Source organism: Oratosquilla oratoria, chromosome 18, assembly GCF_046742065.1.
Source record: "Oratosquilla oratoria isolate Oo_2021 chromosome 18, ASM4674206v1, whole genome shotgun sequence".
Classification (NCBI taxonomy): Eukaryota; Metazoa; Arthropoda; class Malacostraca; order Stomatopoda; family Squillidae; genus Oratosquilla; species Oratosquilla oratoria.
In genome coordinates this window covers 7472284-7533955 of record NC_134794.1, presented here as the reverse complement: position 1 = coordinate 7533955, position 61672 = coordinate 7472284, and the positions used below count along the sequence as shown (strand labels likewise).

The following is a 61672-nucleotide window of genomic DNA, read 5'->3' as shown; positions in this document are numbered from 1 at the left end:
AATTGACAGATAACTAATGATAAATGAAAATCAAGCAAATAATAAACAGACAAATGATGAAAAAATAAAATAAAATGAAAAGAGTAACAGACCGAAAGTATAGTGAAATATAATAGAGATCAGCCTTTTTTAAAGAGAAATTGTCTCCAGTCACAGAAATATAAATGCTGAGTGACTTTGGTCAGGAGGGATGTCAGTGATCCTTAATATAAACTGCATTTAACTTATGCAATCGATAGCTAACCGATAGAGAACCTTTTTATTTTTGTTCTATTTTATTATTATTATCATCATCATTATTATTATCATCATTAATATTATTATCATTATTATTATCATCAATATCATTATTATCATTATTATTACTATTATTATCATTATTATCATCATTGTTATCATCATCATTATTGTCATACCCATTATCATCATCTTCGTTATTACTATTATTATTATTTTCATTTATTCATTTAACTGTTTACTTTTTTTTTTGGGGGGGGCACTACTAAGTAACACAAAGGGCAAAGGTGACATTCGGCCATCTACCGCATATGGCCTATGGAATGAGAACGAAATATTGTTCTCCTTGAGTCAAAATCATGAACGTTATTATTTACTGTCCTACTAACTAGGAACATAATTAGTTTCATCCATGATAACGTCATAGATTTATGGCTTTCGGCTTGTTGCATCTCTCGCGGCACTCGGGACAAAGGTGGCGGCTTCGGCCGCAGTCACGCGCCTCCTGGCGGGGAAGACAGGGGTGAACATCGCCAAGCTGCGATTTTATCTTCATTAACTCCTTCACTGAATGAAAATCACCTGCCGACAGCCAGAATTAGCCTGGTAAGTGGCTTTCCTCAGGTATCAGCCTATTACATTGCAGGTGTTATTTCCCCTAGTATTTTTGTTGCCGTCTGATGTTTTCAGTCGTCGTCATGCTATCCCATTCCTCGGTTATGAAAGGCTTATTTAATATTCATCTATTTTATATCCTTCCATACCGAGTGGCACTTTTCCTTTTGCCGCCAGGTTATTTAATTCATCTCAGTCTTAACTCCCCACCCCACCCCGCACCCCCACCCCGGTAGCCAAAGGGGTCAACGAACATAAAAATAAGCGTTATCATGAATTCATATCTGGTATCACAAAATTCGCGCATTTGATAATGATATAACTTTTATGCGATGCAAAATAATTTCCCGTTTTTATGTGTGCATATATTTTTTATGTGTGTATGCGTTCGGTTGTGTGGATGCGGGATTGTCTTCGCACATGGTCGTGCCTCTTCCATTCGTTGGTTATTCCACGTTTACCGATGGCAGGCAACGACGACTCAACGTAAATATGACATCAAGCGAGCTTCAATCAAACTGCACACAGGAACATAGTCGGACTGAGTGGGTTGTATCGAAAATTAATCAATTAACTAATAAATAAACAAACAAATATATGGGTAAACAAATAGATTAATAGACGAATAAATCAATGAACAAATTAACTCAAGAAAACGATATTCAGTAGTAGGAAGACGTATGAACATCGTTTAAGGTTGTACTTACCAATTATGGTTCCCTCCGTGTAGGGCTGGGGAAAATGTCTCTCTCCACTTGTATATAATTAAATTCTTTTATTATGCTTTATTTTTTCTCTGGCGAAATCTGTCCCCTCCCTTAGATCATCCAAGGCAGAGCCAGACAATCCTGCCACCTCGTTTCAGTCACCGCCCCACCCCCCCCGAAGAATATTGTACTTTAACCAAATAACTACATGAACTTCGCAAACAATTCACCGACTTGTCACTTTGCGAAGTCTACTGCTGGAATCAAACCAGCAGTCAATTCTTTCTGTAAACAATTTATTTACACTTTGTACGGAATGTCCAGGAAAGAATGTAAGGAAACATCCACAGTCACAACGACGACAAAATGAGCGATGAGTCTCGGTTGGAGACAACGCGACTCCCACCAACGTACTGGCTAACCACTTTTCCCGCCAGCATATGTAAACACGCGGGCTCGGCCCATGCCCCTCCGCGCGCATGCGCTGCCCTTCGCTTGGCGCCAGAAGTTGTCACAATTTCTTCTCATTCACGGAATGGGGAATTGGGAGGCGAGCGGTTGCCAACATTTGCACCAGATGGAAATTTAGAAACGGTTTGATATGGCAAACGAAAAGAAGAAAGAATAAAAGAGGAGCGGTAGGAGGGGAAAGGGTAGAAGGAAACCTAGAGAATGGGAGATTGAGAGAATGAGTGATAGACTGAGAGGGGTATAGGAGAGGAAGGAGGGGAGTTTGAGTGGACGGATTAAACTGAATCACGCCCCTGATTTGATTGAGGGGAACTGATTTGTTTTCACCGTAAATTTGCATACGGCGATGATACCCGCCCCGCAGAGGTGAGATTGGATAACAAGGCGCGTCACGTCTCCCCATCACGTTCCTACTCCTGTCCACCATCACATTATCGTCCTTTTTTTGCCCTTCTTATCTCGCAAGACACCACGACACTACCATCCTCCGTGCTCACAGACGACAACGCTTTTGACCCTCTTGGTCCTTCCAAGTTGCTACCGCGTCCCCTTTTTTATTCATAGAATTTACCAGCGCTTCTCTCTTTCTGGGCAATTTCTGGTTCGTGCGTTTCGCAATTCATCGCTTCTGTGTTCGAGTCCCGGGTTTTCTCAGATTCCCAGAAGAGACTGTTATTTACACCTCCCCCCCAAACATAAGAGGGTAAAGTTGACGATTTCGACTGCAGTGTGTTTTTCAGCTTAGATTTTACAACCACCTTCACAAGACAATATATTTTTAAGGCTTTCTCCTACCTTTCCTGCATTCTACCTCGTTCCTCTTTCTTCTGCTGCTCTATGATCTATTGATTTTTTTTTTCTCTGAAGTATCAACCAACTTTTCTGAGACTAAGTTTGTTTCTATATGGCTTAGCCTGTAGGAGTTTCCTTCATGTAATATATAATTATTGATCTTTTTTCAATCTATTGTTTCATTTAACATTATTTTACTTTTCCGTCCATGAGCATTGTTTCGACACTTTTCAAAATTTAATTTTGTTTCGAGTTTTTGACATTTTAATTTATGGTTTAAAATATAATTTTTCGAGACTTACCTCTACAAACCTTTCACTTACCTCCTGAGCTTTTCCATTGCAACCTAGAGGTTTATTCCTCAATATGCATTTATTTCTATCTCCTGTATCTGAATTGTCAGGCATCTTTTTCATGATATAAGACCTTCAACATTAATGTGTTGTTTATCGGCCGACGTGAAAGCAAACGATGCGATGTTGTTTTCACCACTTTGCTTAGAATTGTTTTGTTTTAGCACGTCCCTATTTAAATGTTTCGTTATATTATAAGCGATAAATGTCCTATTCGTGATCTAGACTGTCTCAACTCTGAGTAGCTCCTCTCCTGTACCTTTCGTTGTATCATAAGCGATTAATGTCCTATTCGTAGTCTAGACTGTCTCAACCTTGAATTGCTCCTTTCTTGTACCTTGCAATTGGTATGGATGGCGCACAAAGGCCAAACAATCCTCTTTTATGGAACGTCGCCTTAACTCTTCTTTCTGTGACTGTACACTCGTGTGCGTGTGTGTGTGTGTGTTTGTGTGTGCGTGTGTGTGCATATGTGTACCTAACTGGATTTACCTAACACGTAATATTCAGAGTTGAAGTTATGTTATTGGGATATCTTTTCCATATCTCCGTTTATCACATTTTGTTTCATATTTATCTATAATATCCGCCTGATTTCCTTTTTCAGATACTAACGCAGCCGTATAGAAAACTGGGTTTCTTAACACCCTTCAAGCAGTTTGTCTTTTTTTTTTTTTTACCAAATTCTGTAATGTCCTTTTGATATTTCTTCATCACATTAAAGTCCTCTCTTTAATTTGTTTTATTCCTTTCAACATTCTAAAGATGATTAACACATTTTCTCTTTTTCTTTCCAAGTGTGGCTAATACCTGTTTATTTTACCTCTCCTTATACGTGTAGCCAGGCTAGGGATCGTCTATAACTCATTATACTTTACTTTTTATCTTTATATAGTGATAACATTACCGTTGTGTATTCCAGTTTGGATCGGATTTTTTTTTTTTTTTTATCTTCATCAACATAATGAAATGCCACTCTTGTGTTCATTAGCAACTTCTTTGTCTCCTCCATTATTCTACCTATATGTTTTTTACCTAATCAAGAGCCCCAGATTATTTTCCTCCTTTTCTTTCGTGATTATTTCGTTCAATTTGGCAAAACTATTATGATCCCGTTTGTGTATTTCTAAAAATTTAAGTTTCTTTTGCATTAATTTTCATCTTTCACTTTTGTCTCCGTTCATTAACATTATGTAAGTTTTCCTGCGGCATTTTACAATCCTCTTCACTTTCCACTCATTCCGTAATATTGGAGTCGTCAGCGAATAAGTCAACATAGTTGTTTATTCAGTTCAACAGATTTTGTTATTAACTGATTTCCAGTTGAGTAACTCGACGTTCAATTTCGTTCTTCGTGATTGGCTCCAGACATATATATTGTCTAGACCTTGTTACATTTCGCTGGCTTCTTTATCCTTTACTCTACATAATCTTTGTATTGTCTTAAAATATGTTATGCTTGTTCCGCTTTCCATTATATTATTTACGAGGGTACTCATTACTCTCCTCCATCCTGGCATTTTATCTTTCACTACTGTTTTCATGTAATACTCTTCCAGGAAACAATTTATCCAGTTGAAGCGCTCACTTCCAAGTCCTCCATTATGCTCCAAGTTCCACAAAATTGGATTGCTTTCATTAGATCAGGGTATGCACAGTCCACCAGCCCTTTATTGCAGAACAACTGTTCTCGAGTAAAAACTTAGTAGGTTTGATACACACGTCCCCCTAGTTCTAAATCCGAATTGGTTATCTGCCAAAATGTTCATATATCTAAAGTATTTAATCCATTGATCCTTTACAATTATCTCAATTTTGTTATCCTGTTGACCAGGGACTGGTTCTATGGTTGAGTGGCTTCTCTTTACTCTTCGTTAAACTTTACTTCCACTGTGCCACAGTCTGTTGAGAAACCTGTGGAACTGATGCACATTATTCTCATGCGTGAAAAATTCTAATTGTTGTTGTTCTAAAAGAATACAAAGAAAATAAATATTGATAATAATTATTATAATGATTATGATAATAGTAATAAAATAACAATAATAATAACAACAATGCTGATGATAATAATAATACTAATAATAACAAATAGTAATAATAATACTTATGCCTACTCTCCCGCTCTCAAATGTTTTGCCATGTGACCATCGCGTTCGATTCGATACTGAAATTAATATGCAGCAGATGATCTGGACCCACGACATCAGCCGAAACTCCCCGCTCGCAACCGTAGGCCATATATCATCCAACGGCCGTGTTTGCGTGGTTTATCGAAACGGCCATCCGCATGGATGGCCTAAGATCTGTGGCCTATGGTGCTGGCTAGCGGCAGTTGGGGCTTGATATTCAGACATCCAAACGTGCACATTTGGCCAGACGGAGTTTGACATATGTCGACGGGGCAGGATCTGTTGTTGTCGCATCTGTGTTGTTGTTGTTGTTGTTTTCCCCCCAACTAACGCATAGATGATTAGTGACAATGATGCAAAGGGGAGTAGTTTAGGAAATGAAGGAGAGACAAGGAGGAAAATGAAGGAAAGGAAAGGGAGACATGAGCAAGTAGGAAATGAGAGAAAGGGAAAAGCAAGGAAGAAAGTGTAGAATAGGAAGGGAAAAAGACAAGCAGTAAAGGAGACAAAAGGAAGAGATAGGGGCGTGGGGACAGTGGGAGAAAGGGAAGAGGAGGGGGCGGAAGGGGTGTGGAGGAAAGTGGGAGAAAGGGGAGGGGAGGGGAAAGACGAGAAGGAAAGGGGAGGAACGAGCCCAGATTGATCCCTGTAATCGATCCATTTCAAAGATGGATTAGCTTCCTCGGCATGGTGACGCAGTGTGAATTTTACTTTCAGTGTCGGAAATAACAGTCAATTCTATTCACCTGCCGACAATCGTTGGGACCAACGCATTGATCTGTCAGTAACGGATACTTTTTTTTTAACGCGTCGTTCCGTTTCTTCATACATTTTTAAATGACGGAATTCCGTTTATTTACGCTAAAGTTTAATTTTATTTAATTTAATATGCTATTCACATTACGTTACAGAAGAGTTTTTGATTATTTTGATCAAATCGATAGTCAACGCTGCTCTAGTCTACCAGAACTTTGGACGGCGTGAATTGGTCACAGATCATATACATGGCGTCTCATTTAACTACATCGCTAGTCTATCCCTTTGTCTTAATTGCCAATATATGAGAACGAAGTCAGCCATGACAAACTGGGTAGTCGGTAACAGCTTCGGGGGGAAAGTAGTCGGCGAGGTCGATGTCGACAAGTAGGCTTCTCTTCTCGCCTATCAAAATCTTATGGACGCATCATTGGACAAAGTCACGTTCTAGATTAAAACATTACCTTTAAAAAGATCTTTACTTTCAATGTCATTAACACTATGTTTCAGATTAACTTTAATAAGCATCACTGCCACCATCAACGACATCAATGTTCATGACAAAAAAAATTCGGCAGTGCGGAAAAAAAAACGAACGCACATACTAACGAATTCGTTTAACAGGAAAGGTTGGGGTGTGGGGTGGGGGTTAAATAAAACGCTCTTTTATGTTTAATAAAACTATATCAAAACACAATGAAAGGATTCATAAAACAATAGAACACCACCGAATAACACTGTTTTATCTGTAAAATTACCTCCGCTGGTATAAGGGCGGACTCAGCATATGCTAGGTCACCAATTTCCTAGTTATTATTTCTATACGTACATGCATACATATGCCTTTTCCCCTTACAAAGGCTCGTGGCCTCGTCGGAACACACTCCCACTTCACACAGGACTAAAACTCATTCCACGCCCCCCCCCCCCATCCCCAAACTCAGCACCCAATGGGTGAAGGGTTCTCCCCGCGCTCCCGCCACACTACTCAAGTTAAGGGCAGTGCAGCGAGGCACAGCAACTCCACAATTATTTCTTTACATGAGAATTAACATTCCCCACCTTTTGTAAACTCTTTCGACCAGAGAACCACATATGTATAAACTTATATTTCTATAAACTAATCTATTAACAACTCAGTGGTAGGAAGTAGATGCATTGAACCAGTGAGTATTACCTGGATATCACATTACTGTTAAAGGGATAAAATATAATTGAGCATCTGTATACAGTAAAATATACTGCTGTATTAATATATATATATATATATATATATATATATATATATATATATATATATATATATAAATCCTCCTTAATAAATGCTTGTTACATAAAACGACTAAGATAAAATTGTATATCTTCTAGATTACCAATATCCATAACACATATTACATAAAATATAGTTGAAGAGAAAACAAAATATATCTCGTCGAAATCGGAGTTTCCGTGCACTTGGGTGTTTGTACGAATTGATTGGCACTTTTTCTTATATCCTATATTTCCAAAATATAAAATTGTATCAACATTATAACAAATTTACCTATTTTGAAATTTCTAAAATTATCTTGTTGCTTTAATATATCCTAATAGTGCTAAATAAACCAGAGAAAACATTTCAGATGCTGTAAATATAAACTGCGTTCATACGAATTGCCAGGCGCTAAAGTTTAATTCTCGATATCTTTACAACAGTTTATTTGTATGTATTATTTTATAAATTATATTACATAATTATTGTTTAACCTTTACAATTTATTATTTTGATGTAATACAGCTTGAAAGTACTAATCAAATGATAAAAAAGTCATTCGCACAGCCTCAGTTGTTGGGCACTACAAGTATTATTTTTATAATTTCCAAATATATATCTTCTTTTTATCAGTTGAATAACACAATCATTTTGTAACTTTTAGAATACTATATTTCTATAATGTAGTCTGGTTGTGCAAAGAAAAATAAAGAAAGTTCTATTTCAGCGCGAATAGTCTTTGAACAAAGATGAACATTTGGTAACATCGCCAATGGTAAGATGTCCGATCTCGTGTTAGGATATTTTTTTGCTCTCGTTTCCGACAAGTTTTGACCCCCCCCCCACCCCTAAAAAAACAATTACTTTACATTATACTCACACATATATATATATATATATATCTTTTTTTTTCCCGCAGAGTTAATGATCTAATGACCGAGAGTATGATCTGAGAACTGGCCGAGCATGAACACATTTTCAATTTGATCACTTGTTTCCTATGATTATGGAAGTAATTTCCCTGGCCTTATGCATTTCATGTTCTTGGCGTACCTTCCATGAAGTTATGTTGCCTTCACACCAGCCAACAATTATGATCCATCTAGTCTTGTCGACATTTCTGACGCAAGATTTCATAATTTTGAATAACCTTCATTGCTCCTTTTTCGATTCCCTGCCTCTCCATCATCTCTTTAAAGTTCACTGTATCTTTCTGTTCACAAGATAGACTTCTCAAACATCCAACAGTTTATTGATATTATCCTCGTTTGCTTTTTCAGTATTGAAAATATTAATTTTCTCGTTTGTGAGCTAGATTTGTGTTTTTCCTTGTTCAAGCTTTCAATGAAACTTTGAATCATGGGAGGAAAGTAAATTCTTCAACAATTTCGACTCGGTTGCAAAATCACTTACAAATATTGCTGTCCTTGTAAACTTAGAGGCTATTCCTTCCTTTTATTTTGATCTCAGTTTCATCATTTGTAGTGAAAAAAGTTATGTAAACCAACACTTCTGATACAGCACTTTTGTTTCTTATCTTGACAGACGCGACGTTGAGAAAAACTCATGATTTTCCCTCACAGATTTCTTTCCAAACTTGGTACCACCAATTCTGTGTTACAACGATGACCGTGACAACTGTTGCGCTCCCCTAGGTACCCGATTGGTTAATATTTTCCATCGGGGGCATTTAAAAATGCTAAAATTCGAAACGTTAGTCGTCGCGTCAAACCCGTTTTCCCCCTCCTGGAGCGTGTGTTTCACCATGGTCTTGGATCATGTGTTGGACTAGTGATCGACATCAATTACCTTCCCAGATGAGAACTCTGAATTATCATATGGTCTGATCTATGGCTAATACTGTGATCTGACACACAAAACTCTTTGTCCACCACAGCTGGGGTGCCAGCTTGCAGAGCTGATGATTTTCAGTCAAACTCTGTAATTCACCTTTCCCTCTATTCCTCCATTCACTGCCACATAAGACCCTGAATAATTGAAGCTCTCCATTTCCTCCTGTCTCTCATCTTTTAAACTCAACTTCAACCTGCTACTATCATTACTCTTTGCACAACACATCACATTTTTGCCCACATCTCCCTACTTCCATATGTCCTCTCAAATTATAATAAACAGCTTTAATCTATTGTGACACTCAGCCCCAAAGACAGTGTCATCTACAAACAATAACTGGCTTCCTATCACTCACCAACTACATACCCCTGCCTATCACTATCATTTACTTCTCTCACCACCCCATCTATATATATGTTGAACAATCATAGTGATATTACACAAACCTGGCACAACCCCACCTTCCCCTCAAACCACTTTCTCCATTCCAGACCCTCAAACAAGCTCAACTACTCATGTAAACTTTTTTGAACACCTTCTGTTTGTGGTCTTGCAAGATGGACAACAGAGCTGCCCATTTTCAAAACCTGGCTACTCCCCTTCACCTCCATCAAGAGGTGGAGCCCTGAGGAATTGACACTTGATCTACCAACTGGACACAAAATCTCTTTCTATCAACTTCAACTGTATTTCTTACACTTTTTCACATAAAAAAAGAGCTGACAACTGGCAACTCCTCCTGTCTTTCTACTACTTTCGGCTGGTAACATAGAAACATCACCACACTAATATAATGCAACACTCCAAAACTTTTTCTCATAGAAATCTAAGGAGACCCCAAGGACCAATACCAGCTGCTGCAGGGGTACAGGTTTCCAGTTAAACCCAAAGCAAAAATTACTATCATTATTAACATACACCCACTCCTTCAAACTAGTGGTACATTTTCCTTAGACACACATTAAACAATCTCACCAGCCATTCCACAATATTCATCCATTTATTTCATACAACAAATATATAATTTAGGTGCTTTATTGATTTTAATTTCTTTTAAAGCTCTATGTATCTCCTCTTTTGTTATAACCTTATCATTCTCCTCTTCCATCAGTCACTCTCCAGCCATCTGCAAATGCCATACAATCAAAGCTTCCCTACCCTCTTATGCATTCAACAAATCTGATATATTCATCTTCTGCTCACCACCTTCACCTCTATGAACACAAGTTCCTCTGCATCCTTTATTCTCTCCTGACCCAAATCACCTCCTCTTACTCTATTCACTTCCTTTGTAAATATCATTTATTCTTTTCACTATTCTCCATTAAATACCTACCCTAACACTATTCTCCATTAAAGACCTACCCTAACACTATTCTCCATTAAATACCTACCCTAACACACATCTGGTATCCTCTTGACCTCCCTTACTCTGCCATTTTCCTTCACTCCCTTTATACTATACCTCTCATATGCTTTATATCTTCTTTGTAACAATTCCTTATATATTCACTTCTTTTCTACTATCACTACAAACAACTCTTAAAATAAAATTTGGAGGGAAAAGACCAGCTTAAAAAATATGTGGTTGAGCTGCAATAAAGACTCTCTTTTACTCTCTTCTCAAACGTAGCTTAAAACTGTAAACCTATTACAGTCAAATCATGACCTTACACTGAAGCTGCCAGAAAGTCTGATGACTATGAAATATAAAGAACACTGAAAAAATACTTATACATACATACATATACCAAGGGTTTTTCCCCCTTACTAGGGAGGTAGCCAAAAAGGAAAAGGCATAAAATCATTCCCACCCATTCCATCCCTGAAAACACTCCACACCCCTCCACCCTCCCTTCCATCTTAGCACCTCCTAGATGACGGGTCATCCCTGCACCCTGTCCACTGCCCTGGGTCAGAAGCAGTGTGGCAAGACACAGCACATCCACAGCAAGGCCGCTTCATTAAATCGGCTAGAAAGTACTTGTGACTGATGGAACCAATCACAAGAAGATAATGGTTGTTGACTGCTCACAAACAATAAACTGGTATCATGAGTTGGATGTTTATCCCTTGCCTCACATAGATAAAATAGTTAACAAAGAAGCTTGTTCTAGGGTATTTAGCACTCTTGATTTACAAAGTGAATACCACCAAATTTTTATCTGAAGGGAAGGGATGCTGTATAAGACCTCTGAGAAAAAAGGAAAATTGTATGAATTCAACTGGATTCTATTTTATACTAAAAATGGAGTAGCCAAGTTTCAAAGAATAATAGATGAAATTCTTGAAAAGGAAGCTTGCTATTTCTTTCTCCACTTGTATACTTTCAATTATTGAGCAAAAACACTCATCTGTTGAAATGGAAGCTTAAGCCTTTGTAGAGTGTAAGAAAATTGTACAAGTATCTCATGGAACAACACTTTTAGCTTATCAGTGATCAGCATGATGTAGATTTTATGTTTGATTCCAAATCTCACAGCACAATAATCACAAAACACCAAAATGGTGTTTTATATTTTCCTGCTACCATTATAATGGGTGCTTATCCTTTTAATCATTTCTATATCTGTCAGAATTTATTCTTTTATTCTAGAGTCAAGCTGTAACTGAGCTATTCCTCTCAATGCCATCTCTTTGGTAGAGAAAAAGTTAAACTTGTCTATATTAACCCTTACTGTATCACGTTGTATCCTTTTATTCTGGCTGTTGCTAAAATATTCTATCATTTCCATGAATAACCAACAACAGGAACCTCTGTAGTTCCCCTCTGGTAAGGATGGAAATGAGAGGAGCTACCATGGATACCCAAGACACCAGATAGGGTTGATTATCACTCTTACTCCCTCTCTTTTTCTTTTGCATAAACAAAGAGTAAAATCAATTTAAACCTAGCTATTATATCACCAACAGAGATCTGAAAACTATAACTCTGAAAACATTACAAAGCACTGCAGCACTAAATTATAATTTACTATTCTTTGACAACTCATCTGGTGTGGTATACAAGGTTTCAATTTTTTCTTTGTATTTTTCTAGAACAAACTTCCTCTTCAACTTAAGGGTACTATTCAACTCTCCAGTGGGAAGTGAAAAGTCATGTGGAAGGATGGTCCATCGCTGAACTTTCTGAGCATTGGAAATGGCCAATTTTTCATTGTACCTGTTGAAAATACAACTTGTTACACCCTTCAAAATATCAACTAATCATATTTACTTCCATTTTTCATTTCTATGTAACAAAGTACACTACTACTACATACACATTAAACTCATTCCATCTCAAAGTACATTTCCCATAATCCTGACATACTGTACAGTGGTTATTACGATTTCATTACTGATTCATTATCAACTGGGAGCATACACCAGGGTATGTTGTTTCATTCACTAGTAATACCACAGGACTGGAAAAAGGCTAATATGGTACCAATTCAATGGAAGAGGTAAAGATATATCACTGAACAACCAGTGTCTCTGACCAGAATGATTGTAAAATTGTGTAAAAGACTTGTAGAAAATCAGTGGATCAAAAACCTTAGAGATGAAAAACTTGACAGATAACAAATTTGGTTTTAGACATGTAATATTATGTGTGTTGAAACTATTAAACTAAAAGAAAAAAAATAATAATAACAATAATAAATAATAAATAAATAAATAAATATCTCAAATGACTTTTGGACTATAATGGTGGCTGTAGTTGGTTACCTGAGAGCCATGAGTCTCCTGCATGAAAGACATGGGGAAATGCATTGACTGAATGACCTCAACACTATTATCAAATCACCCTTTCTCTTCTCTTTTTTTCATGATGTGAAGAATAATTCATGTCTTAAAGAATCTCACAAATCTACTCTACTCAACAGCCATTATCAAGTACATTCCTATAACTTCACAATCTCCCTCCTTTATAAGGGAGATAGCCAAATCAGAGTCATGCGCTCACTCCCACCCATTCCACTCCCATCCACCACCCACAGTAGAAACTTCACATTATACCATAACAATAGGAAAAATACATACTTTTTGATGGCCTCATCAATGGCTTTTGCCACCTGTCCATTTGGGTTGTCTTGCACATCTTTAATAACATCCTCAATTGTTGTTGCAGGACAACCAAAAGAGTTCATCCATGATATGCATGATGGAGTGAGTTCTTGGAGTGGTTCTCCACTTTCTATGTCACTCTCTGCTTTCAGAGTCAGTAATACTGACAAAAACCTGCAATAATAATGAAAAGCCAATGAATTTTTGTTGTTAGGGAAGAGGGTGGAGGGGAGTGGAGTGTGATGGGGATGGAATGGGTGGGTGTGGTTTTGTCTTTGTTTTTTGGCTACCTCCTGTATAAGGGGTAAAAATGACTTTGGTATATGTATGTACGTAGTTTTAAGTTGCCTGCAGTGTCTATGAGGCTAGATACCAGTTCACTGGTAGAACCCAATCACCTTCATTGATTTTATCAGAGGGCCTTCTTCTCAGATATATATTAACCTACCATAACTGTTGTTGTATACAGGAAATAAGCTTTGCTAATGGAATCCTGTCTCTTACTCTGTCATCTATCTATAAAGCTTCTTCCCCCTTATAATAAAGATAGACTCAAAGATACACACCCACTCCCATCCATTCCACTTCCATCTATCATCCTTGTTTCCCTCCCATCTTAGCTCCTTGTGGCTTTAAATTCATTTATGATTTTAGCCTCATCTATATTATTTCCTAAGCTATTCCTGGAGTTGCTGGCTAGTTTAGGAGGAAACTCGCTAGCTGAGTGGGTTAGGGCTTTGTTACTTACAGTAATGGTCGAGGGCATGGTGGTTCAACCCTGCCGCCAGCGAGTTGGACCAAGGACATGGTTAAATAAATTCCATGCTACAAAGTTCTCTGTAAAGGGCACTGTCCTAGCCTCACCATAGAGGTTTGTGATGTTGAACTATATCATCATCATCATCATCATTCTAGGAGTTGATATATCTGTTTATTTTTTCTCTTGTATATCTATGCTTTGGGGAAGAGGGGAATGTCTGTTGAGGAAGGATGGGAGAGGACTGAAGACAGGGGTGAATGGAGGATGGTTGTATATGGATGATGTTGTGATGCATGAGGTGGAATGGGTGGGGGGATGGGGGGTGAGGTAGTATATGTGAGCAAAATTTGACGCAGCCCAAAGGGATTTCTCCCCGTCTTATCCTTTTATGCATGGGGGGATGGAGAGGGGGGTCGCCGATTTAATGAAGCAGCCTTGCTGTGGATGTGCTGTGTCTTGCGACACTGTTTCTGACCCAGAGCAGTGGACAAGGTGCAGGGATGACCCGTCATCTAGGAGGTGCTAAGATAAGAGGAAGGGTGGAGGGGTGTGGAGTGTATTCAGGGATGGAATGGGTGGGAATGATTTTATGCCTTTTCCTTTTTGGCTACCTCCCTTGTAAGGGGGAAAAAAGCCTTGGTATATGTATGTATGTATGTATATCTATACATACATACATATACCATATAGATCTGTATAGTTTGCATGGGATCAAAGTAACACAATATTATAGAATAAAAAATTAGTACACTTACTTTTGCTTATCTCCAACAAGCATACAATTACTAATACAGGGCAGAAGTTTCTTAATATTGTCTTCAATATACACAGGGGGAATGTTTTCTCCACCTGCTGTGATGACCAATTCCTTTAATCTTCCAGTAATATACAAAAATCCATCACTGTCGAAACAACCAATATCACCTGTATGTAACCAGCCTTCATTATCTATCTGTAACACAAAGTTGAAAAATGATATGGTTCCATTCTGTGAAAACTAACCATAAAGTGATCAGTCATAGTTATTAACCCCTTCCATACGGTGCCGCACACGTAGGCGTCATGGACTTAGATCTCGGTGGCAGCAGCCAATGCCAGCCGTACGACGTGTCGTAATAATACTCGCATCATAAAATATAGTCACCGCTTATATCGATCGTTCTCTCTTCACCCGTGAATTTTGATAACCATAGAAAATGCGATTACAAAAGAATTAGAAAGAATGTCATTATGGAGGGGCGACTACAATAAATATAATCAAGACGCCGATATGGCAGCCTCGCGAATACACTCGCTCCTCATGACGCCTACGTGTGCGGCACCGTATGGAAGGGGTTAACATATATAGGAGGAGGAGGAGGAGGAGGAGGAGGAGGAGGAGGAGGAGGAGGAGGAGGAGGAGGAGGAGGAGGAGGAGGAGGAGGAGGAGGAGGAGGAGGAGGAAGAAGAAGAAGAAGAAGAAGAAGAAGAAGAAGAAGAAGAAGAAGAAGAAGAAGAAGAAGAAGAAGAAGAAGAAGAAGAAGACAAAAAAAAAAAAAAAAAAAAATGCATAAAATCAATAAATTAATTTATTGCCCCAGGTTTCTTACAGGAAGTCCATGGTACCATGGTAACCAGTAACAGCCACTTGGTTGGACCATAAGTCATTCAAGGAAGAAATATTGTGTTGTTGTCTAGGTACGGCTAGGGTGAAGCATAAGATGAGGTGTTCAATGTGTGACAGTTGCATCTGAGGCAGTTTGCCTCTGTGGTTGGGCTTATTCTGCGTTGGTTCTTGATGCTAGGTGGTGATCTGAACAGTCCTAGTACTGTATATCATTGATATGAAAGCACTTCCACACTAACACAGGACAGACAATCATCCAGTATTTCTTCCCAGTGATATCTATGAGAGGTCCCAAAGATTGGTGCCAGCCCCTGTGGGGTTTCCAGTGAATGACACTCAGGGCAATAACTATAATCATTACTTGCACTAATTGCTAATGAATTACAACACTGACAAGCATTACTTTTCCTCTGTCTAAAACTGGGAACACAAAACTAAAACATTCAGCTCATTTTACAATTTTTTTTTCTATACTGAATCACAGATACAGTTTATACAAATAACCTAAAACTAAACAAATATATACAAATTCAGTTACCGCTGCATCTGTTGCTTCTGGCATTGCCAGATATCCCATGCATACATTTCTTCCTTTCATTAAGATTTCTCCTTCCCCTTCCTTACTTCCAGATGATTCATCAAGACGGACAACTGTCTGTGGTACAACCTGTAACATATTTAAAACAATGATATCCTGATGCCTTAACAACCAACATGCTTTATATGAAATGTACCAGGTAAGCTTCATAAAACATGAAGTATGCAATGAAAAGCTCTGCTATAATTATATATAAAACCAAAGGCCCTCTATTATAAATGGGGTAACAAAGTCAGAACACACACCCACATCATACACATAACCAATTTAAACATAACCATCCCTCCCATCTCAGCACCTCTGAGATAAAGGGTCTCTGTCCTCCTTCACACTGCTTGGGTCAAAGGCAATGCAGTAAGGCACAATTCTTTCACAGTAGGGCTCAACAGCTGGTGTTACGAGTACTTTATCCCCAATGCTTCCTCATATGGCGACCACTCTCCTCACCCGCTCAAAATAATTCATAATGCAGATAAGAACATTAATTCAGACCTTTTCATCCTTTCAGAATCTCCCTCTATTTACTCCTACTTGCACTCCCTCTTTTCTACTTGTTAGACATTCCACATGTATCAAATAATGGTTAGTAAATAAATAAGTTGATTACCTAAAAAATAATAATAAAAATAAATACATAAAACTTAACATAATTTCAACTTGCCTTTCCAACACTTCCTATTCTGAACATGCCTGCTTTGGTTTGCCCCATAGAACAGAGTCCTAGGCTTTCTGACATTCCATATCCTTCCATGATGGGCAAATCTAGACTCATAAAGTACTCCAGCACATCTTTTGATATTGGTGCAGCTCCTGCAAATTGTGAATACAAAAAGTAATTTTTTGTCAAGTCTGTTAAGCTTTTCAAGAAAGTGGCAGTTGCCGACAAGACTGACGAGTTAAACACCATATGAGGACGGAGCCTTTATTTCTACGACGTTTCGTACTTGAAAAAGCTGTAATAAGCGAAACGTCGTACAAATAAAGGCTCTGTCCTCATATGGTGTTTAACTCGTCAGTCTGTTAAGCTTATAATTTACAACTTCATTTATTTGTTTATAAAACTGTATAATAAAATTTCAATATTTTGTACAAACAAAAATAAACAAATACATAAAGTTATGTACTCAATGTGGTTGTTGCTACCTATTTCATCCTTTACTTTGATTTTTCTTATTACATATCACAACTATAACGATTCCAAATTACCTCCTAAGGAATACACCTACTACTGCATCAAAAACTAAATCTTTACTTAGACAGCATATCTAAAATACTTACCTGATACAAATTTATAAGCTCTTTCAAAACCAAGAACTTTCTTCACTTTGTTCAGGATGAGGCCTTTAGCAAGTGAATGACAAATCCCTTCATATAAAGACAAATGTCTGCAATGTTAATAAAACATTTGAAATTAATCAATCTATAGCCTCAGATTTTTTAAAAAGATATTTGTGGCCCTGAGGGATCCAACCATAAGCCAGGCTGACCCACAGGTCACTCATAGAAGAGATTTTACATTGTCATCTGAACTGCATATTACCTTCCCTCACGTAGAGCCTCATAGTTGTTTAGTCCATGATGTTTAGCCCAAGTTGCTACTTTCTTTTTAAAGCCTCCCACCTGAGCACCTGCTTCTTGCATCTTTTCATAGATTTTCTCCCACACTCGAGGAACTCCAAGAAAACATGTTGGTTGAACCTGAATTTAGAAATCATAACATATATAGGTTTAAAAGTGTCCTAACCAATGTCAGATTTTCAAAGGCAAATAACATTTTCTTCAAACATCTATACAGTTGCAGGGCTATACACCTAGGTCTCTTAATCCAACACTTGCCAAATGCCACTTGTGTGGACATATGATCCCAGGACATAAACCCACTTCAGGAATTGACCCTGGACATAAAACACCATCAATGCATGAAGTGAGTTTATATTCTGGCACCAATGTCCTCACAAGTGGTGGTTGGTGAATCCCGGATCAAGAGACCTTGGTGTAATATTATACATATTACATTTCAGCTATATAAATAAAAGGTACATGAACTCAAAAGTATTACCATCCAACTGCCTCATGATCCTTTGCATGCAATAAAAATATTTATAGAATTATTTCTTTCCGATGAAACTATACACTTTGTATTAAATAATAATGTACAAGTTCCTGGAAAAAATCATAAAAATTATCGGTAATCACAACTATCTACCACATGAATATCTATCTATACACCAAATGGCTTCCTCCTTATGAGAGAGGTTGTTGTTGTTGTTGTTGTCGTTCCCTAGACTGTCTGTCCGAGCAGTCCCGTCTCCCCAAGGAAGGCCACAGCCGAAACTGGGTTTTCCCACAAATCCTTTATAGAGTGTATGTTGTGTTGTTCGCGTGCATGATTGTGTATAATGCAGTCTTCCATTATGTGTTGTATGGTATGGGGTGAAGTGTTACATCCTGGGCAGCTGTTCACAACACGGTCGTCCAGCCTCTTCTGGTAGCTTAGAAGTGCTGGGTGGTGACCGCATCGCAGTCTGGCCAAGAGGACTCTGTCCTTACGTGGGAGAGAGGATTCAGAAGGGTGGATATCAGGGGGTCTGGCATGCAGCAGTGTGTTGTCTTTCAGTGTGTTAATGGAGCGGTGAGTGATATGATTATGAATATGTTTCCGGAGGCTGGTATTCGGTGGTTGTGGAGGAAGAGAAGAGAGAATCTGTGTGAAATAAAGGTCTTTGGGTGTAGTTTTAATGTTTCTTGGTGTGTGTGGGTGTTCTGCTATGTAGTGTAGCGGGTGTGATGTGTTTGTGGTGGCTGCAGCAAGTGTTTGTGTGCCTCTCATGTCGAGGTGGTCTTTGACTTTGAGGACTTTTGTTTCATGGTGTAAATGGTCTGTAGGTGATGTATTTGTGCAGCCTGTAATTGTTTTTAGGGCTTTGTTTTGTATGATTTGAAGGGTGTTGTGGTGTGTCTCACTGAGATTAGGAGCCCATGCAGGACTCGCATAATTCATCACTGAGCGTATGCATTGTTTGTATATTGTTATATTAGTTTCTTTGTTTTATCCAAATGTTGTTCCAGTGATTGACTTAAGTGCGTTAAGTCTAGGTGTGCATTTGTTTTTTATGGTTGTGAGGTGTTGTTTGAAAGACATGGATGTATCGTATGTTACACCAAGAATTTTCGGTGTGTTTGTGTGTGGTATTAGAGTGTTGTTGATGTAGAGATGAGGTATGTATTTGTGTTCTTTTGTCCAGTTGGTGAGAAGTGTTGCTGTAGATTTGGTTGGAGCTATTTTGAGTCTGTTTGTGATGAACCATGTGTTGAGTGTGTCAAGGTAAGGCTGGATTATTTCTGCAGCTTTGTCTGTGTTACGATGTGTGCATGTGATTGTTATGTCGTCTGCGTAGGAAGAGATTTGTATTTCTGAGGTGTCTGGCGTGGGTAAGTCATGCATGTATAGATTAAATAATGTGGGGGATAGAACCGAGCCCTGTGGTACTCCGTTCTTAATGTTTCTGATGTGCGATGATTGGCCATTATATGACACATGAGCATTCCTGCCCGCCAGATAATTGGCCAGCCATCTTTTGGTGTTATTGTGCATGTCTGTGTTATATATTTTATTTGTTAGGTTGTGGCGGGGGATAGCATCAAAAGCTTTACTAATGTCCAATGTTATAAGAAGTGTTCTGTGGTGGGGCCTATCTGAATTGATGCCATCTAAAATTCTTTGTGTGAGGTTTGTCAGAAGAGTGTTTGTGGAGTGTAGTGGCCTAAAACCGTGTTGTGAGTCAGCAAGGGGAATATATGGTGTGACAAGTTTAAGTATTAGGCGTTCAATGACTTTAGAGGGGGTGCAGAGAAGTGTGATTGGGCGGTGCGATGTTGGGATTGTTGGGTCTTTGTTCGGTTTTGGAATGGTGATTATTTTACCATGCTTCCAGATGTCGGGTATTGTGTTGTGTGAATAGCTGTAGTTTGCAATGTTTGTGAGTGCGTGTATACCTTGTGGTCCAATGTGTTTTAGGTGTATGTTGCTTATGTTATCAGGGCCACAGGCAGATGAGTGCTTGAGACTATGCAATATGAGTTTTGTCTGACTGTCTATGAAGGGTGTATAGTCTGAGTCTGTGGGAAAGTCTTTCTTACGTCGAATGGTGCGTCGGTCGTCAGGGTGAGATGTAAGATGGCTTGTCTGTGCAAAATGACGTATGAGTGCGTTTGCTTGTTGTCTGTTTGAGGGTAGGTTATCTGTTGTTGTGATTATTGCTGCGTGAGAGCGTGTAGTGTTAGTGTTGGATAGTGTGATGCTGTTGAGTGTTTTGTACAATTTGCTGGTGTTTGTTTTGTGATCAAGTGTATTGATAAAGTTTTGCCAATTTTGTGTTTTTTGTTCATGTATTTTATTGGCAATCACAGTGTTTAGTGTTTGTATTTGGTCTGCTATGTTTTGAGGGATAGGTGTGGGGGTATCGTGTTTAAGTGTGTCACGTTGTCTGATGAGGCCTTGGATTTCTGGTGTGAAGTTGGGGTTGTGTGATTTTCTGTTGCCTCTAGGGATGTATCTCTTGTCTGCGTTTTGTATGATTGTATTAAAAGCGTGCACAGCATTGTTTATGTTTGTGATTGGTGTACTGTTAAGTGTTTCAAAATGTTGTTCTGTCTCTTCATTAAAGGCTTCCCAGTTAGCTCTCTTGTAATTGGTGTAAGTGTGTCTGTGGCCAGCTGGGGTGCATCTTGTTTTGGTGGTGATGATGATTGGAAGGTGGTCAGAACCAAGGGCTCCGACCACTCTCCATGATGTTGTTGGGGTTAGGCAGGGGGAGCAAAAGGTGATATCAGGAGAGGAGGGAGTGTAGAGGGCTTGGTATGGGATATGTGTATGATTATGCGTGTTGTTCATGATAGTCAATGAGTCGAATTGAGTCTGTATATCAAGCCCTCTGTCTGTGTCAGGGTTGTCGACAAACCAGGCAGACGACTTGGCGTTGAAGTCACCACCCATGATCAGGTTAGGGATTGAGGTTAGTTGGCTGAGTTGAGGTCTGAAGGTGTTTGGAACTGTGGGGGATGATTGGGGGGGAATGTACATGTTAACTATTGTTAGTGTTGAATTGTTGCCTGTGCGGATACGAATGGATTGGGTTTCTGTTGTGTTATCTGTGGTAGGGAGGAGAATTTTGGTTGTGGCACTTGTGTCCACAAAACAGATGGAATGGTGGATCAGGGTGATGAGTCCACCGCCATTGCCGTCAGTCCGGTCTTGTCTGATGGTGGTGTAATTATGAAATGATGGTGTTTTGTGTGAGTGTCTTAATTTTGTTTCTTGTAGAATTGCAATGTGTATGTTGTGTTGTTTAAGAAAGTGTTCAAGTTCATGTTTTTTAGTGTTTATACCGTCAATGTTGTGTTGTAATATGTTGATGTTGTGTGTTTTGTATGTGTTGTATGTTGCCGTTTGGGGTTGAGGTTGGGGTGGTAGTGGGGAAGGTGTAGGATCTGGGTCAGAGGGGGGGAAAGGAGAGATCGGGGACAAAGGAAGGGGAGTACTAATCGGGGGTAAGGGCAAAGGGAAATTGTGAGTGGGTAAGGGTGTTGGCTGTGGTTGGGGAGGTGGGATTGGGGTTACTGGAGGGCAGGTAGAACATGTCCAAGTGTTTGTGTATTGGTTTGTGTCAGCAAGTGTTGTACAAGTGAGGTGGGCCCAGTTTTTGCACATATTGCACTGAACTGAGCCCTTTGTCTGTCTGCTCGAAGTAATGGGTTTAGAGCATGTTGGGCATGTGTATTTTGTGGTGGGCCCAGGATTGCTCTCTACATCTCCGGCTAAAAGTAGAAGAAGAGGGGTGATCGCCGGAAAATGACCCCTCAGTGCAGAAAAAACGTAACATTGTGTGTTGGAAAAAAAGGATTGTGGTACTCCCCCAGGTAGGCGTAGCTCCTCCTTGGGGATCGGTGCCATCTGCGTAGAGCTGATGGCCAGGGGTAGATGCTGCTGTTTGGCCCCCATGCACCATCCATCCTACACTCATCCAAGATCCATTTGTTTCCCTTTTTTAATCTCTTAGTTCCCTGTGGATGAAGGGTCATCCCTGCTTCCCACCCACTGCCTGGGTCAGAGGCAATGTACCACGACACAGTACCTCCACACAGGGCCTGACACCTGAAGCTGGTTTACTCCCAGAGCTTTGTTTCCATGGTGACCCTCCCTTCTCATTCCCTCTTGAGTAATTAAGGAATTCATTTCCATGCTGACCTTTCCTCACTCCCACTTGAGTAAATGGGGAAGATTGACATCCATTCACAACTATTCTCCACTCACATCTATCTCCTGCCTTCTCCCTTCCCTGCTCAACAGACATTCCCCTTTAACTCATGGCTCCCTTCACCCCTATCCATTCATCCATCCATCCATCCCATTATCAGTCTTCCCCTCAAGTTCACTCCATCCACCCCTGCCTTCCACTCTTTTTGCAACTCTTTCTTCACTCATTCTTTCCTTGTGTCCAAACTATCCTGGTATTTTAAGCAATCCTAACTGCTAGCTCTCTTTCTACCCCTACTCTCCACCTCATCTCCTTTCTCACTCTATCCATCCTTGTAATCCACACCATACTTCTTAAAACAATTAATCTCAAGAACATTTAAATTTCTCCTTTCTGCTACCTTTACATTCCAACTCTCTGCCCCATACAGTGTTGTAGGCACAATCACTTCTTCATATGAAAAGGCATGAAGTTGAGGGAAATGTCTTCAAGGCCATTACTCACATTAGAGTGAAGGTGAAATTGGGATGGGAGATGTGGGTCATTGTGAATGCATACAGTCATGGTAATGAGAAAAATGACAAGGAAAGGGAGCCTTTTTGGATCAATTTATGTGAAAGTTTAGAAAGTTTTGGTGGTGTTGGAGGACCTCAGTGCTAGATTGATAAGCCAATAGTAGGAAGGTAAAGGGAGTCAGGTAAGAACTATAGTGAAGAGATGTTAGAAAGGGAATTGATGATACCAGTGTTTACAAAGAGAGACAAGCATAGATCATGTGGAAAAGTGTGGAGGAGGGGAAGGTGGTTGGAAGGGCATGGGGCTGGAGCAGGTTAGCTGAACTTCCAGAGTTGTCTTGAATGTGAAGGGTGGCTGCATGGAAGCTTGGTCAGAGAAACCATAGGGATTGGCAACAATATAAGAAAAGCAATATGTTCCCACCTCTGCATATGCTCCCAACTGATATATGAGGGCTCTTGCACAGGACTGTGCTGATCATATTAATGTGCTGCTCTAAGGGAAGGATTTTTTTTTTTTTTTTTTTTTTTTTTTTTATGAGTGAAGATGATTTACAGAAGTTGCTTTGGGGCAAAGTATTATTATTTTCCAAGGTTTTCTGTACTGTTTGTAGGTTTTCCTTTTTTCTATCAAATATCAATAGAGATGATTAAAAAACTACACATAGTTAATTACTAATACATCTATAGTGATAGTTGGGTAGTGATCTGAATTATACCCATACCTGAATAATATGAAGGCAATCTGAATAGCAACATGTATGTGCCTACAGATAAAATTGATATTTGATTGGTACAATCCAAATATACATACATACATATACGAAGGGCTTTTTCCCCCTTACAAGGGAGGTAGCCAAAGTCAAAAGGCATAAATCCACTCCCACAATCCAAATATAATTCTACATTATCACATGCTTCAAGCTGACTCTCTTGTCTTACCTCTTGCAAAGTTTGAACTAAAGATCCTTTGAGGGCATCTGGTTGAGCAAAATACACAGTAGCAGCAACTGTGCAAGCCAAGTAACCATCAAGCATTTGTGCAGCCAGGTGACTAAGGGGAAGGTAAGACACAAATACTTCTTTTGCTGTTTCAATTTCCATTATATGTAGATATTGTCTAGCTCCCCATGTCATGAAATCCTGTGAGCACATGACTCCTTTAGGAGGACCTGTTGTACCTGCATAATGAGAATAAGAATGACAACTAAATTTTAAATTTCTTCCAATATTCTACATAACAGATAATCAGTCATAATAACTGCTGCCTCACTGGATGGAAACTTACAGCCTCATAGTACATACACATACCATAGGCTTTATCCCCCTTACAAAGGATTACAAAGGCAAAGCATGCCGACAGGAGACCTTGTGATCCATATCTAGGTCGGATGAAAAAAAAAAAAAAAAAAAAAAAAAAAAAAAAAATCATATTAATAATAAATTAAAACTATAACAATGTAAATAACAATTAAAATACATAAATAAATGCATTGGTATAGTTGAATACCAAACAAACAGGTAAATAGTAAATGATAATAAATTGACATATAACTAATAATAAATGAAAATCAGACAGACAAATTATAACAAAACAAAAACAAATAATATAACATAAATTATAATAATTACAGCATCTTACTTAGGTATTTATCTAAATGATTCTTAAAGCTTCGAACTGAACTACATTGCACTACCTGTGCAGGAAGTTTATTCCATTCATTAACTACACGGTTGGCAAAGTTGTTTCTACCTACTTCCAAATTGAATCTATTTCCGGACAGTTTGAGACCATTGTTTCTTGTCTGATTCTCATTCAATGTGAAAATTTGGTCACTTTTGATGTTGTCAATTCCCTTTAAAATCTTAAAGACCTGTATCAAGTCACCTCTGAGTCTACGCTTTTTTAGGGAAAACAGATTCATGTGCTTAAGTCGATTTTCGTATGATTTATTTTTGATATTTGGAATCAGTTTTGTGGCTCGCCGTTGTACTTTTTCCAGTCTGTCAATGTCTTTAATGAGATTCGGTGACCATACGGAAACAGCATATTCCAAATGTGGACGAACTAACGATTTATATAGCTTGTTAATGAGTGATGGACTTTTGAAATCAAAAGATCGTGCAATCAATCCCAGAATCTTATTTGCTTTCTCAGAGGCTGAAATACACTGCTTGGATGATTTGAGGTCGTTACTGATAATTACGCCGAGATCTTTTTCACTATCCACTTTTGTTAACGAATTTCCAAATAACTTGTAATCGTACTTGCTGTTATTTTTACCTATGTGCATTACCTTGCATTTACTTGTGTTAAATTTCATTAGCCACTTTTCAGACCATTGCTGTAATTGATCTAAATCTTCTTGAATATCTAATTGGTTTGAGTGATCATTTGCCACTCCGCACAGTTTTGTATCATCAGCAAATTTGGAAACAGTAGATTTTAGTCCATGGTCTATATCATTTATATATACTATGAATAGAAGTGGCCCAAGAACGGAACCCTGAGGAACTCCACTTGCAACACTTTTCCATCCAGAAGTTTTTCCATTTAACCTCCCTTACATGGGAGGTAGCCAAAAGACAAAGGCATAAAAACCATTCCCTCCCATTCCATCCCTAATACACTCCACTCCCCTCCACCCTCTACCCTCCCTCTTATCTTGGCACCTCCTGGATGATGGATCTCACAGTGGCTGGCAATACTCCTTGGTACCTCCCATAGATCTTTCTTGGAATTTTTTTTGGACTGTTGTCTATACTGTACAGTATCAGTGTGGGACTGTTTCTATGTCACTGGTTAAGAATAGTAGGAAGGGAGCAGTTGACAGTTGTCAACTCTTATGTAAACTGGTGGAACACAAACAGTTAAGGGACCATGTATCAGCTCCTCAGGGGTAGCAGATTTTGAAAATAGGCAGCAGAGAGCTAATTCTCTCTGCTGTTCATCTTGCAGGGCAGGGCCACTATGAGCAGGTATTCACATATCTGCTTTCCTCTTTGCCCCCATCACCATGCACTTCCCTTCTCTTCTATTTTTTCAGTGCCTCTCATATGCTTCCCTAGTTCTACTTTGCAACCAATCCTTAAATGGTCACTTCTTCTCTTCCACCACTGCCTTAACCTCTTCATTCCACTATTCGCTGCCTCTCCTCTTTCCGTACAACCTCCATCCCACATACCATCCTTGTGCACCTTATTATTTCCTCCTTCAAATACCCATTCTTCTTCTATTCCTACACCCCACCCCCTAACCTTCACCACCTCCCAAACTTCTCTCAGCTCCTGGTATTTTTTCTCTGTGTCCTTCTCATTTAATTTGTTTATCCTCAGCATTTCTCTACCTCCCTTTCCCTCCATTCTCAATTTCCTTTCAACCAAATAATGATCTGATGATTTCTCACTCTTTCTCATGAAAACATTATATCCAGAACTCTTCCAGGCTTCCTCTTGGGTACCACTATATAGTCCATTAATGCCCTCTCAGCCACTCTCCCTTCCACCACCCTTTCCCAGGCATTCTTATGCCTAACTCTCTTCTTAAACACTGTTTGCTGTCATCAACTCCCTTTCTAAATACATTTCTAATACATCTAATTTAATTCTTACTTGACACCCTAAACCTCCCTCTTACTTAATCTATTGGCTAATTTCCTCCTCTAATAGTGAGATCCCTTCCATTCAAAACTCTCTAAACACTCATTTAAATCACTCCAGAAAGTCTCCCTCTTCACTTTCCTCATTACCAGGACTGTATGCACACAAAAAAGCCCATCTCTTTCATCCCAAATTCACCTTCACCCACTCAAAGACACTTCCCTCTACTCCACCACACACTTTCGTATCTCATCACTAACCAACAGAACCACTCCTTCCCTCCTTTTCCTGCTCATCGTGCCTGACACTCTCCCCACTAAAGTCCCAAATACTATTTCATCCCTCCCTTTTAAGATAACACATGTTAAAAATTGCTGTTTCAATAGTATGCTACAGTACCTTGTGGCTGACCACTTACTTCCCACAGCCAACAAGTGCAAGTTAGAGAGCCAATGACAGAAAGTGCATAAAAGAGGCCCCAAAGGCGAATGAAGGTAACTAATGGCCTGTCACTGACTACTAGTACAATTTCTGTAAAGAATGTTCTACTGGACATCACCAAACATTTCTGTCCAACTCTTGGTCATCTTCTCATTTCTGATTTTTATTCTGAACATTCTGTAACTGATATTGTAAATGGTCATTCCTCTTCTCCCATGCCTATAACCTCTAGCATCTATGGAGTCTACCTACATGGAAATCCTAAAAATGAGGTGGATGGATGGCGTCAAGGGGGCACTGGATGCATGAGGAATGTATCTCAAGCAAGGAAGAAAGTGCAAAAGATAGGAATGGTTATGAATGAAGAAATGTTAGATTTTAAAAATATTTTCTTGTCTCTTCTATAAATCATTTGAAAGGAATGGGGAGTGTGGTTGCCATATAAAGAAGCACTGGAGTAAACCTGTTGGATCCTGAAGTGAAAGATGAATTTTTCTGAAACATTTCATTGAATCACAACAAGCATGTATCGGTTATTGATCCAAGCTTCAACTCAAATTATAATCAAGTGAAAATTTTACAAATGTATAGGAATAAATGCACCAAGAGCATCCATCTCTGCCCTGCACATACAGGTACTATCAATATACCAAGGATTTTTCCCCCTAACAAGGGAGGTAGCCAAGTCAAAAGGCATGTACCCACTCCCACCCATTCCACTCCCATCCACCACCCTTTCCTCCCTCTCATCTTAGCTCCTCATGGATGATGGGTCATCCCTGCATCCCTCCCACTGCCCTGGATAAGAATCAATGTAACACAACACAGTACATCCACAGCAAGGCCACTACAGGTACTAAAAGTAAATAAACAAATATTTCTTTTATATCAACAAAAGGTTGATTGTTCAAATTATTCATATTTTCTCACCTGAGGTGTAAATGAGTGTGCAACACTGATTGACTGCGGCAAGACTAAGGCGTTTTTCCAATCCCTGTGGTTTTTCAGCTTTTCCAACAGCAAGTAATTCAGCCCAGGACATAACACCTGGAGCTCCTGTGATGCCTTTCCACTGTACAATAGCCTATGAATAATAACAAAAATTATTTACAAAGTAATCTAAATTACTAGCATACAACTAAAAGAAAACTAGTATACTTATAACATGAACGATGTTTAGATAATAATCTAATAATATTTCTTTTACAAATATCCTTAATCTTTTTCCAACACCACTTCATTCCAAATCAGAGATGACAGTATTGTGTATTACAGCTTCAAACTTACCTTCACCTCAGGAAGAAATTGTTTTACAGCAAGAATTTTTTTAAGACAAACAGTGTCTTCCACAAAGATTATTTGAGCTCTGCAGTTCTCAGCAATATGACGACAAGCTTCTGGGGAGTTGGTGGTGTATATCCCAGCACACATACCACCAGCAAAAATACATCCTAGAATAACAGTTCTCCCTTCAGTTAATAGGTTACAATTTTTTTTTAGTTGTTTTAATAAAATCCATATATCAATCAGTAATCTTGAATCTCTCTTGCATTAAACCCACAGCCCTGAAGGTCAATTAATCAATCCAATGCCCTAGGTCTCTATTGCAGACCTCTAACCAGCAACAGCAACTGGATTGGCCCATAAGTCACTCAAGGAAGAAATATTGTGTTCTTTTGCATGTACAGTTAGGGTTGGATAGTGTAAGATGAAGTGTGTGATGGTTACATGTTGGGTTGCAGCTTTTCCACTCATTGAAACTCAAGGCAACAGTTATTATAATTATTTTCATCTCTTCACCTATGTAGTGAAAACCCATCTTCAAATTCTGCAGCAATCCATGCATCTCTCCCACAATCTTAAGCAAGTGACATGTCTTTTATCATCACTCCCTGGTCTTTCTCATCTTTTGTTTTGCTATGGATTCATTTCCCCAGGAACAGTTCAATGATGGTCTTCCTTAGCTAGTGCACATTTCCAATACTTTGCATTTATTTTAAGCTCGCTGCATCAAAATATCATTCACACATAACTCCCTAACCATCCCCCATCCCCTCCCTTCAATGCATCACAGCATCATCCATACACAACCATTCTCCACTCACCCCTATCTTCTGTCTTCTCCCTTCCTTCCTCAACAGACATCCCCCTCTTTCTCAATGCCCCTTTTACCCCATCCATCTCATCTTTGGTCACCCCTTCAAGTTCACTCCTTCCACTTCTGCCTTTCACACTTCTTTTACTAATCTTTCTTCACTCATTCTTACCATGTGTCCAAACCATCTCCCCTCTCCTTTTCAACTCCAGCTTTTCTCCTCACCTCCTGATTTCTCACTCTATCCAGCCTAGTAACCCCTACGATACTTCTCAGACATTTAATCTCAAACACATTTAAACTCTTTCTCTCTTCCTCTCTTATATTACATGTATCTGCACCATACAGTGCTGTCAGCACAATCACCTCTTCATACAATTTCCTCTTAGCATCCATTCCCAAATGTCTATTTCTCATTACACTTTTAAATCCCCCCAGGCATTTACTTGCTTCTCTCAATCTACATGCTACCTCCACCTCCTCTCCTCCCTTTCCTGCCACATTTGCCCCCAACAGAATGCAAAATAAATAAATAAAATAAAACACACCAGCATTTTACAAACAGCAAATAACTTATCACCTGTGCCACACAGTATATTGATATACAAACACATTCACACCCAGGTCATAAAACAAGCTCTTCAAAACTGACCACCAAACTCAATATTCCACCAAAGTCCCAGACATCAGCACTGCAGAGAAATCCATTCTTAGAGAGGCAAGAATTGCACTAGTTCATTTACATACATGACACTATCCAGCTCAAAAAGGAGTATCAACACAGAATAAGTCTGGCTACAGAATCAAAGTATCCAAGAGGCAATCTTCACACAGAGGGCTCTTAACACCTCATCCAACACTTCCCCATGCTTATTATCACCATACAACACATCCATTCTTCCTTGAGTGACATCTGGGCCTGTCCAGAGGCTGCTGAAGGATTTAGATGTCATGGGTGTCCTGCAAGAGACCTGGGGCAATAGATATATAAAAGTAGGGTAATATTATTTTTATATATTGTTTATATATTATTATTATTTTTTTTTTTTTCTTTTTTTCTTTTTTTAAGAAGATAAATCTTACCAAAATTAGCAATCATCCATTCTGGACTGTTAAAACCCATGATGCAGACACCATGGAATCTTTCCAATCCCAGCTTAATGAGGGCCTTCGCAACTGTACATGACTCCTCAAAGTAGTCTTTATATGTCCAATACCTGCATGATACCAAAATCCTTAACATGGGGGTTATGTAATAATAGAATGGGAAAAAGGGGAGGGGAGAAGAGATGAGAGATAGAAAGGGAAAGGATGTGAGGAAAGGGTGTGAGGAGAAGGGATGGAAAAGGGGGAGGAAGGGAGAGGAAGAGAAGGAAAGGTGATGGGGAGAGCAAAGGAGGTCTTTGTAGAAATGATTCAGCCAAATGCAAACATGACATTAAGTACAAACCCTTCTCACTCCTTCAGTGGAACAAGGAATGTTCCTTACTCTGACAAAATGAGCAAGTCTCATTACCCAAGGATGCCAGAGTTAGCCATGTAGTTCCAACAACTCCTCATTATTGATAGTGGTGCCACAAAGAGCATGAGTGTCTGCATGAATGTTGTTTTTACCAAATCAGTACATGATATCATACTTTTAGCACCTCACCATTTACCAATAGAGCTACTCCTTTCTTTCCTTGCCATCACTCCATTCCCAACACCTGACCTACCACCCTTTAATACTTAACCACTTCAGTATGAATCAAATTCTCGTGCACAGCATAGGCTGCCATAGGTACAATGCATCACACTACTCACATTATAAAATATAGAGACACTGTTGTATTATTCATTCTCTTTTACTCAGAGTAATAATAAACACAGTAAATGTGATCAAACCAGTTCACAAAATCTGGGGTTAAATTATGTACTACAAAAAAAAAAAATATATATATATATATATATAAATATATATATATATATATAATCAAGACACTGACACTGGCATCCTCATGTACCCACTTCTGCTTCATGACACCTACGTAGGCATCATCGTACCGAAGTAGTTAAACTCAACTTTCCCTTTCAATCTAGTTTCACTCAGTAGTAACACATCCATCTTTTGTCCTCCAAACATACTACCAATTTCCTCTTTTACTATTCTTATTTGTTTTACATCTGGTTCTGGTTTTATAACATAAAAGGAAAAGTAAGAAAGTATTATTGCCCATAAATACACAGATTACTTACTTCCATTCCCCATCACGCTTGACAGCCAATGCAGGATGTTTTCCAAACACCTCTGCTTTATGCCTGAGCATGGTGTAAACTGAAAAAGTTGAATCTGCATTTGGACCTTCTTCAGTAATTTGTAACTGAACTCTTCCATCTGCCACACAAGTTTTCAGGGATGTTGCCTCTAACACCTGTACACAAAATTTGCTTCAATAAGTCCTGACACCTTGTAAATGGTATATTCAAGTGTATAAATACATGCATGTGAGTAATATCAATACAAAATATATAGCACTCTTTACCCCAATTATGCCTATTTCCCTTTCTATCCTTTAGAACCAAAATTCCTGTTTGGCCTATCTTCAATTGTTATCTGACAAGCACTGGTTTTCTCTTGTGTTCTGTGATGATGTGGAGAACCCTGTCCTGTCACCTTTTCTCATTCATTCATTCATTCATCTATAACTTCCTTAACTACACCCTCTACCTTTTACTTAAGCAGTTGATGTGCTAAAAAAGAGAGGGCTGGGTGGACTGTGTGTTTGTTTAGATCTAGAGAAAGCCACAAATAACTATTGGAAATCCATAATTGCAAACAACAGTCTTCAGTCCCTCCCATAAAGCTATCTGGAAAGCAATGTTGGACTAAAATTGTAAAAATATCAAACATTACCTGATCTGGGCCATTTTGTGGTTCTACCTCAACCTACAAAAGAAACAAATGGTGTTAATTCCAAATTCAAATCTGTGCAGTGTGTGTGTTGTGCACTCTATTTGCTGGCATCAAGGATGCTCATATGTCAAGGATGCACTCCAAGCTTAAAGCAGAATTTTTTTTTAGAAAAAAAAAATGTATAAACATTTTCCCCTGCCTTACCAAGATGTTTTGTGGGTGGTTTAGCAACATGTAGGCCATACTGACCACTTGTACACTGGTTTATAATTCTATCTTTACAATGTAGACATGTAAGTTTACCAAACCTATTCCAACGCTTGAATGCAGTGAAGTGGCTTGGATTCACCTGGTACAGCATGTTGATACTGCCTTTCAATTCATTAATTCCTTTTCTATGTTTTTATAAGTTCAGGGCAGTGGACAAGATGCAAGGAAGACCCATCATCCAGGAGGTGCCAAGATATGAGGGAGGGAAGAGGGTAGAGGGGAGTGGAGTATGTAGTGGATGGAATGGGTGGGAGTGGTTTCTATGCCTTTGTTTTTTGACTACCTCCCTTGTAAGGGGAAAAAAACCTTTGGTATATGTATGTATGTACCGACTTCAATATTTAATAAGCTTTTCTGAGGTTGACATATCAGTGAACTAAAAAACTTGAACAATTTACAGTACCAAGAAATTATTGTATACAGTACAGTATAAACTGCCCAACTGTACACATGGGAGAGTGGTGGGGGGAAGGATGTTAGATACGGCTTTAATGGATTATATAGTGATAACCAGGAGAATAGGAAGAATTTTGGATGTGCATGTTCTTGGGGGAAAGAATGGGGGTGTCAGATAATTTTTTTGATGGAAGGTGGGTTGAGAGTGGGGGATGGATGGAGAAGGTGGGGATGGAGGGTGGCGGGGTGCTTGGAGTGGGCTACTTGAATGAGAAGGAAAAGTAGACAAATATAGGCATTGTGTGTGTTGTGTCAATTCCTAGGCATAGAAATAGTAAAGGAGATTCCAGGAAACAGCTTAAAGGTGGGATAGCAATACTATATATCATTATCCCTTTATGAGTACAAAATTCAAACTTTAACAGAGATGAATAATGTATAATACTGCTGTAATAATTATTGCCAAAGTTTATTGATTGGAAACCTACAATAGCAAGCAACAATCTTCAGTCCCTCCCATAACTTTTTCAGGAGGAAAAAAAAAAATAAATAAATAAATAAAAATAAATAAATAAATAAAAATAAAAATCAACTTTACCTGATCTGGGTGAATTTGTGGTTCTGTCATTATCTCCCCAACCTATAAAAGAAGCAAAACAATAGTAAGTCCAAAGACAAATGTGTGAAGTGTGCGTGTTGTGTAATTTTCTTGACAAGTTTTACAGGATATAGACTTACACATCCATTATTTTTCTGATAATCACAATAATAACTATTTCTTCACAATAGTAAGCAATGATCCTCAGTCCCTCCCATAAATCTCTTAAGGAATAACTGGACTCTTGTATTTCTTGTACTAGTGTGGATCTATTTGTGTGTTACCAGATATGTGGGGGAAAGCAATCACCAGTTGTCAGCTCTTCTGTTAAAAAGTGTTGGAAATTCAGTTTAAGTTTATAGCGATCTTGGGCCTGGTTCTGATGCTATGTGCCCACCCTTTCTACACCTCCAGATAGATATGATGGTTATGATGAGATTTGAAAATAAACAGCAAGGAATGCTGCTCTATGTTCCTAAAGTATTGACTACAGGTTATCATACAGTTCCATAATAATAATACATTAATACACCAACAAGCCTTTTCCTTCCTATAAGAGGGTTGGCCTAGTCAAAACTACACCTATCCTTCACCCATTTGTTGTCTCTTCTATCTTAACTCCTTTTGGATGAAGAGACATCCAGGTCCCCTGTCCACTGCTTGCATCAGAAGCAATGCAACAAGAAAGATCACCTCCACAGGAGTGTCTTAAAGGTGAACCATTGAGATATCCTCACCCCCAATATCATTACATATACCATATTCACATACATATAATGAACTAATAATTAGAATTCTGGTTGGAGACTTATTATACCCTCTTACACATGACTTTTTGTAGGAAAAAAAACATTGTGGATGATCTCTAGTACCATGACTGTTCCATTTAGCTGCATTCTACAACACATAAAAACACTGAATGGACTTAAATACATGGTGGCAGCGTTCTCCCCCAACATCGCCACCACCACCATCACAACCACCTCAGGAGGATTTGGAAGTGGCATAATTATATAAGTGGTATAGGACATGTTCCAAGGAACAGCTTAAAGGCTGAACATTAACTGTGCAAAAGTATCATCATCCCTTTGTGATTAGAGACTTAAACTCTATCACAGATGAATGATTTGTAATAATAATAAAAATAATAATAACTGTTGCCTTAGTTCACTGACTGGAAATCCCCATTAACAAAGAACAGTTCTCAGTCCCACCCATAAGATTCTCTTGAAAGAAATGTTGGAATAGTACTGAAAAAATATTACCTGATCTGGGTCATTTTGTGGTTCTGCAATTACTTCCACAACCTATAAAAGTAGTAAAACAATAGTAAGTACAAATATAAATGTGTGCTGTGTGTGTGTGTTCGATGGTTTCCTAGATATAAAAATGGTAAGGGATAGGTTTCTGGAGACAATTAAAAGGAAGGACAGCAGTATGATTTGAGACTTTAAACTTAAACAATGATGAAAAATGTGTATGGTAATAATACTGTAATAATAGTTGCCTAAGTTCACTGATTGGAAACCCACAATAGAGAAAAAGTAAAAAAAAAAAAAAAATCCTCAGTCCCTCTACATACAATTGTTGGACAAGAACTGAAAAAGAATATTACCTGGTCTGGGTCTTTTTGTAGTTCCACTGTCACCTCCTCAACCTACAAATGAAACAAAACAATAGTACATACATATACCAAAGGCTTTTTCCCCCTTACAAGGGAGGTAGCCAAAAAGAAAAAGGCATAAAAACCATTCCCACCCATTCCATTCCTAATACACTCCACTCCACTCCACCCTCTACCCTCCCTCTTATCTTGGCACCTCCTGGATGACGGGTCATCCCTGCATCTTGTCCACTGCCCTGGGTCAGAGGCAGTGTCACAAGACACAGCACATCCACAGCAAGGCCGCTTCATTAAATCGGTGACCCCAAAACAATAGTAAGTCATCAAATGTGTGCACTGAGTGTGCTGTCTAATTTTCTTATAGGTGGAACAGCAATAGTACAAAAGTATCATCATCCCTTCATGAGTACTTTAAGGACATCAGTACACGTATATCGAAATAATTAAGCAAGACTCATCTTTTTTTTCTATAAATGGTACAGCATCAAACTGACCTGTGCCAACCTTTATGAAAATCCATTGAAAAATTTAAAATATATAAAAATAAAAATACATAGATAAATAATTTTTTCAAAATCTGTAAATGGTAGACAGTGTAAAACTGATCTGTGCCAACCTTAATGAAAATTAATTGAAAAATTAAAAATATATAAAAATAAAAATAAATAGATAAATAAATCATCTTTTTTAAATAATTTGATCTTTTATTTTTCTTATATCTTAGTAACTAATAGAAACTATGATCTGTTGATTTTTTAAGAAACTAGAAACTCTGATAAAGATTATCTTTTTAACTTGTTACTCCGTGCGAATACCCAATTTTCATAAAAAAAAGTTTGCATAATTGTATTGCTAAAAGCTATAGTTTTACCCTTGGAGACATAATTCAACAAGATGATTTATATATATATATAAAAAAAAGATAAGTATTGTATGAACACAAAATCATTTATATAGAGTGAGAAATTTATGAGTTATAAGCATAAATGTGACAAAAATACTGTCAATGAGATATTGAGCTGCAAAGATAAAACAAAAAATTTCACCCATTGAATGAAAATACTATTAACAATATAAAAAATACATAGATACTGACAAATTAGATATCATAAATGAAGTGCAGTGTTTTGTAAGTGATACCTTTTACATTTACATTACTTTATCCAAAAATTTCTACTGGCTTTTACCAGGGCATTACACCTGGGGCATTACAGAAATAGTGATTCATGTTGGGGTTTTGTTTCACCAGGAATGAGCCACTTAAAAGAATGAATAAATAAAAAAATAAAATAAATAAATAAATAAATACATATATGAAAAAAAAAAAATCAACATTACCTGTTCTGGGTCATTTTCTGATTTTGCAATCACCTCCCCAACCTATAAAAGAAGGAAGATAATAGTAAGTCCAAGGACAAATGTGTGCACTGTGTGTGGTGTGTAATTTCCTTAATGTTGAGGCAGCAATAATACAAAAGTATCATCATCCTTTTATGAGTTCTTTAACACAAATATATTTTGAAATATTATTGTGATAATTAATCCTTAGATTCACTGACTGGAAACCCGTAACAGTAAGCAACAGACTAGTCCCTCCTATAATTTTCTAAGGAAGGAAATGTTAGAGTAGTACTGATAAAATAGTCAACATTACCTGATCTGGGTCATTCTCTGGTTTTGCAATCACCTCCCTAACCTATAAAAGAAACAAAACAATAGTAAGTCTAAAGACAAATATGTATAATGTGTGCACCATGTAATTTCCTTAAAGGTGGGATTGCAATAGGACAAAAATATCATCATCCCTTTATGAGTTCTTTTAACATAAATGAATAATATGCAGTAACATTGTAGTAATCAATGCTTAGGTTCACTGACTGGAAACCCATAATAGCAAGCAACAGTCCTCAGTCCCTCCCATAAATACCTTTTGAAAGAACTGTTGGAATAGCACTGAAAAAAATTACCTGATCTGGGTCATTTTGTGGTTCTGCAGTCACCTCCTTTACCTATAACAGAAGCATACAAATACAAATTTGTACAATGTGTGTGTTCCATTTCATAGACATAAAAGTGGCAAAGGACAGGTTCCAGGGAACAATTTAAAGGAAGGACAGCAGTAATGCTAAAATATTATTATCCATTTATAATCTGAGACTTTAAACTCACTGATAAAAATGTGTATGGTAATAATACTGTAATAATCGCTGCCTAAGTTAACTGATTGGAAACCCACAATAGCAAATTAAAGTCCTCAATTCCTCCCATAAATCTCTCTAGATACAACTGTTGGACAAGAATTGAAAAAGAATATTACCTCATCTGGGTCATTTTGTGCTTCTGCTATCACCTCTTCAACCTATAAAAGAAACAAATTATGGTAAATCCAAAGACAAATGTGTGCACTGTGTTTGCTGTGTAATTTCCTTATAGGTGGGACAGCAATAGTACAAAATTACCATCATCCCTTTTGTGTGTGATGTGTAATCCTTAAAGGCAATACAACAAGAATACAAAAGTATCATCATCTCTTTTTATGTTCTTTAACATAGATGAACAATGTGCAATAATATTGTGATAACTAATCCCTAGGGTCACTGACTGGAAACCCACAATAGTAAACAACAAACTTCAATCCCTCCCATAAGTTGCTCAAGAAAGAAATGTTGGAGTAGTACTGAAAAAATATATATATTACCTGATCTGTGTCATTTTGTGGTTTTGCAGTCACCTCCCCAACCTATAAAAGAAACAAAACAATAGTAAGTCTAAAGACAAATGTGTGTCTTTGTGTGCTGTGTAATTTCCTTAAAGGTGGGACAACAATAGTACAAAAGTATCATCATCCCTTTCTGAATTCATTAACATAGATGAATAATGTGCAATAACATTGTAATAACTAATGTTTAGGCTCAGTACTGGAAACCCATAATAGCAAGCAACAGTCCTCAGTCCCTCCCATAAATACCTTTTGAAAGAACTGTTGGAATAGCACTGAAAAAAAATTACCTGATCTGGGTCATTTTGTGGTTCTGCAGTCACCTCCTTAACCTATAACAGAAGCATACAAATACAAATATGTACAATGTGTGTGTTCCATGATTTCATAGACATAAAAGTGGTAAAGGACAGGTTCCAGGGAACAATTTAAAGGAAGGACAGCAGTAATGCAAAAATATTATCATCCATTTATAATCTGAGACTTTAAACTCAAACACTGATAAAAATGTGTATGGTAATAATACTGTAATAATTGTTGCCTATGTTAACTGATTGGAAACCCACAATAGCAAATTAAAGTCCTCAATTCCTCCCATAAATCTCTCTAGATACAACTGTTGGACAAGAATTGAAAAAGAACATTACCTCATCTGGGTTATTTTGTGCTTCTGTCATCACCTCCTCAACCTATAAAAGAAACAATGAAAAAAAAAAAAAAAAAAAAAAATGGTAAATCCAATGACAAATGTGTGTACTGCGTGTGCTGTGTAATTTCCTTATAGGTGGGACAGCAATAGTACAAAAGTATCATCATCCCTTTAATGTGTGATGTGTAATCCTTAAAGGCAATACAGCAATAATACAAAAGTATCATCATCTCTTTATGAATTCTTTAACATAGATGAACAATGTGCAATAATATTGTGATAACTAATCCCTAGGTTCACTGACTGGAAACTCATAATAGTAAGCAACAGACTTCAGTCCCTCCCATAAGTTGCTCAAGAAAGAAATATTGGAGTAGTACTGTTAAAATATATATATCACCTGATCTGTGTCATTTTGTGGTTTTGCAGTCACCTCCCCAACCTATAAAAGAAACAAAACAATAGTAAGTCTAAAGACAAATGTGTGTCTGTGTGTGCTGTGTAATTTCCTTAAAGGTGGGACAACAATAGTACAAAAGTATCATCATCACTTTCTGAATTCATTAACATAGATGAATAATATGCAATAACATTGTAATAACTAATGTTTAGGCTCAGTGACTGGAAACCCATAATAGCAAGCAACAGTCCTCAGTCCTTCCCATAAATATCTCTAGAAAGAACTTCTGGAATAGCACTGAAAAAAAAACAATACCTGATCTGTGTCATTTTGTGGTTCTGCAGTCACCTCCTTAACCTATAACAGAAACAAAACAATATAAAGTACAAATACAAATATGTACAGTGTGTGTGTTCCATGGTTTCATAGACATAACAGTGGTAAAGGACAGGTTCCAGGGAACAATTTAAAGGAAGGACAGCAGTAATGCAAAAATATTATCATCAACTTATAATCTAAGACTTTAAACTCAAATATTGATAAAAATATGTGCAGTAATAATACTGTAATAATCAATGCCTAAGTTCACTGATTGGAAACCCACAATAGCAAACTAAAGTCCTCAGTCCTTCCCATGAATCTCTCTAAGAACAACTGTTGGACAAGAACTAAAAAAGAATATTACCTGTTCTTGGTCATTTTGTGGTTCTGGTATCACCTCCTCAACCTATAAAAGAAATAAAACAATAATAAGTCCAAATACAAATGTGTGTGCTGTGTAATTCATTTATCGGTGAGACAGCAAAATTACAAAAGTATTATCATCTCTTTATGAGTACTTTAACATAGCAAGCAATCCTCAGTCTCTCCCAAGAGAGGAGGGGAGGAGAAGGAGAAGGAGAAGAAGAAAAAGATGAAGGAGAAGTAAAGAATAATAAGAAGAAGAAGTAAAGATGAAGAAGAAGAAGAAGAAGAAGAAGAGGAAGAAGACAAAGACGAAGAAGAAGATGAAGAAGAAGAAGAAGAAGAGGAAGAAGACAAAGACGAAGAGGAAGAAGAAGATGAAGAAGAGGAAGAAGAGGAAGAAGACAAAGACGAAGAGGAAGAAGACAAAGACAAAGAAGAAGAAGAAGAAGAAGAAGAAGAAGAAGAAGAAGAAGAAGATGAAGAAGAAGAAGAAGAAGAAGAAGAAGAAGAAGAAGAAGAAGAAGAAGAAGAAGAAGAAGAAGAAGAAGAAGAAGAAGAAGTAGAGAAGAAGAAGAAGAAGGTGAAGAAGTAAAGAAGAAGAAGCAGAAACAGAAGAAGAAGAAGAAATCAACATTACCTTATCTGGGTCACTTTGTGGTTTTGCAATCACCTCCCCAACCTATAAAAGAAAAAAAACAATGGTAAGTCCAAAGACAAATGTGTGCTTTGTGATTTCCTTAATGATGGAATGATGGGGTAGCAATAATACAAAATTATCATCATCCCATTAAGAGTTCTTTAACATAGATGAGTAATGTTTAATAATAATGTGATAATTAATCCCTAAGTTCACTGACTGGAAACCCATAAAAGCAATCAACATACTTCAATCTCTCAGGAAAGAAATGTTGGAGTAGTATTGGAAAAAAAAAAAAAAAAAAAAAAAATTGTGTGTGATGCATAGTTTCCTTAAAGGTGGGCCAGCAATAGTTAATAGATATCATCGTCCCTTTATGAGTACTTTGACATAGATGAATAATGTGCAATAATACTATGATAACTAATGTTTGGTTCATTGACTGGAAACTTTTAATAGCAAGAAACAGTCCTCAGTCTACCATAAATCTCCTTGAAAAGAACTGTTGGAATAGCACTGAAAAATATTACCTTATCTGCGTCATTTTGTGGTTCTGCAGCCACCTCTTCAACCTATAATAGAAACAAAACAATAGTAAGTCCAGTGTGCAGTGTGTGTGCCATGTAATTTCCTAGACATACAAGTAGTACAGGACAGGTTCAAGGGAACAGTTATTATAAAGGAGGGACAGCAATTGTACAAAAGTATCACATTTCCTACATGAGTAGACTCTAAACTCTAACACAGTCAAATGAAGTGTAATAATACTGTAATAACTGTTGCCAATGTTCACAAGAGCAAACAATAGTCCTGTCCCTCCCATAAATCTCTCTGGAAGGTAATATTGGACTAGCACTGAGAGAAAAAGAGTGAGAGAGAGAGAGAGAGAGAGAGAGAGAGAGAGAGAGAGAGAGAGAATTACCTGATTTGGTTCATTTTGTGGTTCTGCTATCACTTCGCCAACCTATAAAAGGAGAAAAACAATGGTGAGCCCAATCTTCTTGACAGGTTTATCAGGATATAGATTTATACATCTTATGTCTTGCTAATAATTATAAAAATAACTTTCTTCACAATAGCAAATAACTGTCCTCAGTCACTTCCATACATCTCTCTGGAGAGAGACATTGGACTAGCACTGATAATGTGAGAAGAGAAAAAGAAAAAAAAAAAAAATTACCTGATCTGGATCATGTCGTGGGTCTGCCATCACCTCGCCAACCTATCAAAGAAGCGAAACAATATTAAGCCCAAAGTATAATTTGTGAAGTGTGTAATTTTATTGACAAGTTTACATCCTATATCTTATTGATGATGATAATAATATTGATGATGATGATAATAATAATAATAATAATAATAATAATAATGATAATGATTTCTTCACAATATCAAATAATGGTCCTCACTCCCTCCCATAAATCTCTTTAGGAAGAAATGCTGTACCGTTGCATGTCTTGTACTAGTATGGGTCTATTGATATGTAACCACAAAGAGGAAAAGCGGATTTTGTCCGTTGTCTCCGAAATCCGTTAAATGTGGACCCGTATATATATATATATATATATATATATGTATATATATATATATATATATATATAGATATGTATATATATGTGTGTATATATATAAATGTATATATATATATATATATATATATATATATATATCTATATATATATACACTTATGTGCAGAATCCAACTAGGAAGAGGAAAAACGGAATCCGAGCGCTTCGTGATATACTCACATTATATATCACGAAAGCGCTTGGACTCAGTGTGTCTCTTTCTAGTGGATTCTGCATATTTGTGATTCACGTGTGCCTTGTGAATTTTGTACACACACACTTGTACGCAAAGATGTTCCCCTAGATCTGACGTCGCCACAATATTTCGCACAATAAGGACGTGTTATCATGCTTACCTCTCCACGTCCCCACAATGTATCTCCCGATTAGTATATAAACTCACAACTCTTGTGACACACACACAAGCACACCGCAAACAAGAAACGAAAACACGCAAAAACACCTACTGAAATTTATTTAATTTCTAACTTTCTCTCCTACTGTGTCTTCTCTGAAAATAAATTTTTCTGTCTGTCCCAACGATTCGGCCTCCGACCTCTTTCCTAACTTTGTTGGTTGATATTTAGGTTAATAAATACCCCAAGAAAAAATCCACAAAGTACCTCGAGAACCGAACACCAACGCGGGTCTCCCTGACCACACCCAAAGCGCTTATTGGCAATATCCGCTTTGTCACACCAATATCCTTCGTTTTCTAACATACCGCTCTTCACCTCCCACAAAATCGATCCTGCGAGAGATGATGGTCCTTTTTAGACAGTCCATATTCATATCCACGTTGAAGAGGATCACTGGCAGTGATCACAATATATGCATCTTCTTACAGCGATATATTCATACATATATTTCCCATCGTAACCAACTGTATCTACTAATTTCTTATCAAATGCCATGTGTCTAAATGTCTGGATAATGTAAGAATACTAAGCTTTCAATCGTCGATCACGAGTCCAGCAATTGATCCAAGACTATAGTGAATCACACATACACTCACAAAACCATATGAGTAAAGATTGTACCTCTCACTAAAGAAAATGAGAGTAATTTTCTACTAGAGAATGTATCTTGGTATGGGATAGAATGACGTCACGGGGTTATGGGCACACGTGAAAAAACAATTTCATTGATGGAGACAGAACCTGGAAAGCGTAGCTCATTTATCGAGTACTAAATACACATGCGCGCACACGCGATAACAACTGCATCAAACAGTCGTGCGTGCACTTGTTTACCTAAATGTAATACTTAGAAACTGACGAAGGCGATGGAAACAAAGCTAAGGACGGCACAGAGGAGAATGGAGAGATCAATGATGGGAATAATGCTGAGAGACCGAAAGAGAGCAAGTTGGGTGTGAGAGCAGATTAGAGTGAAAGATATTGTGGAGGCGGTGAAAGAGAAGTGGAATTGGGCAGGTAAGTTTGCGCGAACGACTGATGAGCGATGGAGCAAGTGTATTAGTGGACGCTGCGAGATAGGAAGCGTGGAAGAGGGAGACCAGACATAAGATGGAGAGACGAGATTGAGAAGTTTGGAGGAGTGACGTGGCAGAGGTTGGCGCGGTCGTGTGAATCATAGAATGCTATGAAGGAGGCCTTTGTTCAGCAGTGGACTCAGAACGGCTGATTTGATTGTTTGAACACACAAACTGATCGCGGTCTTTTTTTTTCTACGTTTATAGTTTATGGTTGTAAATTTGCATTTGACTCTGGCCTAAAATTGAACCCTCGTGTGACAGTGACGCTTAGATGTGCAATTCGGTAGGACGAGAATGAGCGTGAATGGCAGACGCGAACAATGAGTCTGAGGACGCTGATACAACGCCCCACTCTCTCTTCAAGGCGACGTACCCACCGATTCTATCAATACTTGGGCATCTGTATCGACACCAGGCTCTCCTTCGCTCCGGAGCCCACGAACTTCCGTGAAGCCACGAAGACGAAATCATATCTACTCAGAGCCATGACGATGTCCCAGGCTTGATCCAGGGCACAAGGTCCTCCGGATGCACAGGACTATATTCCAGTGGTACGTTCGGCAGTGGGCTATGCCGCCGTGGCCCTCATCTTCCTCAGATCGTGGGACAAGCTCGAGGTCCTCCAAAAACAAGCTCTCCGCACCATCACTGCGTCCCCATCCATAGACCCGTGTGGGGAATCTTGGACAGGAGGATGGAATTACCTCCTTTCGCCCACGAGCGGAGAGGCTTTCTTCCTGCCTTCTCGTCCAACTTCTGATCGCCCATAGGAAGAGGAATGTTAAAGCCTCCCTATTTTATGTCCTGGACGTCGAGGGAGACCCCACCGGTCACTCCTGGAAGGCCTATGTGATGCATCCAATCTCCTTTGGAGTTCGGTAACTAGTTCGACGCAAAGCTCTGAACAGACCTCATCCAGGTTATCTCCACCCTCCCCCGGGGCAATCTCCTTGCGCCAGTTTGCAACTTTTCCACCTCACCAGGAGGGAAGCCAACTGCGACCCTGCACGGTTGCGGCTCATGGTCCTCGAGGCCATAACCCCCGACCCGCCCCCCTCCCCACCACCGGAAGCTCATCGTACTACAATGACCACTGTGGACCTCACAGGAAGGTGTGGTGCGGTCTTCGTAGCCACCGATGGTGTGACCACGCCATGGAGAATGAGTGACGGCAGCTTCGCTATACGGACGGTGCTTGCCGTCACCTCGAAAACCCTGGACCACGCCTTTTCTGCTGGGCGTGGGGCAGTCGTGATCCACAAAAACTCAAAAGATTGTTACTGACGTCATCCGATCGGGAAATACAACGGATGGCGTCTACTTAACGACGTCAACCCGGCACTCGCTAAACCTTTTGCACCGGCAGAAGAGGTCTGCAAGGTTTCACTGGATCCCCAGTCATATTGGAATTCCAAAGAACACTATCTAGGATGCTGCTGCCAAGGCAGCGACCAAGCTCAGCAGGATCACGCTGTCCCTGGTGCCCACGATCACAAAGATCAAGGGAGTCACCATGAAGAATCCCGGACTGATGGCCTGGGCTGACCACAGTAGCCTTATAGCTACTTCGGCCTCAGCATGGTGGTACTACCTCGTTACTAAGCACGAGGCCATCCATCCGCCTCTTGGTAGAGGGGCAGAATCTATTTTCCACACAATCCGCCTTGGATATACTGTAGGTGTGGGTGGCAAGTGTTACACGTAGGGAGAGACAATCATGAACAATGCAACCTTTGAGGGGACGGGAAACAAAACCGCCTCCACCACTATCTGCTGGAGTGCTGCTGAGCCACTGACTAGGCCTCAGCCTGACACTCGGCTCAGAAGAAATAGTGCGGCACTTCATCGCATCCCTTTCCGAAGGCACGTCCTTCCCCTGGTGCTGTCTAAAGTCGTGGGTACCCTCCCTTCCTAATCTCCAGGTACCGCCACTCCCAACAGTGGCATAACGTGGACACCGCCTCCTTAGCTGTTCCTGAATGTCGCAAGGTTGAGACCCAGAGAAGAGAGAGAGAGAGAGAGAGAGAGAGAGAGAGAGAGAGAGAGAGAGAGAGAGAGAGAGAGAGAGAGAGAGGAGAGAGAGAGAGAGGAGAGAGAGAGAGAGAGAGAGAGAGAGAGAGAGAGAGAGAGAGAGAGAGAGAGAGAGAGAGAGAGAGAGAGAGAGAGAGAGAGACCTGATATCCTCACGTACCGGAAACGATGATCACCCATTCCCTGGGGGTAGTGTGTCAAATCTTTACTCAACTAACTGTATACACACGCCCGTGTAGTTCCTCACCTCCCATTCTCGTCCTACCCACCTAAACTTAACTTTCGTGTCACACACACACACTTATACACTGGCATTCACGTCCTGGTTTGCAAACTTGCTGAAACCATAAACAAGTTTACTGTTAGAAACTAAACATGGTGGAAGAAGACGGGGCTTCACGAGCATAGTTCCTTTCTTGTAAACTGTAATTAGTTCAACACACACGCACGAAGAATTTTAATTTAGGTATGATAAAAGGAGTCAGAGAAGATCCCACGTCCAACTGCTCCTTTCCTGTATAGCCTACTACAAGATCACACACACAAAGAATTTTAATTTAGACATGATAATTGTGGAAAAAGATATATCTTACTAGCATTGCTCCTGTGTACTACATATACACAAACACACACAAAATTTACACCATTATCCATAGCAGTGGCAGATCCACAGTTGGCCCCCCACAAAAAAAAAGTTACTTCATTGCAGAAGTCGAATAACCTGCCTCGCGTACGTGGCAGTAACAAGTAATACAATGGCATTTTTTTTCCAACATTTGATAAAATACTTCAGTGAGAATAATTGCAGGGATAATCAACACATTATTGAGGGTAAATCTTCAAAAACGTAAGATTAAGTATTACTCTTGCCCAATATTTTGAAAGAAACTAAATCAAGTGAGAACATATACTTCAATTTATGTTCAAAATCGTATTCGTGCTACAGAGTACACTAGTTTAAAAGTGTCATCTATACTTACAAAATTCAGGTTAGCCCTATTTTTATCTATTTATTTTACATACTTTTATTTATTTATTTATTTTATCTTGGATCCGCCACCGAGTCAACGGGAAGGTAATAGCTGTCGACCACGATTCCAACGGTTTTCAGTCGATACTAAAACCGTTAATGCCCCTCCCAACCCTTCAGCAAGGGGATTTGCGTATTTACCTAACTATACCGTCTTCTAAATTCTCATACTGAGCTTCAAATTCATGTAAGGTTTCAGCTTTGTCTGTACTAATTTCTAATCGCCATATTTAGATTTGAGTTCATGTATTATTCCAGCTTCTGTGTGCGTGCATGTATAATTCACCATGGTCTTGGATCACGTGTTGGACTCGTGTGTTTCACCATGGTCTTGAATCACATGTTGGACTCGTGATCAACAGCTATTATCCTCCCGGAAGATAGTTCATATATGACCGATCTATGGGTAATACCAAGATCTAAGAATATAAGGTCTAACCACTTCCGACCGAATTTCGAGGGAGTTGGCGCAGCGGGCCCGTGAACGTCACCTGGCTGTTCAAAGTGGGGTTGGCGGGTCCTATAGCTGTCAGTTGAAGCTGGTGCAGCGTATAGGAAAGACGTTGCCTTCGCTCGCACCGCTCCACGCAATTAGTTATATTCTGACAAATATTATATAATATATATATATAAAATATTATAGTTCCTGTCTATATATATGAATATATAATATATAAAATATTATAGTTCCTGTCTTCCTTGGCGTTTCACAGTTTTCTTCAGTGTTTCACAAAGAGAAAATGGACTCAGCCAAATGACGTCAGAAGCTGCGCACAAGAATTCAAACGGTCTGACCTGTATATCTAGACCTTGGGTAATACTATGACCTTACACGCACACACACACTCTCTCTCTCTCTCTCTCTCCGCCCACGAGAGTTGGAGTATCGACTCGCAGTGCGGCGATACTGCAATTATTTCAGCCCTAGGCGGGATTCGAACCCGATCGTGAAACCTCCCAATTCCCCAGACATAATTAATTAAATAAGCATTATCATACATAATATAGTGGTTCATTCAATGAGAACATACTGTGAATTGTTAAAAATGTCAAAGTGAAGATGTGATAATTGAATAAGCAAAACTTAAATAATTTATGTATATTAAAAAATAACAATGAAGTATTCGATGACCACATTCTAAATAGGCCACTTCTGCGTGGATCAAGTTGGTAGACCTGGGTAATTACATCAGTGTTACCAATGTCGACATTTTCGATTTTCTGGGAAAGGATAGGAGTGTTTATTTGTTATTATTTTTTTTCTTAACCTTGCCCAAAGGAACGTATTGCGAGGTGGGAGTGCTATAGATGAGCGTTGGTTTTTGGGAGAGCTGACTGTAGCTGCCTCCTTCTTATTTGGCTATTCAAACCGCGTTAGGACCTTGCCGGAAGGCAATGTTTACCACTACTCCGTCGTGCAGGATACTGCCATGCTCTGCTGCTCCTTAATCTTACCCGTGGATAAATAATGTACATTTTATTTCAACTACGAAGGGCTGTTCCACTCCCTAATCCTACCCCTGGATAAATAATGTACATTTTATTTCAACTACGAAGGGCTGTTATACTCCCTAATCTTATCACAGAGCGATTGGTACTTTAGAACGCTAATATACATATAATAATTTAATGTGTTTATGTACAGAATATACCCATGTGCCCGACTTTCTGGAATATTTGTAGTCGGAATATATTAATATTAAATTTGTCATTTTGCAGTGTAAATAAATCAAACCCTCTTTATTTTCAAGTGAATTCTGTTTGTTCATATTTTACTTATCCATTTATATATATATATATATATATATATATATATATATATACAGACAGTATAGATATATATATGAATATATATATGAATATATATATGTATATATATATATATATATATATATACACACACATATATGTGTGTGTGTCTGTGTGTGATTCACCATGACATTGAATCACGTGTTGGACTCGTGATCGACAGCTATTTCCCTCCCGTAAGAGAGCTGAGCTCATATATGACCGATCTATAGTGCTGTGACCTTACACGCACACACACACCCAACTCCCCGCCCACGAGTGTGTGTGTGTGTGTGTATTTACCTAGTTTTTGCAGGAAGGGGAACTACGCTAGTGATGTCCCGCCTTTACTCTGACATATAAAGCACATTTGTACTAAAAAAAAAAAAAAAAAAAAAAAAAAATCCCACTGTCGGAGTGAAAGAAAAAAGAATGGAAAATGGACACTATATTTCGGCAGCCGACTGTAGCAAAATACTTAAGTGAAAATGTCTGCAATTGGTAACCGAAACCTACTTTGTTTACCTAGTTTTTCTTTCACTTCGACAGTGGGATCTTTCTGTGATGTATATAGCAAGATCTAAGAATATAAGGTCTAACCACTTCCGACCGAATTTCGAGGGAGTTGGCGCAGCGGGCCCGTGAACGTCACCTGGCTGTTCAAAGTGGGGTTAGCGGGTCCTATAGCTGTCAGTTGAAGCTGGTCCGTCGTTCGAAAATGACGTCGCCTTCGCTCGCACTGCTCCACGCAATTAGTTATATTCTGACAAATATTATATAAAATATATATATAAATATATATAAAATATTATAGTTCCTGTCTATATATATGAATATATAATATATAAAATATTATAGTTCCTGTCTTCCTTGGCGTTTCAGTTTTCTTCAGTGTATCACAAAGAGAAAATGGACTCAGCCAAATGACGTCAGAAGCTGCGCAGAATGTAAACGGTCCGACCTGTATATTTAGACCTTGGTATATAGTCATGTTTATTGGGTAAATCGCCTGTTGCAAGGTCTCCGTTCTGTACAGGCTTTTGGCATTTGACGTATAGTAAATGAAATATTTTGTTCAATGAATATCAGGAAAGCAAGGGAGAATGGAATTTCGAAAAGATGCATGACTATTACGAGGGTTCGGAACAACGTAATAATATTTGGTTGCAGGGCATAACTCCACAAAGTAGGAAATTTACAATATGTTGAAAAAAAGATATATATCATTCACTCCAAAGTGAAATTTAATAGCAAATTAGTTATTTATTTTCATCGTGAATTTATTTGTTCACATATATACACATTCGGCCACACGATATTTGATCACAATATGAAATGTACGCAAATATGTTAAGGCATCCTGACAGGTTGACGTGAAAGGGAATAGGAAACGCAGGAGTCTTGGTCCGAGTATATTCCTGACTAGATTGGCAGATTTTTTAAGCACATTACAAAACTAATCTTTGATAATCTCACACTAAGACACAGCGTTTCCTATTCCCACTCACATACACACACACACAATCATCCCTTGTTTTAACGGGCAAAAAAAAGTGTGTGTGGGGGAGGATCAGTCCGTTAATGCCGATTGTCCGCAGTTATCGACATTATGACTGCAGTGGCTAACATCTACTACTACATTACGAGGAATAATACAGTACTGTATTCTTAATCAAGCACAACACCCAATTTGATGGTATAATCTACCTGTACACTGTATATATACACTATGATACAATTGTTTTAACAGGCTCGTGTTCAGTGCTACCACAACTCCGTCCGCAGTACGTGGGACTTATGGGGTCATTGGGTTATTTTCCCTCCCACATCCTATCTTCACTTGAATAACTACAATTCAACCTTGATATCAGAAACCTAGACTTCTCTAAGCCCGTGGAAGTCCAGTATGACAAATTCTTTACAGAGTTGGCCGCAACAGATTTTGTCCGTTGCTTCCGATATCCGTCAAATAGAGGTCCGCTAAAACGAGAGATGATTGAAGAAGCCCAAAGGGTTTTCAAATGATTACAAAGGCGGAGCATACCGACAGGAGACCTTTTGATCCATATCTTGGTCGGATGCGGAAAAAAAATCATATTAATAATACAATAATAAATAATAAATATAATAATGTAAATAACAAACAAAATACATAAATAAATGCATAAAATAAAATACATAAATCAAAGTACTTCTAAGCGGTCGAAGGTGTAGACCGGGTCACCATGTAATGAAGCGGTGGGGATACACATGCTTCGGTTCCCGGTCCTCTCTCAGGAGGTGCTCAGTTTAACTATATTGTTTCTAAGCTAGGCAGTGGGCGAGGTCAGGGATGACCCTTCACCAAGGAGCAGAGTTAAAAGGCAAACAAATGGATGAAAGGTGGGTATATGTCTTGACAAGGGGATGTACAAAATTTAATTGTTTTTAAATAAAACATTGTTTTATAAATTTTTGGGTCATCCCTGTCCAATGTCCAAATTGGCTGAATTAGGTTAGGTCGTCAGAGGTAAGACAGAACCAATTTGCAACATACAAAATTATTTGGAACAATAATTCAGAGATTAATAATACTTTACTGGTGCAATTATGACTATAATAATAATTTTCTGATTATTATTTCGGGTCCCTTTTCAGAGCTAAGATTTTAAGCTGTGTATGGTGCATTAAGGAAATATGAGACCGTTACATGTAGATATGAAAAAATGCAGTGTAAATGCAAAATACATCATAATGACAAAAAATCACTAACTTTTACCAGACGTTTGAACTCGAGGGCGTTACCGTTTTTCTATTTCATCACTGAAAAGTGTCATGCAATATAGCCATTCAAAATTCGCTTTTAGTTATTCAATAATACCACTAAAAGAAATAAAATTTTGACAAATTAAAACATAATTAAGAAACGTCCCTCAAACTTCAGATATTCCAAATTTTTACCAGACGACGTTCAATGTTGAAAGAACATATACATAAACAACTGTTGTAAATTACTATGTGTAAAATAAATCGCTTTCGAAAAGTTCCATCACTTTGAGACTGTCAAGATTGTCAGAGTTGCTCAGTTGGTTAGGCTAGGTTAGATGAGAAAACTAGGACATTCTTTTTTTTTCTTCTCAATAGAGGTCATGGAATTATGTCCGATTAAGGAAAAATAATTGAAATATAGAAATTCACATTTCACCATAACACCCTAAATAATGCTTCTAACAGAGTATGAAAAACATTGAATACTTTTATTCTGGCCCAGGGACGTTTTGATGATTGAGCGTTAAGTTATTTTGATCGGGGAGAAAATAGACTGACATGTAAACAACATTTTAGTTTTCACTCTCACTCACTCAATGTATATAAAAAGACGAACAAGTTAAATATATGCCCTTAATATACAACTTTCTTCAGACCAAGGGACGTTTCGACGTAGGGACGATAAGAAAAGTTTGTTTCGAATTGAAAAAAGAAAGTAAATATATGTAAAACTTCAAAGTTCATTGTCACTCAATATTGCTATCAGTGAGGTATATGAAAAAAACTAACAGATAAGCTAAAGATTAAAATTACTAGATTATATTTAGCACTATTCCGAGCAGGAGACGTTATGTTGACATGGGGACGTTATGACCAGACACCTGCAGATCCTCATACAGGTGGACAACAATGTGTTGCCCACTGACAGTTTGTAACGACATTTCACATTTCATAGTTTCATATGTTCCCAGATGATTGGCACCAATGTAGATTGTCACAGATCGGGGCTACAAGCTACATTTTTGACTGCCAATGCATCCAAACACCCACACATCAGGTATTTTATTTCCTTGGCAGTACTTACTTTTTCTTTCAAACTTGCCTATTTCAGAAACCAACAAGATGGTCTTGATATCCTTTATAGAATACAGTCACATTGGAAAACAACTGCGCCAATTTTCTGTGGTACTTGACAAAACCTCACAATCACATGAACTTTCTAATCAACTATGATGCACATTTGTATGCTTTATAAGAGACCGTCATTCCTCCTTGAAGTTAGTGTTCCTTCCCCACTTACTCCCAGAGATAAGCTAGTTTGTTATGACACGACTCGCACCCACAGCCTCGATGGGATAAAACACCAGACTGACGCGTCACAACAAATATGAAGTGAAGATAATTTGAACTTTGAATGTGAATGGCTGAAATTGAGAAGAAAATAATTACCCATATTCAATTGGTTAATTGAAGTAAACGCGACCACGTGATATATGTACGTCATAATCTCTCGTCCAATCAGCGAGTTATGGGAGGAGTTACGTGCAATATCAAAACAAGTAAGTCTGTTTAGGGTGTAAGAAGTGATGTGTGATGATTAGTTTTAGGCGAAAAATATCATACCAGTGTTCTATTTAGTCTTCTTCCCAATCCCTCTAATACGATGATTTAATATCATCACTCCATCCTACCTACGACTGGCTACACGCAAGGGAGATATGCTATGACAACCACCACACACACACACACACAGTCATAAAAAGTTATAAAGAACAGCTTAAAGGAGAGGCAGCTGTAGTGCAGAAGCATCATAATTGTTTTACAGAAGATATTTTTAAACTATTGTAGATGAATTTGATACTCTGGTCTGTCGGGTTTCTCCAAAACAGTCTTTAAAGTATTGACCTGAGTGGAGAAAAGGCACTCTAAAAATTTAACTGTTCTGTACATTGCCACCACAGTCTATGATCCTCTTAAACAGGAAGCACAGGGGTGAAGGGTGGATTTTATCCACAAAGAAGATAACAGAGTGGGGGCGTGGAATCGTCCAAACCCCGTGTTCGCAGTCACGTACATTTGATGGGGGAATTAAGTGAGGTCAGTTTATTGACTGTTCTGATAAATACCCACAACTTTTCAAGGCCTTTCATAATATTCACTTTCCCAAACCCCAGAACCTACCACTGCCCCTTTATCCTACCATCTTATCTCCCTTTAAGAGTTTTTTGGTAAAGTGTACGAGCATGCCCATTGTCGGCGCCTAATTACTGCTCAGAGACTGGAAGGCTGGATTTCGAACGGAAGGGGGGTGTTGAATACGTTATTTTCATGATTGCATAGTGGGTCAAAAGACTCAGACGGTCGTCCTGGCAAGGCCATTTTGGTGTGTAAGAATGTGGAAAAGGCATTCGACAATGTCTGGCATGAATGTATTAAGACTGAAGTACAAATTGTGCCACTGCCTCGACTTTACCCAGCAGTTCACACGGTTGTTCTGCAACTATCTGGGTGAAAGGACAAATAATAAAGTGGCGGGGCTGTCAGGCCCGACCTTTTAATTGTATGTAAGGCTGGAATGCCTTTGTCACCACTCGTTACAATCTAGATGCGAATGATCTCCCAGAGACGGCTGAAGGGGTTACCACACTGGTCAATTTTTCCTCCCACACCTTACCTCAAACCTCCATTTGAATTACTAGATTATGATGTCGCTTACAGAAATCTAATTTTCTCTAAGAACATGTCAATAGATTGTCTGACATTCATATAAGTTTACAATCTCTTATTTCATCATTCATCTTTGCTATATATGACGGAATGATAATTTGATATTTGGAGATTTGAAAAATTAAAATTTGAAACCGAAGTCGAAGTCAAACGAAATATCGGCGCTGATGAAGACCATGGAAGTCCAGTGCCCCTTTGCACGCAACCGGGTTCATATTCTTTCGTGTGCGGACAGCATCACATAAGCAGACACATAACACTGGAGGGAGTTGTACACGTAATGTAGAATATATTTGACGGGACGTACGCATGGGATCAGCAATGGCGCATGAAGACCGACACGTCGAAATACAAAGCTGTATACTTCTACTGCGGCAAAACCAACCGAACAATCACTAACACCTCTCTTACAGACACAAACGTCCCAGTGAAGGTCCATGCCTGTGTGCTGGTGCCTGGGAAGCACACTAGGCAATGACGTCACCTGGACTACACATTTCCGCATACAGGGAGCGAGAGCTAAAGCTTCGCTGGACGGGATAAAACGCTTAAAAGCAACAGCACTATCTACTAAACGTCGAGTTACCTAGCGCTAGTTAGGCCCTTACTGTGCCAGTCCCTGGAATTGAGCCAGATGACATGACACGCAAACAACTACTCCCATCATAAGGTTCAGAATACTGCAGTCCGGTTCGTCACGAGTTCACGATGGAGCGACCTCAAAATCTCAGAATCACTACACCAAGCCAATATCTGTCCATTCAACAAACACAGACATAAACTACACTTGGTATCTTGAAAGACTGCGCGTCAGACAAGAACACTTAATTCAACACAAAACACCAAGACCTCACTGTACAGTTTATTTGTCTTCTGAGCGGTATACACGAGAAACCATCTGAATATTTTCCAACATTATATTTACTGGTACATGCTGTAAGTTATATCAGTACATCTCATAGGAAATACACACGAACTTCACATGAACAAAAAAAAAAAAAAAAAAAAAGGACCCACAAGCACAAACATAATTATACACACATTTTTTCTTCTGTTAATATTCACTTCATATCTATCTTTCTCTCAGACTGCATCTTTTCATTACAATTTGTCTAACACTAATTTTTTCCTTCTTTCTGCCTTTCTCTTCAACTATGTCTCCAATCCTTTTCCCCACTTTCGTTGGTTATTATAACCACAAGTCCTTAAAACATGCTCAGTGGCAACCCCTTTGCAAACATGACTATCATTTATCAAAAGAAACATCATGTGAGGATGGAACCTTTATTGTTTAAGCTTTATTGATTACATAATTTCATTTTCCTACAGACTTTTTTTTTTACACCCCATCAAAAACTCATCACAAGATTGCGGATGATCATGTTAAGTTCTGTCCTTGTGAGTGTTTCAAGGGACCATTATCCTTTTGAAGTACTGAAACTTAGCACTTGTTTTATAAAAGGATTCTACTGCTTTTCTTCTGTAGGTGTAGAGAGACTAGAAAATAATGGCAGCATTTTTCCAGTCAACTCAGTAAATAAAATTGCTGGTATGTTTGAAAAAAAAAGTATGATTAAAGAGTGTAATAAGAAATAGATATTTGGGAATTGGTGCTAAGAGGAGATTGTATGAAGGGGTGGTCATGCTGACATCACTGTATGGGGCATAAACATGGAACATAAGAGAGGAAGAGTTTAAATGTTTGAGATGAAATGTCTGAGAAGTATGATAGGGGTTACTAGGCTGGATAGAGTGAGGAACGAGGAGGAGAGCAGGGGTCGAAAAGGAGTTGGGAGATAGGGTTGATGAAAGAGTACTGGGATAGTTTGGACACATGGAAAGAATGAGTGAAGAAAGATTATTTAAAGAAGTGTGAAAGGCAGAGGTGGGGGGAGTGAACATGAGGGAGTGACTGAAGATGAGATGGATGGATGGGGTAAAAGGGTTGTTGAGAAAGAAGGGGATGTCTGTTGAGGGAGGGAGAAGACAGAAGATAGGGGTGAATAGTTGTGTGTGGATGATGCCGTGATGCATGGGAGGGAGTGGATGGGGGATGGGCGGGGTTAGGGAGTGGTAACATGTGAATGATATTGTGATACAGCCCAAAGGGATTTCTCCCTGTCTTCTGCTTTTCTGCATGAGGAGATGGAGAGGGAGGTCACCAATTAAATGAAGAGACCTTGCTGTGGATGTGCTGTGTCTTACTGCATTGCTTCTGACCCAGGGCAATGGGTGAGATGCAGGGATGACCTGTCATCCAGGAGGAGCCAAGAAAAGAGGGAGGGAGGGGTAGTGAATGGGAGTGGAGTGGGTGGGTATGAAATGTGTGGGAGTAGAATTATACCTTTTGACACCTCCCTTGTAAGGGGGAAAAAGCCCTTGGTATATGCATGTATGGTTGAATACCATGGAGTTTTCCTTGTGTTCTTAAATCCAATTGGCAAAACCTTCCCAGTTTGTCCTCAATAAATTTTGGTGCAATCTATGTAGGGCAATTTATGAGCACCCAGGCTGCAGTTATCTTTGGACCTTTGGTGGGCATTTACTGTTTAAATGTACAATCTGGGTAACTAAAACTATCTTTGATTTCTTTCTTAGGAAGTTTGCCAGAGGTGTACACAGAAGCATTGTGGGGAATGTCTTTATCTTTTGGTTTTGTTCAAGGTCTAATAAAAAAAACAGGTGGGGTGTCCTATGTTTGTTTGTTTTTTTAATATATAAAATTGACTAAATATTTGAGGCTCCAGATCCTAAGAGCCCTTAGGAAAAGGCACTAGACAACACTGAATTAAATTTCGTCTAGATGATAGCCAAAGAAATGTAGATGGGTTTGATATAAACTGTGGTAGATAGATAACCTTACTCCCTTATTGAGGAGAGTAACCTACCCTCTTCTTCATATCCTACTTTACATTTGATGTAAATTTGATGTAGAGGATGATGTAGTGGAGAGTTGATGGTGGAAATGTGTCTAGAAAGAGAGTTGATGATAGCAAATACAGTGTTTCGGAAGAAAGTCAAACATAAGTACACATGGGAGAGGGTGGTGGATGGAAGGGTGGTAGATAGAGCGTTAATGGATTATGTAGTGGTAAATAGGATTATGATAGGAAGAGTTAAGGATGTACATGTGCTAAGGGGAGAGGGTGGGGGAATATCAGATCATTTTTTGGTGGAAGGTAAGTTGAGAGTGGAGGATAGATGGAGAAAGAGGAAAGGGACAAAAGGTAGGGAGGTGCTTAGAGTGAACTCTAAATGAAAAGGAAAAGAAGAAGCTGGAGGAGTGGGAGGGAGTGAAGGATAGAGTAGAGCTAGGTGTGGAGGAGGAATGGGGATGGTTCAAGGAGGGAGTCACAAAGTGTGCAAAGATGGTGTGTGGAACAAGAAGGACAGGAGGAAATAGAAGGAAGGGTAGTGAATGGTGGGATGAGGAAACAAAGAAGGTTGTAGAAGAAAAGCGAGCTTTCTCAGATTGGTTACAAAATAGGATGAGGGAGTCATATCAGAGGTACAAAGAAAAGAAGTAAAGCAAAAGATAAAGGAGGCAAAGAGGAGAGCAGATGTGATATGGGGTAAGAGTATGACAGAAAATTTTGAAAGTAATAAAAAGATGTTTCGAAAAGAAATTAAGAGAGGAAGAGGAGGCGAATCAAGTAGAGAAGAAAAGGTGAAAGGTGCAGATGGAGAGATGATAATGGAAGAGAAGGCAGTAAGGGGAAGATGGGCAGAATATTTTAGGGAGTTGCTGTGAAGGAGGATAGGGAGGGAAATAGCTGCAGTGGGAAATACTAAGAAAATGACCGTGATGAGTGAGGAAAATGGAGGAGAAATAAGGAAAGATAAAGTGAAGGCAGTTGTTAAGATGATGAAAGCAGGTAAGGCACCTGGTCTGGATGGATGACATGCAGAATGTCTAAAAAAAGGAGGTACAGTGATGGTGGACTGGCTGGTGAGGTTATTTAATGTTTACTGGAGAGAGGGTAGAGTGCCGGAGGACTGGAGGAATGCCTGTATAGTTCCACTTTACATGGGAAAAGGGGACAAGAGTGAATGTAGTAGTTTCAGAGGGATTAGCTTGTTAAGTGTAGTTGGGAAGGCTTATGGGAGGATCTTGATTGAGAGGATTAGGAGAGGAACAGAGGGAGTAATTGGTGAAGAACAGTGTGGATTTAGGACAGGTAGAGGTTGTGTAGATCAGATTTTTGTGGTAAGATAGGTATGTGAGAAAGCTATAGGAAAGGGGAAGGATTTTTTTTTGGCTTTTATGGATCTGGAAAAGGCTTACGACAGGGTAGACAAAAAGGCACTGCGAGAGGTTTTGCGGATATATGGGATGGAGGAAAGCTTCTGGGAGCTGTCAAGAGTTTTTATGAGGGTAGTAGAGCTTGTGTCAGGATTAGAAATGGAGAGAGTGAGTGATTTGAGGTAAAGGTGGGACTTCATCAAGGATGTGTTATGTTGCCCAGGCTGTTCAACTTATACATGGATGGGGTAGTGCAAGGATAGTGGGTCAGGGATTGGAGATGGTTAAAGAAAATGGAGAAAAGTGGGAGGTGAGCCAGTTGTTGTTTGCGGACGACACTGCGCTTGTGGCAGGATCGGAGGAGGGATTGAGGAAGTTGGTGACAGAGTTTGGGAGCGTGTGTGATAGAAGAAAGCTGAAGATGTGGGTAAAAACAAGGTGATGAGATGTACAAGGGGTGAAAGTGGCAGTAGACTGGAAGTGAGCATTAAGGGAGAGCGACTGGAGGAAGTGGATAGTTTTAGATACTTGGGTGCAAATGTGGCAGGAAAAGGTGGAGTGAAGGTGGAGGTAGAATGTAGATTGAGAGAAGCGAGTAAATGCCTTGGTGGATTAAAAAGTGTAATGAGGAATAGACGTTTGGGAATGGATGCTAAGAGGAGACTGTATGAAGGAGTGATTGTGCCAACAGCACTGTATGGGGGCAGAAACATGGAACATAAGAGAGGAAGAGAGGAGTTTGAATGTGTTTGAGATGAGGTGTCTGAGAAGTATGATGGGGGTTACTAGGCTAGATAGAGTGAGAAATGAGGAGCTGAGGAGGAGAACAGGGATGGTAAGGGAGTTTGGAGATAGGGTTGATGAAAGAGTATTATGATGGTTTGGACACATGGAAAGAATGAGTGAAGAAAGACTAGTAAAAGAGGTATGGAAGGCAGATGTGGAGGGAGTGAACATGAAGGGACTTCCTAGGATGAGGTGGATGGATGGGGTGAAAGGGGCTTTGAGGAAGAGGGGAATGTCTGTTGAGGAAGGACGGGAGAGGACAGAAGACAGGGGTGAATGGAGAATGGTTGTATATGGATGATGTTGTGATGCATGAGGTGGAATGGGTGGGGGGATGGGGTGTGAGGTAGTATGTGTGAGCAAAATTTGATGCAGCCTGAAGGGATTTCTCCCCATCTTCTCCTTTTATGCATGGGGGGACGGAGAGGGGGGGTCACCGATTTAATGAAGCGGCCTTGCTGTGGATGTGCTGTGTCTTGCGACACTGCTTCTGACCCAGGGCAGTGGACAAGGTGCAGGGATGACCCATCCCGGGAGGTGCTAAGATAAGAGGGAGGGTGGAGGGGTGTGGAGTGTATTCAGGGATGGAATGGGTGGGAATGATTTTATGCCTTTTCCTTTGTGGCTACCTTCCTTGTAAGGGGGAAAAGCCTTGGTATATGTATAAGTATGTACATTTGATGTTTAGATCTACTTGGTTGAGCTTACACCGGAGTTCATATAATGTTCCCCATTTATCTTGCCAAACAGTGAAGATATCATTGACATACCAGCTGGTTTAATAGCTGGCAATCGTCGTCAGCATCCTCTCGTTGTCCAAGGAAGGGAGGACCCCCGTTTCCTTCTCTTCAGGATGTTTCTCTGTGTCAATGTCTAATATGGCTGGCAGTAAAACACTCAAAATATGCCATGTATGAATTGATGAGCACCACAGAGGGTTACAACATACACTGCTCCCATATATTTGTTTAAAGAAAAAAAAAATGATTGAGAAGACACTTCTACTGCCTCCACTCTTGCATTCACATACAGCTAGTAAAGATATTGCTTCATGTATGCCTTTCATCACTTCCATTGACATCTATTTCTCCATACTAATTTCAGAGACTATCCTATCTCCCTCCCTCATCAATATTCCTTCAGCTACAGCTTCATTGTACACTGGTGGTGTAATCATAAGTGTGCAGGTCTTACATCCTCCTGATTGCCAGTTCAAGTCCTGCACCTTTCTCCGATTCCTAGCAGAGGTGCTGCAATGGGAGGGATAATGAATGAATTTGGATAGGTGTGCTTTGATTTAGCTAGCCCCTTATAAAGGGGAAAAAGCACCTTGGTATGTATGCATGAACTGCTATTGGTGAATGTGGTAAGTTGTTAATTCATCATAGGGGATATCAGTAAAAGTCAAATGAAAATGTACATCATATATACAGTTTAATTTTAAATTCTATTTCTGAGGAACTCATAATCACTTATGGTTGTAATTACAGTATGACTCAGTGTGGAATAAACAGTAATAATACAAATTTGTGTTTTTATTAAATTTAATATAAAATACCTGTTATAGATCTCTACAACATTTAATAAGAAATAACAAACATTTTGGAATTACATTAATAACTACTAGCCAACTTGCCAGCATGAACTTCACAAATGACAGCTCAAACAGATGTTCTCTGCATATGCTCTATAGGTAAGTGGATGTGGAGGGTGGTTGCTGCATCGTGAAACTTCAGCTATCAAGTCCTGCAGTCGGTGAGCTGTGTTTCATTGCACTGTCTGACCCATGCAGTAGGTGGGTGGATGGTAGGACCTCCCTCCCCCATCTCTAAGATGATGAGTTGGGTGGGATGGTGTGTTTGCTGTGAGTGTGATACCCACTTGGTGTGAGAATCTGCTTTGACTTAGTTATTTCCCTTGTTGTTGTCATTCCCTAGACTGTCTGTCCGAGGAGTCCCGTCTCCCCAAGGAATGCCACAGCCGAAACTGGGTTTTCCCACAAATCCTTTATAGAGTGTATGTTGTGTTGTTTGCGTGCATGAATGTGTATAATGCAGTCTTCCATTATGTGTTGTATGGTATGGGGTGAAGTGTTACATCCTGGGCAGCTGTTCACAATGCGGTCATCCAGCCTCTTCTGGTAGCTTAGAAGTGCTGGGTGGTGGCCGCACCGCAGTCTGGCCAGGTGGACTCTGTCCTTTCATGGGGGAGAGGATTCAGAAGGGTGGATATCAGGGGGTCTGGCATGCAGCAGTGTGTTGTCTTTCAGTGTGTTAATGGAGCGGTGAGTGATATGATTATGAATATGTTTCCGGAGGCTGGTATTTGGTGGTTGTGGAGGAAGAGAAGAGAGTATCTGTGTGTGATACAGGTCTTTGGGTGTTGTTTTAATGTTTCTTGGTGTGTGTGGGTGTTCTGCTATGTAGTGTAGCAGGTGTGATGTGTTTGTGGTGGCTGCGGCAAGTGTTTGTGTGCCTCTCATGTCGAGGTGGTCCTTGACTTTGAGGACTTTTGTTTCATGGTGTAAATGGTCTGTAGGTGTTGCATTTGTGCAGCCTGTAATTGTTTTTAGGGCTTTGTTTTGTATGATTTGAAGGGTGTTGTGGTGTGTCTCACTGAGATTAGGAGCCCATGCTGGACTCGCATAATTCATCACTGAGATTATGCATTGTTTGTATATTGTTGTATTAGTTTCTTTGTTTTGTCCAAATGTTGTTCCAGTGATTGACTTAAGTGCATTAAAAGGGGTTAAGTCTAGGTGTGCATTTGTTTTTTATGTTTGTGATGTGTTGTTTGAAAGACTTGGATGTATCATATGTTACACCAAGAATTTTTGGTGTGTTTGTGTGTGGTATTAGAGTGTTGTTGATGTAGATATGAGGTATGTATTTGTGTTCTTTTGTCCAGTTGGTGAGAAGTGTTGCTGTAGATTTGGTTGGAGCTATTTTGAGTCTGTTTGTGATGAACCATGTGTTGAGTGTATCAAGGTATGGCTGGATTATTTCTGCAGCTTTGTCTGTGTTACAATGTGTGCATGTGATTGTTATGTCGTCTGCGTAGGAAGAGATTTGTATTTCTGAGGTGTCTGGTGTGGGTAAGTCATGCATGTATAGATTAAAGAGCGTGGGGGATAGAACAGAGCCCTGTGGTACTCCATTCTTAATGTTTCTGATGTGCGATGATTGGCCATTATATGACACATAAGCATTCCTACCTACCAGATAATTGGCCAGCCATCTTTTGGTGTTATTGTGCATGTCTGTGTTATATATTTTATTTGTTAGGTTG

General features: G+C 39.0%; 2 protein-coding genes across 15 annotated transcripts in view; both read right to left on the bottom strand.

Annotated features, from left to right (window-relative positions):
- The window catches only part of LOC143035030 (protein rolling stone-like), a 63730-nt gene extending 61746 nt beyond the window's left edge, over positions 1 to 1984 (bottom strand). For 4 of the 5 annotated variants that reach the window (XM_076201442.1, XM_076201441.1, XM_076201440.1 and 1 more), the window contains exon 1: positions 1560 to 1983. The gene's annotated coding sequence lies outside the window, so the exon portion shown is untranslated. Of the gene's footprint in view, positions 1 to 1559 lie in introns of all 5 variants that reach the window. The other variant, XM_076201444.1, reaches the window with a different exon arrangement.
- An 8555-nt stretch (positions 1985 to 10539) lies between these two features.
- bgm (acyl-CoA synthetase bubblegum family member 1) lies at positions 10540 to 51999 on the bottom strand. Of its 10 annotated transcripts, none has more exons than XM_076201454.1 (31): positions 51968 to 51999; positions 41145 to 41186; positions 40887 to 40928; positions 40495 to 40536; positions 39965 to 40006; positions 39326 to 39367; positions 38956 to 38997; positions 38641 to 38682; positions 38239 to 38280; positions 37882 to 37923; positions 37571 to 37612; positions 37190 to 37231; positions 36840 to 36881; positions 36527 to 36568; positions 36211 to 36252; positions 34864 to 34905; positions 34514 to 34555; positions 33249 to 33290; positions 31985 to 32017; positions 31327 to 31502; positions 30175 to 30308; positions 28284 to 28447; positions 27927 to 28080; positions 23898 to 24136; positions 17724 to 17881; positions 17462 to 17568; positions 16845 to 16993; positions 16124 to 16252; positions 14735 to 14931; positions 13196 to 13393; positions 10540 to 12332 (listed from the first exon to the last, which is right to left on the bottom strand). In XM_076201454.1, the coding sequence occupies exons 2-31, from the start codon at positions 41172 to 41174 to the stop codon at positions 12134 to 12136; spliced, it is 2739 nt and encodes a 912-aa protein (XP_076057569.1). In that variant the 5' UTR covers positions 41175 to 41186; positions 51968 to 51999; the 3' UTR covers positions 10540 to 12133. The 10 variants fall into 10 exon arrangements, with proteins under 10 accessions (XP_076057569.1, XP_076057570.1, XP_076057567.1 ...); XM_076201455.1 differs by lacking the exon at positions 51968 to 51999 and adding an exon at positions 51929 to 51966; XM_076201452.1 differs by lacking the exon at positions 51968 to 51999 and adding an exon at positions 51713 to 51961.
- Between the last annotated feature and the right edge of the window lie 9673 nt (positions 52000 to 61672).

Bases quoted from the DNA above. Each gene is read 5' to 3' on its own strand.
- bgm (XM_076201454.1), bottom strand. From the start codon at position 41,174: ATGGCAGACCCACGACATGATCCAGATCAG. The intron at 40,929-41,144 runs GTAATTTTTTTT...CTCCTTTTATAG, and splicing joins CACGACATGATCCAGATCAG to GTTGGCGAAGTGATAGCAGA. The intron at 34,556-34,863 runs GTAATATTCTTT...CTACTTTTATAG, and splicing joins TACAAAAAGACCCAGACCAG to GTTGTGGAAGTAATTGCAGA.